We start from the raw sequence: 72,089 nt of genomic DNA, 5'->3' as shown, positions 1-72,089 counted from the left end.
TGGACCTGGAAAGCATTATGCTAAGTGAAATAAGCCAGTCAGAGAAAGACAGGTACTGTATTAGATTCAGGTGTAGAATCTAATGAAGAAGATAAACTAACAAGCAAAATGATGACAGACTCCCAGATAGAGAGCAGGCTGACAACTCTCAGTTGGCCTGGGATGAGCAGGTGCAGGGGTGTGGAGGGTTTGAGCCAAAAAGAAGAAGAGAAAAACCTCATGGACACAGACAACAGTGTGGGGATTGCAGTGGGGACAAGGGGCAGGTGGAGGTGGGGGAGGGTATAGGGGAGGTCAGTGGTGATGGACGAAGACCTGACCTGGGGTCATAGATACACAACACAGTGAATAGATGATGTGTTATAGAATTGTGCTCCTGAAAACTGTGTGATTTTGTTAACCAGTGTCACCCCAATAAATACAACAAGAAGGAAAAAAGAAATTATTTTTTAAAAAGAGAGACAAAGCAAAAAGGCAGCCTTCTGCAAATGAGGGTAAGAGCCCTTACCATGAACTAAGTGAGCCGGCACCTTGATCTTGGCCCCCAGCCTCCAGAACTGTGAGAAGTAAATGTCTGTTGTTCAAGTTGCCCAGCCTCAGGATTTTGTTACAGCAGCCCAAACTGACTACACAGCATTTATACACTTTTAAAAAGCTTGAAAAAATATCCATTTGTATTATGTGTGATATTATTCCGGATTATTTCCTTAAGCTAGATTTTGAGAAGTAGGATTACTGGAAAAGACTCTACAACATTTTTAAGGATCTTGATGTGAATTTCTAAACATCTTTCCAGAAAAAAATACATTCCTACCAATAATATATGAGAAATTCCATCTTTTAAACATTGCTTATTACCATATACGTCTATCTTTTCATTATCTGGATAATTTTTATCTCGGTCTAAATTTTCAGTTTAAATACACAAAATAAATCTGAAGTTTCTTAGTCACATGCTGTGTAGTAATTCCTATTAAAATTTTGCTTTCCAATAGGAGAAGACCATAAAATATATAACTCCCCAAGAGTTGAAGTTTTGAACACTCCTCCTCAAGAGACTGTCCTCAGGCCCTGTTCCTAAGGGAATAGGAGGAAGGAATGGAAACGAAGTCACGGAGCTTTGAATCCACCTTTATGCCTTGACTTTCTTATCCACAGGTCTCTTTCATTATGTCACATACTGAGACTAACGTCCAACTTCCCTTAGAATTCAGAGCATTGCCATACATTTCTTTCTTTTTTAAGACCAAAGGAAGATATTTTAATAAAATCCCAAACTCTGGGATTAAGCCTCTTGACCAACCACTAGCCAGTAGTATTTGTAACAAGATCACCACCTTCTAAGCCTTCAGATGATCCGGATATGGTGACGCCAATACTGAATGCCAAAACAAGGCCAGAACCAACGTTCCTGTAACCAAGGATAACATGAAATGAGTGCCCCGCTCTCTGTACACAGGGGCAATTTTAATCCACCCAGAAGTTCCTAAGTATTTGCATCCCTCTGTGTGATTCTGGATTCACACAGGTTTCTGGATAAACACTTCGAGATTCTATAAAACATACACACGATACATTTTAGCCCCATACTCCTGAAGATAATTAAATTGGTTTTTGCAAGAGACAAACGTCCAAATCTCTGTGGCTTAAAACAATGTAGGTATGTTTTCTGTCCACCTAAACTCCCATGCAGGTCTTGTTCCGTCTTGTTGCTCGGCCATCTGGAACATGTGCCCCAAAGTCACAGGGAGGGGAAGGGTAATTAGGGAGACTGCATCAGCTCCTGTCTCCCTCAGCTGGACGTGACGTGCCACCTCTGCTCCTGTTTCAGTAGCCAGCATGGCAGGGAAGGCCAGGGCCAGGAGAGGAGCAGAGGCCAAGGTGAAGAGCACTAGCCAGTATTTGCCATGTACCCTCACGACAGATCTGTAACCCGTGGAAGAGTTAGGAGGGGTCAGACGTCTACCGAAACCTGTTGATTGAAGAAGCTCGTCACCTTCTACTGAAAACACTAGTGAAACATAAGGTGTGTGAGACAGAATCTACCCACAAATACTGCCAAGTCTACGACACAGTGAAGGAGCCGATGAAAGGTGCACGAATCACCTAAGGACTGTTTTTTTTGTGCAGCACAGAAACGGAAAACTTGAACAGGAGAAGGGGAGGCCCGTGAATAACTAGGGCAGGCCTCACAAGGAAGGCGGGTGTGTGTCTGTCCCTGACAGCGCAGTGGGGTTCACCCAGGAGCAGGAGGGAGAAAGCGCATCACGGGTGAGCTAGTGGGCCCCGTGGAGAGCAAAGGTGAGAATGAGCAGGACAGCCTCAGAGAACCTTCCGGAAATGGGCCTAATTAGAGGAGAGAGCACATTTGGAGACATCGTGGGAGACACAATTAAACAGAGCAGAGGGTCCTGTAAACCACAGAGAGAGAACTTCAAATTGATACAGTGGGAAACTGGCAGACATTTATGGTTCCTGAGCAAACGGAGATCTGTTTGTTTAAGAATTACACTCCACCTATTTCCACGAGGACAAGAAGTAGCTTGCACAATTAGGCATCAAGGAATCAAACCAGGCAGAGCCTGCTGGATGGTGTTAATGGACTTAATGAATTCAATGAAACAGAAGGAAGAGGCGCCGGGCCGCCCACCACTGGGAACAACAGCTGGGCAGCGATTACCCGGCTGTGCTGTACGTTTAGCTCTTCATTTTCTTACTTAAAACCAAAAAGGAAAATAAATTAGGTTAAACAGTTTTTACTGCTCGGGCCCAAAGAAAAGAACCTTCTCCCACCTGCGTCATGAAGGAGCAGCGTCTGAGAAGTATCCCATTGGCAGTGTCGGCAGGGGGTCGGAGGGAACGGCAGGAGTCAGAGGGAGGAAGCCACTGGGCCCCGCAGGTACTGCAGCCAACACCCATAGGACAGGGAAGGGTGGCACCTGCTGTGAGTTCACCACCGCGACTCCAGGTAGCCACTGAGGAGGAAGTGCTACTCAGGGCCAGTGAGGGCGCTCTGGAGTTCTCTCGATTGGTCAGTGACGTGGGTGAGACGGAAACCAGGAGCTGCAGCCTGAGCTCAGCGCAGGGTGAGTCCCTTTTCCTACAACCCGTGGCTTTTATTTCTAACAAGGGGCAGAGCATGGGTGCTGCCCACACTCCACTGGAGCTCGCACTGGTTACTGAGACAGGGAAGGACACGCCTTGTGAGAATAAGTTAACTTACCGTGACTGATGGCCCTGCTTTGGGAGCACTCAGCCTCCACTCAGAAGAACCACACAGCCTGAAAGACGGAAGACGTCTCTGGCCATCACTCACAGCACCTTCCCTTCTTCATGGAATGCCACATTATAGATCATTATAATGGTTCCTGTTTTAGAGTCTTTTGGAGCAGAAGGTGGCATACTCTCTAACTGATAGGTGGCCTTAGACACTATCAAATATATTCAGTTTACAGACTGCTGTTTTTATAAAGATAATTCAGTGTAAACCCTCTATACCACAGATAAGGAAACCAATGCAAAAAAAGTTTAAAATGCATTGGTTGTTTAACAACCAATAAACTATAACAACCATAAGAATCATCATTCACTTTTTAAAAGATTTTATTTATTTATATTTAGAGAGTGGGGAAAGGGAAGGAGAAAGAGAGGGAGAGAAACATCAGTGTGTGGTTGCCTCTCACATGCCCCCTACTGGGGACCTGGTCTACAACCCAGGCGTGTGCCCTGACTGGAAATCGAACCTGTGACCCTTTGGTTCACAGGCCAGCACTCAATCTACTCAATCTGCCACACCAGCCAGGGCAGAACTATCGTTCTTAAGGTTTTGAAACAAATTAAGTGAAGAAACTTCTGACAAAATGGTAAACTCTCCTGCACATCACCTTGAAGCTTGCTCTGTTTCATTTTCCAAGTGCCCAAAAGGCTGTGGTGTGTACTCTGGTGTGACCGCCAGCGAAGGGTGTTTCATGACAGTGTGCTGTTGGAACTATGTGCGTGAACTTTTTAAGAGGAGGTGATGGCAACTGGCTTGTTCTCACATGGTACCATCTCCTATGTAGCAGAGAAAATCAAATTTCAGAATCTATTCAAGGAAATACGAGGTAATTGATCACAAAGAAATATCCCGACAGTAGGTCAACGCCCTCTCTGCCATGTCCAACACGTGTGCTGATTTCCGAGTGATAATTAAATCAACCTTCTTGTTGCACAGATCTTGATTCTCACCTCATAATATGGCTGAAACAGTTGGTTCTTGGGGCCAGCATGTGACAATCTTCGAAGTCACTGCACTGTGGGCTATGGACCTCAGAAATTATTCAAGACATGATGACATGTTTGGGGCTCCTTTGAAAGAAAAGGTACCATTCTCTTCATTCTACCGTCTATGGGCTGTCCTTCAAATTGATGCCCAAGGGATTTAGGAGGTGGACAATTCCACGAAGTGAGAGTCTACAGTGAAAAAAAAAGGGATAAGTTCAACGAAATATGAACATTATAAAGTCAAATATGATGCAACATTCTTTTGAGATTCTGCAAACAATGGACATATTCTTTGATTATGTCAGATAAAATTAAAAATAAAAAGTTGCAAAGTAGTTTCTTTGCTTTGTTTTTTATACTTTTTCTTTGCTTGTTTTGTTTGTTTGTTGAATTTGCCCATTTCTTTAAAATAGAGACAACCAGTAAAAAATGCACTCAAAATATCACTGTTTAGGTATATGCAGATAATACTGAAAACATTGTTAACACATGAGACAGTGTAGCATATTCATGAATATGTAGAATTACATCTTTATTTTATATTTTTTAAGATTTGATTTGCACTGGCCAGTGTGTCTCAGTAGATCGAATGCCAGCTTACAAACCAAAGGGTCACTGGTTCGATTCCCAGTCAGGGCACCTGCCTAGGCTGCAGGGCACATCCCCAGTAGGGGCCGAACAAGAGGCAACCACAAATTAATGTATCTCCCCCTCTGTTAACAGTGTAGTTGCCTCTCTCATGCCCCCTACTGACAACCTGGCCTGCAACCCTGTGCCCTGACTAGGAATCAAAGAAGCAACACTTTGGTTCACAGGCTCTGGCTCAGTCCACTGAACCACACAAACCAGGGCTGTAGCTGGACATTTGTAAATGAATATCGTCAAATTGATCCAAGTGGGTCAAACTGAGGCATTATTGACAATCAAGTTAATAAGTATTTAGCCATTTTGACTGTCTAGTGTACCTTTTATAATTTAATGACAGCTTCTTCTTGTAAGCAATGCAATCTTAATTTTCTAAATGTATACTTCTGTTTTTAATATCTAAGGATTATGACTACAAAGGGCCAATAAGATATTTTAAATAAGCAAATGATTTATTCAACGAGAAAACACAAGAAGATGGTAAGACTTCCACATTCTAATCTTACGAACTGATGAAATTTCAAATGCTCTAAGTTCAGGTTAATTTTAAGAATCCACCTAGACTGAGCAGATCACACTGACTTCTCTATGATTTAGTAATGATCAAAAGTGGATCAGTTGATTTCGGAAAACACTCCAGCAGCCTTGGGAGACTGATGCAGGCCAACATACGTTTAAAATTGCTCACCTCACTCCAGCGCCTCAGTGCTGTCCGACCAAATTCTAATCCTATCAAAGGGCACTTCAGTTGGGACTAAAGTTCTGTTCTCAACAGCGTAAGCCAAGAAGTTCCCTTCCAATGAGAGGCAATTTGCCAACACATACAAAACACCAACTCTTCCTAACCACTTACACATGAGTTTACTAGCAAAAATGTTTTCATCTATCTATTTATTCAGCACACTGCAGGAGCATACATAAGGTTATATATTTGTAAGAAGTGTATATATAACATTAATTAAGCCTGATATGTACCTGAAAATTTACATAAGTAAATTATGGGTGATATTTCGATTTTTAAGTCCTTAACAGGTAGAGAGCCTATACTGCACACATGGACAAACAGGCAAATGCACAATCACGCAAACCACAACCTCTGACCCTCAGTCGGTATAGCAGACAACATCACAGTTACACATGCACAAGGCACCCGTATTTCATGAATGCTAGTTCACCTTTGCAGAATATACAGAGGCATAATGTAGATACCTATTTTTCAAACTTGTGTTACAACCCCAGGAAAATAATGTAATGTGCCAATATTTTTACAAGAATAGTCCTCACTGTATTTTATGGTATAATAAAGCAAGTTTTAACTAATCTCACCTCTCTCCAAGCCTGTAACCCCATAATATGTCTAGCAAAAACTGGCATTGAGGCGCAGGCTGTACATTATGCACAAGATAATGGGCCAGCGTATTCCAAGGGTAAATTTATGGATGAGACTGTGCGACACGCACTGGCCTGACTTCTGTCAGTGACACCTGGCTCCCTCCGTTTTCTGACTCGTCACCTTTTTGTACCTTGAGGCACAAGGAGACAAACGACTCTTGTAACAGCAGAACAATGGGCTTTGTGTAAAAGACTCGGAAATTTTCTGCCACAAACTTAGGAAAAGGCTTGTTTTAAATTTAGTGTTTTAACCTTATATATATTTTTCGTGTAACCTCTTAATAACGTTTGTGCCAGAGTGTACTTACTATGCCATCTTCAGGACAGTTGGAGAAAACAGCCCTGTGAAGGAACAGACTTCACTGTCCTGTGTGGCTTTTTAAATTATTATTTTAACAATGCAGAAAGTTTTGTGTACATTTTATTTTAAAATTATAAAATGCATGATTACAATTCTATTATAAAGCAAAATAATACAAACTTTAATGTATGTGGGAATATAGGCATGAACATTTTTACATGTAAATGTATACATGTACATACATAAATGCCCTGTACATGCATACATACGTTGCAAGTCATTTATAGTTTGCACAGCACTTACATATTATCTCATTTTGCATTCACAGCATTCCTGTGAGGTAGGTGGAGCAGCAACTACCATAATCCCTGTAGGAATGAGAAAACTTAGGCATAAAGACCTAAATTAGTTTGTTCGAAGTTTCAAAGCTATTGAACCACATGGCCAAGATTCGAGCCTATATCTTTGTACTCTAAGAAAAGAATTAGTTCTGCCATCATAGTGATTATTTTAAAAACCAGTGAAGAAACTTATGTGTAACTTCTAAATGTTCTTTTCTAATAATTTCTTTTTCTTTTTTTTTAAATTTATTTATTTATCTTTAGAGGGGAAGGAGAGAGGGAGAGAAACATCAATGTATGGTTGCCTTTTGTGCGTCCCCTGCTGGTAGTTAGCCTGCAAGGAACCGGCTTACAACCCAGGCATGTGCCCTGACTGGGAATCGAACCGCGATCGTCTGGTTCGCAGGCCCGCGCTCAATCCACTGAGCTACGCCAGCCAGGGCTCTAATAATTTCTTAAGCCACCCCTACTGACAGTTGGGTAAGTCCTGCATAGGGTCGCCTCACACCAGGGCGTCAGGGTGTCCAGCTCAGTTCCTTCCACATCCCTGAACTTGACTTAACTGAGGCACCTATAGTAAGACAGGACATACCTCACTAATAGAAAATGATAGTAGAATTCTACAAATCAATTCACAAATAGAAAAGAAATTGTCTACATGATAAACCAGAATATGCACATACAAACTTGCTCTTCTTCCCACTCAGGGTGACCGTACACCCTGGTTTGCCTGGGACAGTGGCAATCACTCCTAAAGCACTTTTTTACACTCAAGTGTGTACTCATTTGGGTAACCCATCGAACAGCCCACTGAGAATGGCTTATGAAGTAGGGTGGTGCAGCTGGTCCAACGGTGTGAGTGACAGCCCGCAGACAGACAGGCAGGCATGTGAACACTCCAGACAGGCAGAAATCCGTTCACTGAACATGCGGGTTGGAAACCCAGGAAACCCAGTCAGCTTACGGTCAGAAAACGTATGTTCCGATTCCAGCTTAGTCTTCATGGGGCTCCTGAATTTGTACAGATCTTTACAGTTCTCTAAGTCCCTATGTCCCTATACAAGGGAGGTAATACCCCCTCCCCAAGGTTTGTGCAGGACTAAATAAACCTCCTTGTGAATCCCACTAGAACTATGCCTGGCAGCCAGAACAGTATGAATGAATGTGCATTATGAATCCCTAGTCGTAGGCACAGAGAGACGGGCTGGGCAGGAAAGACGTCCAACAGAGAAGTTGAGCAAATGTTAAGGGGCAGGGCAGGCATTACTTTTCTCTGTTTCACTAACCAATCAAATCCATCTATTTCTTTAAGTTGAACAATTCTCACAAACAAAGCAACAAAATATGGCTTTCCTTGGTGTGGAAGAAAAGAAAATAACCCGCTCCATGCTAGCCAATTTGGATGCGGGCCCCACGGTTTCACAGACGTCGCCATTAGAATGCCTCTCCCAAAGATCCCGCCTCTCCGCTTATGACATATGAGCCTGATTTGAAAGCCTGATGTAAGCCAGGATTTTGCCCCCTAAAAACAAAGTATAAAAACATGTAAATATTCATGCATGTATATGTAATACACACATATGTACAACTATACGTGCAACCTCAAGAGGTTTATGTAGGACTCTGAAGCCCATATGATAGATTTTTGGCCACGAATTTCTAAACTCAGGCAATAGCACACTCTTTGTTGACCACATAATACATATACTATTACAGATATTAAATGGCTGAAATCACTGTTTAATGAGGCAGTGCTTGGCCTTCCGACATAGCTGCATAGTGATATTTTTCCACTCTGTATCACGCTGGCCGGTTCCATTACATTCCAGTCTATACTATCCTGTCTAGTTTAAGATAAATAAATAAAGCTGCTTTAACCAATCGTATTGGTTTTAGATGGTCACGGTTGGAAGTCCCTGCTGCAGCGTGTGACAGCTTGTTTCCAGACTGGTACCACAGGGGCCAGATGACACCAGCGGCCGGTCAGTACCCTAAAGAAGGCAGGCTGGGAGGGGACAGGGCATAGAGCAGGGTGGACAGCACTGGAAGAGCTGGCATCTTGCTGGCACACAGATCTGGGGCAGACCTGAGGGGGCGGCGTCCCCCACAAAGCCACTGTGGGCGTTTAACTGGACCATGTGGTTTGCATTTGCACAAAAATAAATGGTGGATGAGACCAGACAGTGCTCAGTCTCCCTGAAAGCAATCTTGACACACTGCTTTTAAGGAAAAATCTTTCCTCAGCCCAAATTCCAAATAGAAAAAGTGGGGAATGAGAGTGTATTTGAGGGTAAGTTTCAGCATTTATTCATATTGACTCTGTTTCCAAAAGGGTTTGAGAGGACTTGCAGAGGAATTAAGGACGTTTTCCAAATTACTTTGGAGTTAAGTGCATTAGTGCTGAATCACTTAACGTTGTGTAAGAATTGGTTCAATGATGACACTCCAGGTGCACGAGAAGAGAGGGTAACTGAGTCCAAAGGTCTTCAGGACTCGGACACCCAAGCTCCGAGTCTGAGGAGGGCACGCGTGTCCCCGGAGATACCCACCATCTGAACGAAAGTCAGGTCGGGTGGTCTCTGCACCGCTGCAGGTGAGCAGAGAGAGGGCAGGAAGGCTGCACGCGCAGCACCTGCAGGTCGATTCCTGTTTCGAGTCAGAAACACAGGCTGGGAAAACACTGATTCCAGAGGGTGCAGAGGAGAAGGGGACACCGACAAGAAAGAATTGAGGTGACAAGAAAGAACGTTATGCTAGATATGAAAAGGGGATCCGAGGTACAAGAGAGAACATAGACCGTGGGAGAACAGAGCAGGAGAGAGGGGCCAGGAGAGCTCAGGTAGCCCTCGGGAAACGAGGCAGGGCCCGAGAAGCATGCTTTTTTTAAAAAAAAACATTTTTAATTAGTATTCAATTTGAAGCAGACGCAGAGAAGACAGCCACCTGCGAGACTGGCTCTCTGGGACCTTCCTTTGTCCTGTCGATTCAGCCGCCTACATTTGTGACTGGCAAATTGTAGCTTGTGGTGAGCTTTATACAGAGGAGGTTACTTTGTTTAAAAAACAACTTTGAATATCCCAATTTAGTCACAAAAATGCTAATTGACAGTGTTGTCTTAAGGCGTCAAAGCAAAGCCTACATTAAAGAGCAATTCGAAAGTGTTTATGAATGTCAGTTTGACAAAGAACATTAATGCCATTTTCTGATAACCTATGGAGTCCGAACATTACAAACCCAAACCACAGTTTACTAAAAGCCACACAGTGCCTCGTTCATCGTCAAGCTCCATGTACGTCACTGACAGTATCTGGTCACTGCAGAAATGGTTTCAATACCTGTGCATAGACAAAGCAAATAAGTTTGTTTCCTATGATTCAAACTAGGAAATTTAATAAGTTTTCACTGACAGCTATACTAAAAATATAAAATACTTCTGAAAAAAACAATAGATTGTTCTTTGACCATCAAACAATTCAGATTAATAACCTATATCACTGGCTTGTATATGTTTGATATTAACCTCTCATTTGTTTCCTATAGGCAGAGAGGACTGTTTGAAGTAGCCCACAAACTGTCACCTTAAGGACATAAGAGGACGCCGTCTCATGCTCACATCCATAATTCTCGAGAATGTTCCCGGGAGCCTCTGTATGAGATGGAGCTACGTACCATCTATCACAGACATGGAGTCCATCAGGGGAACAGACTCTTCCTGTGAGGGTGAGAGCATACGGGAGAGGAGGGGTCATGCGTGGGCACGAGTGTGGCTCACACACACCAAGGAATCATTTTGTGCCTTTTCAAACGATTTCTCCTGATTTATTTGGGAGACAGGTTTCTAACACTTAGAGTTCTGGCAGTTTACACAAATATATGTCTGTAAAATCTCTACAGCGACGCCCGGCTCTATCGGCAACGCCCCCTCACTTGGCTGCTGCCCTTCCGAGTGCCCCGCACACCCCAGTGGGCAGTTGTAGACTTGGGACCTGAGCTCAGGCCTGTTGCCACGGTTGATGTCTCAGCAGACTCCCAGAATCTGAGGATTGGCGCGCCCTCCATTTTATTCTAAGGCACATTCTTGTGCTTCTTGGGTGAGCCTGAAAATGTACACACTGTGGAGGAAGTGCACACATCCAAATGTTAAGTCCTTTTCCTCTATGCCAGCAGTTGGGTTGTGTGTGCCAGCCTCACTTACAGTTGCACAAGGCCACGTGACCAAGGACTGGGCATGGGAGGTGGGCAGACATGGTGGAGGCCCTGGCCAGCTTTGCCCCAATTTGTCGATCTCCAGGAATCTCGAACGCCCCTGAGCCACTAGCTAAAGGCACGCAGCATCCCTTCTGCCACCTGCCTCTGTGACCCCAATCTATACCCTACTTGGAGCCACTGACATCTTGGGTTGTTCGTGCCAGCAGCAACGTAGTGTGCTGTGATTCATGGTTGCCGGGGACGGATGCGATGAGATGCTACCGTACAACGTCTTCACATCTCCGTGTGAGCCGACTTCCCCCTTCAAGAAGCCGACAGCATTGATATTCTGACTCCATAAATAAGTAACAATCCATGTGGGAACAGGGCTCACAGGGCAGGAAGACCCCTGAAGAAGAGCTTGTCTCAGATTTTGAAAGGCGGATGTTGTATACATGTCAGTCCTGAATAAGACCTACAACACATTTTGTTTTTCCAAGCTTCTTCACAACAATGAAAGTGGATGCCCTGTGGTTTTAAATGAATAGCCTAAAGTGACATAGACAGTTGGAGGCAGAATGAGAACAATAACCTTGATCTTTACACTGGGTCACCCTGGAAGACAGCAGTGACTTGGATACTTTGCATAACCTGCATTTTCCTAAGAAAGTGAACAGCATGGAAGCCTGCAAAGAACTGAGGAGGAGGAGAATTTAGTAAAAATTCTTAGAATTTAAAGGGCATCATCAAAATTGCCAGCTGCTTTTTCTATCTCTGCTACAAAACATTCCAAATTACTCCGTAGAACGAATGATGTAGCCAGTGCATCCCAGCCCTGCGGTTTGCATACGGTGACCGTCCTGGGGGTAGGGGACGAGGGCTAGAAGTCTAGAGCTCCAGCTCATTTTCCATCACTGAGGGGCAGCTTCATCCATTCACCGAAGCACGCTGTATCCTGTTCTTTCCCAGACAGGCCATGGCAAGAACAGGGGTTGGAATGAGCATGAACCCAGAGAAAACCCAAAGCCACGGCAGGAGAGTTAGAACTGCACGAGCCCTCAGGACCCTGTCTGGCTGAAGGAAAGGAGAGATCCGTCTCTCCAAACGGAGCTGAGAAGCTAGCAGCTTGTGTCTCCCCAGCCGTTAACAGACCTCAGTCTCGGGAGCAATGATTTATCAGCAAAGGTACCTTAATATTTGCTGTAAATATAAGTGCCCACTCACTCCACGTTTCTTTTAATCCAGGGGCTGGTGCATTGTGTTCCACAGGCCAAAGCCAGAGCAGTGACAGTTTGTGCGGATACAACTTCATTAGCACACACCCATGCCCGTTTCCTTAGGCACTGCTGATGGCAGACGTCTCACAGGGCAGCAGATGCAGTGCCCAGGGCCGAGCCACAGGGCCCACACGGCCCAACGTGCTCAGCACCCGGCCCACTAGGGAAGAAACCGGCCAGCCCGTTATTTCGCCATGAGTAATGTGCATGTTTTGCCCAAATTTTTGAGAGATGCACATTATACATGGGTGGCACTAATTCTGTATCTATATAAATGTTTTTAATTCTTTTCTTTATGCTTATGCATTAAAAGTATAACTCTAAAAAGCAATAATGATATCTGTATGCAAAATAATACCCTGGGATATGATCATTGCTTTTGATTCTAAATATAAATACATAACAAACTGAATTAAAAAATTAAAACAGAAAATTTTTTCCCTGCAAGTTTGCGCGAAAAACATGAGTGTGCATTATACGTGGAAAAAACGCAGTCGTAGATCAAATCTACATTAATTTCCTATTTATATATTTGTGTCATTTCAAACTTAATAATCTAGGTTTGGGGCTTCAGTCTCCACACCAATAAGAAAGACGATATTTTCTACATGTTGTTACTTGAGGAAACCCTCCCCGTGACAGAAAGGTCACGGTGCGGCGTGACAAGCTCGTCTACTCAGCTCAGACCGTCTCCACCGGGTGAGTCAGTCAGGGGCCGAGGGGGCTCCAGTGTGAGGTCACGAAGGAAGCGATAAAGTGAGAAAACACTTTCCCTCTTAGAAACAGGGATCGAGTTGAGTCTTGGATCTCTCATCAAACAAATACTGTCCTTGTCATTCAACCCGTTTCAGTGTCTTTCTGTGCAAACTAAGAAGAAGGGTGCTTGTTTGCGAGAGACTGAAAAATACACTTTCTGAAAATAGTGCCCCGATTTAATCTCACGAAACGAGAGGGACAACCTACAACCGTCCAGCTGGCCTTTCAGAATAAGCCCCTCAGACCTCCTTACTGCTCGGTGCTACTACCTCAGTGGATTTTGTTTTCTCTTTGTTTGTTTGGATTTTGAATTTTACTTGGCCTGAGACTCTTTTTTTTTTTTGCATTAAGAATTGTCGTAGTACTTTAAGGTCCCTCAGGCAGGGAGAGTGCCTTTCATCCCTTCACACCACCTGTACCTTATACAGTGTCCGGTACAAAAAAAATCCTACATTTTTGTTGAGTTAATGGTTCCATTAATAAGTGACTCCAATAGTAAATATATGTTTATTTTACATCTTAATTCAAGATTTTTCTGAATGTGGTAAAGTGTCCTTTCACCTTTAAAGTTTTTAGTGCTGAACATACGGAAATCTAGCATATAACAGAAAGGGCACTAATGATAGCTTGCTCTTCAAAACTGTTAAGTTAGTTACATTTACTTGAATTTTTGTAGCAAACTGATTTCTAAACTTCACTGGGTCAGTATGCCAACTATTAGCACACACATTTCACAATCAGATGATCTCCTACACACCTAAACATAATGTATCCATGTGTCCTTTTTGATTATGCAATGAACCCTGATGACTGAATTTGGTAGTTTAAGGCTAAAAATAAAAAAAAAACAAAGCAGATTTCCCTTATAGAATCTTCAAACCACACATCTCATATGGGGCTAATATCTAAAAGATGTAGGTAACTGCAACTCAAAAGCAAAAAATAAACTAATAACTCAATATCAAAAATGGGCTAAGGAGTTGAACAAACATTTCTTCAAAAAAGCCATATGCATGGCCAACAGGTACATGAAAAGTGCTAAGCATCACAGATCATTGGGAAAATGCAAACCAAAATCAGGAGATATCACCTCACACCTGTCAGGATGGCTATTATCAAAAACGACAAGTGTTGTTGAAGATGCAGAATATCGGGATGCTTGCACACTACTGTTGGGAATGCCAAATGGTGTGGCCACTAAGAAGAACAGCATGAACGCTTCTCGACACACTAAAAATAAAGATGCCACATGATCCGGCCATCCCATTCTGGGTCCTCATCCCCGGGAACTGAATTCAGGTCCCAGAGAGAGACTCATAGTCCATGTTTACTGTAGCACTGTTGACAACAGCCAAGATTTGGGAACCACCTACATGTCCATCCACAGTTGACTGGTCCCTGAACAGGTGGCAGGACAGACAACAGAACACTATTCAACCTTCAACAGGAAGGAAGTTGTACCATGCGCAGCAATGTGGACGAACCTCGAGGACATCATGCTAAGTGACCTAAGTCCCAGAGGGGCAAGGACTTCCTGACTCGGCGCAGACCAGGTGGGACAGAAGGAGGCTCACAGTTGTGAATGCATGAGACACAGAGTTTGCTCTTGTCGCATTTATTGATTATTGTATTTTCCATCCAGACAACCGTGAGTCTCCTTCTGCCCCACCCTGTATGTGGTACCTAAAATAGTCTAATTCGGAGAATGGAGAGGTGAAGTGGTGGCGGCCAGGGCCTGGGCAGGGACGGGAAGTTACTAGTAATAGTTACTAGTAAAAAAGCTGAAATTAAGTGAGATGAAGACGTTCTAGAGATCAGCTGAACACCCCCACACCAACAGGCAGTGATGCGTATTGGAGAAGTAAAAATTTAGGAAGGCAAAGCTCATGCTAATCATTCGGACCATGATAAAATACGCTTTTCATTTTTTCAAAAAGAAATCTAAATTTTATAAAGAATACAATATAAAACTTCTAAAACAGCACAGCAAACAGATTATGAAAAAGCTAAACTCTTCTCTTTTCCCAAGTCGTCCGAACACTTGGTAAGAGAGCGCCACAGTGTAACAGGCTGGCTTCAACGTTCCTTTAGAGGAAGTTCCAAGGTCATCGGTCTGTTCACATTAAACTTCATGTGGGCAACTTGAGAGCGCTGGTGGGTATTAGGGAGCAGGGGGGTGAGAAATGCGTGCCCCTCTCTCCCGTCCCCCATGCGTGTTGCATTACAGGTAAAAAAAAAAAACCTGAATTAATCTGTTTTTTTTTCCCCACTGGAAAAGAAGTCATGAGTTTAGCATTTACAAATGGCCATTAAGCAAGATTTTTAAAGCATGTCTGGTATTAGACCTCAGATATTGAGAAACGAAAGTTGCTTCATTTAAACTGATAGCTAATTCCAGTTTTGTTCTACTGAGATAAACTTTCTATCCCCAACAAGTACGATCTCCCTCTTTATCTCTCTCTCATTCTCTCAAGAAAATTCTATCAGTAAAGATGAAAAGGAGCACCCTTTAGTTTTAGTAATATCACACCTGAATTATTACAGTCACTTTCTTAATTGTGATATTTGATAAATGTTTTTTTCTCCAAAGTAGTCAATAACATCATGAAAAATGGTTGTGCGGTCTGGAATATGTATCAAAACTTACTTAAGAACAACTGGGAAATACGTTACTTAAATATATATCATAAAAATGCTGATGCATTCAAATTGGAACCTAATTTAATTGAGTCGCTGATTCAAAATAAAATTTCCTATCAGGAAATGCCATTATTCAAAAACTAATTCTGCACCTTCAAGGAACTTCTACGATTTCCTTCCGGGAGATGTCAACTGCTCGGAAAAGCAGGGAGGAACTGTCAGGGCTACTGAGAGCATATTTGTTCAAACGATGTTTTGTTACCTCTGCTAAAAGGCTGTAGCTGAAGAGATTTTTATTAACTTCAAGAAGTGTCACTTTTTCTTAACAAAGACACCAGAACCACCAATTAGTTCTTCCAAATATAGTCAGGGCACTGCGAGGGAGTTCTGTGAGTCTGTAAGCCAGGGGGAGGGTCCCCAGCAGGGGTGGCTGTTAGGAAACCTACCTGGGAACACGGAGCAGGCCGGCTTCGACATCAGGGGCTCGGAGGCTGAATAACAACCCTGACAGGACTGCAGATCTTGGTGTATGGATTATTTACTCAGCCTACGATCGCCAGCATTAGCAAAAGAGGGAGAAAAACCAGAAGTTTGAGGTTTAGTGGAAGTTCAGAAGAGAAAGTGGGACGGAGAGCCCTTCCTGCCGGCAGGAAAGCGAAGCTGTGGCAAAGGCCCGGCCTCTGTGGGCTGGGGAAGATCTGACGTCTTTTGAAGGGCAAATAGCCCCGAGCAATTCTGCACACACCTGATGCCCCGTGGAAGGTTTGCGGACAATTAATATGGGGCATTTTCCCTACAATGGGTGTGTTCGGCAAGTCAAAGCTACGTGGCTGGCGGCCTATTTGGGGAAGGGGTTTGGAGCAACCCTACCAGCTGTATACCCAATAAATGCTGTTACCGGCCACAAAGACAAGGGGGCAGAGAGATGGGTTTTTTGCTGGTGACAGTTTTTTAAAAAGGCGGCGGGGGGGCGGGGGATGAGGGGAGCTCGTTCTTCCAGAAACTTTGGTCAGAGAAGCAAAAACTGTTGAAATGCATCTGATAGTAAAGAATTTACTCAGATCACATCTGAAACGCAGACCATGATTTTGTGAGAGCGCCTAATAAAATTGTTTAGCATGTAAATACGCTGTTCATTGAACTTGAGCATTTAAGAAGCATTTTAAATTATATGTCCCTCCCAACTACTAAATCATCGCTTTTTAGTCTACTCTTGTTATAAATTATAGTAGTAAGACTCAAATAACCCCCCAACTCTCTAACAAAGTCGAACCAAACATCGCACAGAACAGTGAATGCAGAGATTTCAAATGCAACACATTCCTCAACACCCGTGTTTTCGAACGTTCACCCCTGGTCCCAACGCTATGTTCTCGTAGTACGGGAGTGGGGAATACCCACTATGTCATGGCAGGGGTGTTACTAAGGGCTCAGAGCACCAATTTCCCCGGGTCCCTTTGATGCTGCCATTCAAAAGGCCGTGGCACGCCCCCAGATGTGTAATGCTAGAATGTTCTATACTCACTTTGCTCTGAAATAGAAAAATGGAAAAAGAAAAGGGTGAGACACTTAAAAAGTCTAACCATAGGACTCATTACACATTTTTTTTTATTTTTTTTCAACAAACAGGAAAGGAGTGCTGTACACACTCACCAGCCAGGAATGCGGGGCCATTCTCAAGCACAGCATAAAATGCTCCAGCTGGTGATTCGCACGCATGCACATTATAAAAGTATCTTGGGATGTTCTCCAGAAATATTAGGATCTAGGTTAAATAACACCTATAAAAGGTGAAGAACAGATCTCAAAGTATAACTGCCACAGATATGAAATATATCCAGTGTGCTTTTGCATGCGAACATTTTACTAAGTAAATACTATAAGCGAAGTTGTCGCCATAAAGTTCCCATTATGCTCTGCCATTATTTTTAAACGAACATTTGCTTGCTTTTTTTAGAATGTGTATTCACATTTGCTTTCCAAGTCAATGTCTTGGTACTGATAAATTAATTAAACAAGGAGGCATTAGACTGAGGGAGCTATAATACCACGATATCCTAAGTAAGCAGACCAAAATCTAAGCCTGAAACAGCCTCAAGGTGAGGAAACCAAACTGCTAAACCTGGCCAACCACAGCCACGCAGGCTTTAGGCTATAGCCAGTCAAAAATCCCCTTACATTCCTTCTGCCACTTCCTGTCCTAACCATTTCCGGTTTGGCACTGTCCAATCACAGTTGATTCTCTGCTCAAATGAACTCAAAAAATTTTAATTGAATTTATTGGGTGACCTTGGTTAATAAAATTATGTAGGCTTCGGGCATACAGTTCCACAACACACCACCTGTATGTTATACTGTGTGCTCACCACCCCAAGGCAAGTCTCCTTCCGTCACCATTTACCACCCCCTTTCACCCTCCCCTGCCTCTCCCCACTTCCCTGTGCCTCTGGTCATCCCCAAGCTGTTTTCTGTGTCTACCAGCTATTTGGGTTTTCGGTTTGTTTGTTTCTCATTTTTTGTGTTTGCTTAATCCTTTCACCTTTTCATCCATGCCCCAGTTTGCCTTTTAAAATCTGGAATTACAACAAAGAACCCAAAGAGACCCCCCCACAACTTCTGCGTTAGGAGCTTTCAGGCCTCGTTTGAGCCTCCTTTTTTTGCACCCGCTCCAGAAACCAGTCAGGATCCGACTGGGTCTGACTTGGAAACTGGACTGAGTCTGGGGCCACTGTGGGTCCAGCTGAAGCTGGACTGTGTGTCAGTGTAAGACCTCAGGTGAGTCAAACTTTGTTTTAAGGCTGAACGAGTAGGTTAACCTCACCAAAGGTAACCCTGAATCCCAGCGGCCACCGTGGAGCTTTTAACCTAGATGAATGCATCCACTTCGGAAATGTCCTAGAGAAAGGGGGTCTCGGCCAGGCACTCCCCATAAAGGCCAGAGGGAAAGTTCTTTGTCCTCCTCTGCTGTTTCTGGTGACCAGAATGACACCCATGGAGACACCCTACTCACTCCGGAGCTTCTAGGTGGGATTCCGGAAACACTGGCAGAAGCCAGCAGAGTGGGAATTCCGACCCACCTCTCCTAGACATCCCTCGATGGTGCCAGATCAAAAGAAGGTAAAATTTCACATCCTTTCCTTTCCAGATTCACATTGCTAGCAAAAATCACCTGTAAGAATGAGATCTTTGAATTGTTGCCCAGGAATTAGCCTTTGGGTACCGACTGGTGGTCCACACCTTCTCTGCCTGGGACAGCAACTGCTTGCTTGTCTCGTTTTTGACCTGAGAACGTGGCTTGGTGACTGTCAAGTTGGGGGCCCCCACATATATCTGGACAGAGATGGGTGTTGCACTCCTTTGTGGGCAGATATGGCCAGACTGAAATGTGGTTTGTACTTTATAGCTAGGATCCGACGGACTGCTGCCCACTCTCGGGGAAATCATCTGAGTCTTGCTTCCCTTGGTTCTCTATGGGCCTTGGGCGAGGAGCATCCTCGGCCCCCTTTTTGAGGATGGCTCCTGTGCCCAGGGCTTTGTCCAGTACTGCCAGGAAAGCTCACTGTTTCTTCCGACTGAAACTTGACAAGATATTTGAAAGAATTTCTTTTGAAAGTAGTTCAGAAGTTGGTCAAATTGGAAGCTGATATTCAGAGCCTCATGACCTTCTTCCCGAAGTTAAAATAAAACTATGTATCAAGCCTGGCTCCTCAATTGTACATCTACCATATTAATGTAACATATTAATAATAGAGAAAACTGGGGGTGGGGTACACGAGAAAACACGAGAACACTCTGTACTATCTGCACACATTCTCTACAAATATAAAACTTCTAAAATTAAAACTTTATGTTGAAAGTAAATGCAGTTTTAAAATTTATTTTAATAGTCATATAAGATATTTCTTATTATCTCACATTTTCTTGATTAAAACAAGAATTTACAATATCTTTTCAGGATACATTTATTTTTCTATTTATTATAGCCCCATCCTATAGTATCAGAGTAACTAAAATATCATCTCCATTAAACTTAAAGTATAATTTCATAATTCTAAAGATTTTCCAATTTTAAAATATTCTAGAGGTGGTTTAAAAGTCATTATTAATTATACAGATCAAGAGCTATTTCAAATAAACTGGATTCCTATTCCCATGTTAAGCTTTGTTCTACAAATATCTAAAGCGTTCTAGAAAGATAACATTATGCCTTTTAAATACGCAGATGAAATAGTGGCGAGATTTATACCATGACCAAACAAAGAAGAAAAATCTAAATGTTACATTTGGTCAGAAGGGTCTGACTATGAAAAAGATGGATGAGAATAAAGTTTCTAGGTTTCAGCCTCTTTAAAATAATTTTGCAGCAAAATTTAATTCAGGTCATATAGGATAAGAAAGATCAGAAAGTATAAATACAACCTAAATTGCAGTCTTGTGCCCAATAACCAATTATATCACAATGCATTAGTGCTAGTTCCAGCCCTGCTTTGCTGCAAAAGCAAACAGAAAGCCGCACAACCCACACTCTCTGAGGGGTTAACATCTCTGCATTAGTTTGCGTTAAATGGTTCTGTACGCTTTATATAGATACACACTTTTCCCTTCTAACATGTATTAACTTTATTTACAAATATTACCATAGAACTTACTCTGCTGGCTGCTTATTGATTTTCTGTTTCCTCTCTGAAGCACCTGGCTCACTTCGCTTGTTGATGTTTTCATTGATTTTGTTTCCTCCTGGACAGAGGAAGGGAGCTTGCAAAGAGGCCACGCTCAGGAATGAGATGTTAAGTTGTGAGGTGTTCCTAGGGGATTTCATCATGAAACTTATCACTTCTATTTCCATAGAAAGTAGAGATTTTTTCCTCCATATTGCACAGCATTGTACTGATGCTTTGTTTTGCATTTAAGCGTGTTATTCTACAGATTAACTTTGCAAGAAAAATGTGATCCTTGAGTGATTTAAATGTATTACCATATTAATTTCCATCACTGTGAATTCTCAAGCCTCATAAGGTATATACAAAATCTTGAAATTTGTGACAATGTAAAGAATATCAGAATTACGAATTGCCCATTTACCACCTCTGAAAGTAAATAATTATTGGAATAATTCAAGAAATTATCATCATCACCCTAATTGGGGAAAAGGAGCTCACAATTTACTAGAATGTGGATTTCTGGCTTACTGGAATGACGTCACCTATCTGAGTGAGGAGAAAAGTTGGGCTTCTAAGTTTCATAAAAGAATATAAGTCTCTGTGCTGCCTACACAGAACCACCCGTGGAAACGCCACCCAGCACCAGTCAAATGTACAAGAGGTGAGTGACTTTCTGAGGTTGCTGTGTAAGGGACGCAATGGCCTATCGTTCCCCTACATCTGCTCAGTCCAATTCAACAGCCACTAGATACTCATAGCTATTGAACATTTAAAATGTCCCTACTACGAATACAGATGCTATAGAAGTGTAAAATGCATATTTAATTATCAATGAAAAGAAAATACTATACAGGGTCCAGCAGAAGTATTGCCATTGACTGTGGCAGGTCAGGTACATGACTGTGTCACACAAGATGGACAGCAATTTGAACATTTCACCTAAAATGCCATATGAGGCACTTGAGTGTGGTATTGTTATGTTACAGAACTACATGCTCATGATTTCATAATCAAAGACTTTAATCTAATGACTTTTGAACTACACAGTGGATTACTTTGCGATTCTACCCCCACCCCCCACCTTCCCCAGTGATCTCTTATGTTGTTTTTTTTTTTTTAACTATTAGTTAGTTCTCCAAAAAAAGTTGTGTGGACCTGCCAGAGAAGCACTACAACATGATTCTCTGCTGTCAGTGATCTGGCCAACTGGTCAACCAAACAGACCTGGTTTGGAGAATCTGGGCAGGAAACCAGAACAAGGGGTGTAAAGGGGGACCCTACTGCCAGTTGGAAAAACAAGTGTTTTAGAGTCTTCTTAAAATGAAGGGAAAAATTCCACTCTATGATCACCTCCATTTTTACTCACTGGGAAACCGGTATGAAAAAGTTAGAATTAAAATTTTGCCAATGTTACAGGCTTCTAAGGAGTCAGTAACAGAAGGCAAAATGCAGTGTTGTGTTTGGGCTGTGAGTTCAATATACTGTCTTATCTCAAGAAAAAATGTTTTACCTTAATGGGATTCAAGCATTTCCTAATGAACAGAGAAAGAAGCATTGGCTTTTCAGTCCTCCAACGTTTTACATATTCTTTACTTTGAAAATGTGTCTATAATATATTCAAAAAATGAGAATAAAGCCTGAAAAGTGGTACACAGACTTGAATAAAGTCAGAAAAATGTCTTTACATTTTGTCCAAATCCTTAATATCCCTGTACCTCAGTTTTCCTTACTTAAAATAGTGATAATAAGTAAAGCTTCACGAAAATATATAGTAAGTGCAGAACTGATTAGAAGCACGTATAACTTCATGTGAGCACTTTTAACAAAGAAGTCATCTGATAACTTGAATGAACAGTCTTAAAACACTGGCAATAAAGAAAAAAATCTGATAATAGTTTGCTTACCCTACAACTAGCACACATTCAAATGAAAAAAAAAGGCCTCCAATTTAATTCCCAAATCTCTTTTGTATATGAAAAAGTAACCTTCAGTTAGACTATTTTAAATGATGTTTGGCCAATTCGCTTTACAAATGATTCCTTTAAGATCTTTCAAGATCCCGCAGGTAGAAATCCCCCCCCCTTCTGCTCCACAGCACTCAGCAGCTCCTTCTGACACTCACTCACGCCTAACCAGAGCAATGCAAATACGCATCTGAAACCAGCTGTCAATCACAGCAGCTACAAATCTCCAAAGGCAGCCTGGCAGTTTTCTCAATATCAGAAATAATCTGCCATCAAAGTGCCTCAAAGCCTACAGACAGGAAGTGCCTTCTGTAAGTCTCCAAACCTACGGTGGGGTGGAGAGACTGAGTCTGTGTTCTGGCTGGATCAGCTCAGGTCTAAGAATCTCTGAGCCACGTCAGTGAACTGACGTGCTCGGACTCAGCCATCCCCCCCAGATACTGGAGTCGCACTGCGCAGGGACAAGGAGAAGGCCTGTCCGTCTCACTGCAGTGGGAAGTACCACCTTCGTGCTCGCCCATTCTCCCTGAGACGCAGAGGGTATCACCTCAGTGAAAATATCTTGGGGATAAAATGTACTTTAACACACCTTCTACTTTACATATTAGAAAATGATGTGCAAAGGGATTAGATTAGAACCAAGAGGCCAAGATCCCACACACAGTTTGTGGGAAAGCCAGGCTTTCTCATGCCTGATTTCGCAATATTTGTCTAAAGCATAATGTGGCCTGAACCAGGAGTTAGTGGCATGACCTAGCTGACATGACGATGCAGAGAACATGTGCCCCTCTAGCCTGGATGTCATGGACGGGTCATAACGCACGCCTTCCAGATCTGGGTTCCTTGTCATGTGCTTCCTGAAGCTCTGCCTCTTACACTTTTGAGTCATCACAGTGTAAACCCACATTGTATAAGACAATGAGGGGGTGTGATCCGGGTGCTATCGACCTGCTCAGCATCATCCTCTTCACTCTGTCAGGGCTATTAAAAACCAAACGATGAGGAATGAAAACAGGTTGGACTGCGTAGGTGTGCTGCCTCCTGGGTGTGAAATAAAATACACACGCGTTGAGTTCCGTCACAATGTCTAGCGAGTCTTTGTTTCAGGCTCCATGTGATTCAAGTCAGTGTCCCACTCTCCCGGGGGAGCCAAATAATGAAAACGCAGGGATTTTCCTGAGTAAAGGTGGAAAAAGGCCTCTATGTAGAGTTGTAGCTAAACTATAGGTAGAGATCTTTTTCTTGTACAGGTACCAAAAATCACTAGATCCACTTTATATTTTCTGTATTAGTTCTAGTAAATATAATGAAGTCTAACAACTAGACCTCTTCCTACAAATCATTATTCTAGATGGTGTAATTTAAAAAAAAAATTAAGATTGGAATCAAGTGAATTGAGTTCCAGATCTGACTCGGGCATTGTCCACGGTCAGTCAACCCCTTTGTTCTTATCTGTCGAGCAATGGTGCAAAACTAGGGAAGTTCAAAGATCACTTTTGCTACTACAGTATGTAATTGTAACCCAATGATGAATATAACACATTTTTTCATTTATTTGACAATTATGAGTAAAAAACTCTCTCATGCCTTTGACTTAGTCACGGTAGATTAATAAGGAAGGCCTTTCAAGGTAAAAGCCCCCATGCTGTGGGGAAGGCAAACACCATACTCAGAAATTAAAATGCTGGCTACTCATTGTCTCCCTGGGTTTTGATCTCCAAATGAAATAGCAAAAAGATCCTTGTCTATTAGGAAATAACTACCTCCAGTACTTGCTCCTGTGGCCTTTATTAATGTATCACTACAGGGGATATATTAAGATCTGAATTATTTTGACATTTACAATAAGGTTTGTGCTCATAAACACAAGACCACACCATATTAAAACTTATTAGCATATTATAACAGATTAGAGGCCCGCAATGGGCAAAGGCAGTTGGTTCTGCAACCCTTGGGGGGAAAAATCTGAGGGCAATAACAGCAATAATCTCAAATCACAAAAATGCCTTTGAAACTGTGTCCTTGGTTTTATAGCACTAATTTAGGGGGAAAACATGGATAATAAAAAGAAAAATATTCCATTGAAGTCATTTTTAGGCCATTCATCAGAACTGGAGTACACGGCCAGTTTGCCTCGTTAATTCACCAGGATCTTTCAAGATCCCCTGAGTTACCCAAGCAAAAGAAGCACAGGGGCCCCAGGAAATGTGAAAATACCTGAGAACATGTATTTTCTCTTTGACAAGAGAAGAGCTAATACATTACTTCAAAATGTAAATACAATAAAGGATGAATAAATTAGCCTTTTAATATACTAGGAATATTTATTCAAAGCCATGGGATCCTAAATTCCAGTGCTAACATGAGTTTAGTTAGGTTGCTAGATTTTTACTTATTAAAGGTAAGTAACAAGATAACAGATTAAATGCAAATACCTTCAAATAATAGCTACAGTTTATTCATGCCCTTGTGCCAAGCACTGTTCTAAGCATTCATATGTTTAAAGTCCTTTCAGTCTCATGGCATCCTTATGAAAAGATGCAACTCTTCCATTTCTCCGGTGAAGAACCTGAGATAAAAGAGATCCGTGAACTTGCCCAAGGACATGCAACCAATAGGTGACACAGTGGGTGGCCACAGACAAAGTCTGGCCGCAGAGCAATGAATGAACTCTTGTGCAGTAGTCCGCTGCCTGTCTGGTCTTCCTCAAGCAGGCTGCCATGCAAATTAGCTCTGGCTCCTCACAGAGCCCCAAAGAGGGGCCAGCTCCAAAGAGCATTTGTGGCAGAAAGAAGGAATGCAGTCAAGTCTGCTCTTCTGAGACGCGGGAAGAGAGTAGGGGATGAGCGGCCATAACACAGCCCCACGGCCGGGGGCTAGAACGACGAGGACGTATTTTCTCACAGTGCCGCAGGCTCTGAGGTCAAGGTGTTGGCAGATTGGTTCTCTTCTGACGCTTCTCTCCTTGGCATATAGGTAACCATCTCCTCTCTGGTTCTCCACGTGGTCTTTCGTCTGGGTGTCTCTCAATCTCTTCTTTTTATAAGGACACTAGTCCTATTGGGTTATGGCGCACCCTAATGACCCCATGACCTCACTTAACCTTAAACACAGTCACATTGTGAAGTACTGGGAGTTAGGGCTTCAACATACAAAAAGGTGGGAGAACACAATTCAGTTCATAATGACTTTGTGTTAATTTTCATGAGAATTCCTGCAGGTCAAGAAACTTAAAAAAAAAAAGCTGCCACAAAGGTTGAATTTTTTGAACATGCTACAATTAGAACAAAACCACAGTAAGTAATTTACTGTAATACTTAAGTATTCACACTGTGCACAGTTCTATTCCAAGCCCTCCCGACAGGATCACGAACTTTAGCGTGTGTTCAGGCAGCCGCTGCTTGAGACTGTCCAGGCCCATAACAGTCTGCTTGGTGCCATGAGAAATGGGAAGAAATGTGAACAGCCCCAGCCTCCAGGCTGGAGAAAAACATTATGTTGGAAAGGAAAAATAGGCATAAGACACTAACACAAAAGCACAAACCATTAAAATAGATGACAAAAGAACTTTGTAATTACAAATAGGGGAGGAAAAGACAGACACGGTCTGAACTCTGAGAGACAATGTGAGTTCTGAAGAAGATACCTGAGACTGAGAAGGCTTCGAGGGGGAACAAACGTGATTTATCCCTTTAAACGGGGCAACATTAAAAGGATAAAGAGAAAAGGAGACATTTCAGGGAAGGAAAGTCCCTGATAAAAAATAGTGAGAAAAGGTTTCCTAAAATTAAGAGTTCTATAGGAAATTGATAGAAGTGGGGTAGAAAGGTAGATTGGAAAGAGTATATATTTCATCTACAGCCACCCAATTTTGTAAGGTGAGTGTCACTATAATCGTTATGTATAGGAGAGAAAAGCAGGGCTACGAGGGTCAGTGAATTATCAACAGCCGTGGTGTAATAAATAGGTAATAAACAACAGACCTGGAATTTAGGCGACTCGCACCTTCATTTCAAAAAATCGACACCAAACTTTTGGTTCTTAGAACAAATATACCCTTAAGACATCTTCATGTTTATTTTCCCCCAAACCCACACTAAAACTTACTCATTTTTTTAGAAGCTGTCCATTTTAAGTTCTATAATATAAAGATTCCATGATTAAGCTCACAACTCAAGTGGTACAGGGTATCTCTCGGAGAGCAAGCACTAAGCACTGTTTTGAGATGCAGCTTTAACTGGAATAGGGATGTGACAGAATTTCTGGGGTGTCAAGAATCCTACCTTTGTCTCCCCAAAAGCAGCTTCTAAGTGCTCCGGAATGGGCAGGAGTGCCTTCCACTCTAGGGCTCTTCCTGTCAGTCTCCTTCGTTGCTACACTGTCAGGTTAGGGCCTGGCTTCTTCGCCCTGAGTACTTTTGGAATAAATCGATGAACAGAGCAGCTATGTTAATTACTCACTAAATCACTTCAAAATTAGTCATTCTAAATGGACCTAGGAGAATAACTTCCTGATGTACATTCAGCCAGAGCCTGTGAGATACAAGAGAGAGATTGTAGGACCTGAAACCACGCACACCTTGTACAGAATTCAACTCCAATTCTTATTATTGGTTTGATGTCAGGGAAATAAGCTTTCTGAGCTACAGTTTTCCAGTCTGAAAATGGAAGGAATATTTAACTCACTGGGTTGTCACAAACATCAAGTAATATGTAGAATAAGCACAGCACTTCATACATAGCAGCTGTGCAAGAGGTATTAACTCGCTTCTCCTTCTGCATTCCTGTGATCTCTCTTTGATAAGAAACAAATAACAGGCACAATGAGCATCTGAAAGAGTGAGGAGAACACATAAACAACCTCATCAAGGGAAGAAAGGGCAGTGGTGTGCTGGTAAACTGGATTCGAAAACTAAAAAGCCCTGGGTTGCAGTGTTTATCAGTTTCCGGGTAGATGCACCGGTGCAACTAATTCCAAGGCACCGATAGTTTAACTCCAGTTCCCAAACACCCTAAATACTTAACAGTCCTGCTCTCACAACTGTACTAGCTGGCTCCACCCCAGAGGAAATGAGTAATTATTTCTTCCCCAGGTGATGTTGGGCTCTTCTGTCCCAGTTTCCTGCCTTGTCTTCAAAACACTGTTGTAGGGAGTAATTAGGCTGAATTTAGAATGAGCCAAAGTAAATGTTGATCGTTTGGAGGCAACACCAATAGCTGAGCAACTACAAGATGTATATCGGTAAGTGTAGAGATATATAATAAAATAGTTAATTACCGACTCCCAGAGGTACACTTTCAGCACCTGGATAGTGCTCGACACGTAATTTTGCTGTGATTCCTGATTCCATGTGTTGATTGGATATTTTCCTTTCATTGCAATTGAAATCCCAGACAGTGTTGTATTATTGTTTTCAGGTACGCAGAAGTTTCGACTGTAACTGACACGGTGATAGCTTCTGGGCACTCAGCACGTCAGCCTGGACATTGGGACAACGACACCAGTTTTGCAGAGTTCTGTCAATGTCTAGGTCTAGAGCCTCCCTGTGATGTCGGAAGGCAAAGTATTGAAACACATGGGCCCAGAAAGCTAAATGGCCTGGGTCTACCTCTCAGTTGCTCCACCTACTGACTACCTGTGTGATACAGTCTTACAGTCCTGTGTCTCCGTTTTCTTACCTTTAAGAGGAAAATGATAATAATACCTACTCACAAGATCATTTTCAGAATAACACAATATACATTTTGTAAGCTTTTTAGAACAGTGCTGACACAGGATAAGCTAAGGATAAGTTTTACCTATGATTATTTGTTATATATGACCAATAACTGTTCATTCTCCTGTCCATCTGTTTCTTCTTGCTGATGTTGGTGTTTATGGCCTTCAGGTCCTTTATACGTTGGCCCCAAGGGCCAGTTTGCCCTGCCTTCCCTGCTGCACATAACAAGACCCAGCTCTTCCACTCCGAGTGCTCTCTCCTCGAAGATTCACGCTCAGTGCCCAGCTCTGAGCCTGCCCGAAACACCTTGCCTGCCTCTCCTGCTCCTCTCAGCGGGACCTGCCTTCACTGGATCCCCCTTCGGGCCAGCTCTCCAGCCTTCCCCACTTCCTAACCCTCTACCAAGAATACTCACACCATGTAATTAATCACTGTATATTCCCATATATTTTTCTTTCCGCTTGAGAAAAGGAACTATGTCAGATATTTATAGAATTGTACAGAAAACATAGTACTTCCCCCAGTAACTGTGCATTCACTGAATTATTATTCAGAATTAACTTTCATGTTATAGGATCAATAGAGACTTAATCAAAATAATATTTTGTTTGCGACTGATACCGTCTGCAGTAAAATGTCAGTCATGGAAGAGAGTATGAGACATGATATTCAACTGCTTAAAATCACTAAATCATTCACAGTAGTAGCATGCCATTTGAGTGTTAGCTATTGGTAAGGTTTTATTTTTGAAATCTAATATCATAGAATCAAACTCATTGTACAATAAAAATTTATGTTAGGAAAGGTGGGAATTTTACATCCCCAACTGGGGATATATGCCACATTCACTCTGATTTAAATTGCAACATTAAGAAAAAGGAAAAGAAAACAAAGAAACACCCTTCAAGGCATGTAATGCATAGATTTCTTTTCGGTCTGATGGTGATGAATGGAGTGTGGTTGCCCAGGCCCCTAAAGTAGTCAGAATATCACCAGGGATATCCTGAGATAGAAGGAAAAAGACAATTAAGAAGAACTAATGTGCTTCCAAAGCGCTCAGCACTGCTCTTGAAAGGAAGCTGGTGAGGATGTCCCAGCGCCTGGGGGAATCCTCCCCTGCCCGGGGGGCATGAGCACAGCTTCTCTGAGAGACACCCAGCCAGGTTTGTCAGTTTATCTGTAGGCTGAAAGTTAGCTGTGGGTATTTTTAACTCTATTTGGTCCCATGACACTTGTCTTCTGTCTGCATTTGCCCTACCAAAGAAATCTGGTAACTGCAAAATTAAGGTGATCTCGACCTGCAAATGTCACGAGTAATATAAGAGAAACATCAATGATTTCAACATTTAAAAAGTTAAACTAAGGTCTACCAGGACTCCTCCACCCATGACTCCCTGAATGAGCTACCAGGAATGCAGGATTTCCTTTTTCTGGAATGGGCCATACTTCTCTATGCACTGCTGTCCTTCCAGGAAAGTGCTGTCCTGCAGCCGGGACTAAAGAAACATTTGTTTCTCTGTTTCCTAAACTTCAAAACACACGACAGCAGATACTGAAAACAATCACAATGGCACTGCCATTATTTACACACATGCAAAGTAACCCAAAATATATATTTTTACAAAATTAAACACCCAAACACATGTAGGATTTTTAAAGATTGGCTTGGGCTTTAGAAACTTATAAATTGTAATAAGCAAAATGGATCCATTTGGATCCCCCTGAGAGGAAAGCCTCAGAAAATCTGATCTGGGTTGCAGCGTCTCAGGGAAGGGTAGGTGCAGCTCACCTGGGGTGAAAACAGGTGTCCGAGGGCAGGACTGTGAGGACTTTGTCTCCCTGATGTCCCCAGAGACAAGCAAAGCACCTGGCTCCCAATAAATGTTTGCTAAAACAATTGAAGTACAAGAGGGTTAGGGGCCCTGGCCACCCGCCCACAGCCCACACAGTTGAAAATCTCCATAAAACTTTGACTTCCCCAAAACTTCACTACGAATACCCTCCTGCTGACCAGAAGCCTTACGCTTGATAGAATAAACAGTTGGTGAACACATACTGTGTATGTTGCATGTATTATATACTAGAGTCTTAAAATAAAGTCAGCTAGAGACAAGAAAATGCCATTAAGAAAACCATAAGAAAGAGACAATACATTTACAGCATTTCCTTACTTAAAACTCCACATCTAAGTGGATCCTCAGAGTTCAAGCCTGTGTTGTTCAAGCAACAGCTAGAGTTAAGACCAAAAAAAGAAGCATTTCCTGAGTGGGGAGGTAGGAAACTGTCTCCCAGGACCAGGCGAAGTGTCCCACTAGGAGGGACATGAGGCGGAGAGAAGAGAGAGGTGACCCAAACACTCGTCTCTCTTCTGTGCCTCCGTCTCTCATTTTCCGCTCCATTCTTCCGCTTTTCTACTTCCTTCTTTATTGCAACGTCCCCTGCCTGCTCCTCCTCCGGTGCCTCATTGCTTCCCCTTATCGATTTCCTTTCTACCTTTAGTCACCAGCACTGCCAACTCCATCTCTCTAACTTACTATTAACTCTGATTTGGTACAGTGTCATGAAGCCAAGTGGCAATACATTGTTTTTAATTGGCACGTTCTGTCACTCCCAGTAGATTTCAATAGAGATACATGAAAGTATCAGGCGAAGCATGCAGACAATAGAATAAAAAATAAAGCAGTTTTTAGCCAGTTACGTAAAGGAGGGGCACTCTTCCTGGCATGAAGGAGTAGAGAGAGGAAGCAAGAAGACCCCGCTTCTCGGTCCGAACTGATTTCCAGGAACAAGTCTAGCGCCTTTTGGTACCACTATACTGGCAAAGCTCTGTGGAAGGGACCATTGTCACAGACACGCTACTTTAGCGCTGGCAAAATTGTAGTCATTCCACACGTCTCTCTGAAATGTAACCAGAATAAGGACCACACCATGGATAAAATAATGAAAATAATGCTTCTCCCACTGAAACTCTGAAATTAGGCGCTGCCTTCAAACCAGTTTGCTGAATGGGTTTCATAGATCAGAAGAATATTATTTGAATCCCCAGTAACAAAAGATTCAACATGGAAACTCTCCATTGACAGTGTGAGATAAATACAGAGAAGAGGACCCAGCTCGAGTTTACAGATGGATGACTTCACTAATGATGAACCTGGCTCCTAAGTCATCATCAGAGTGCTGGGAGAAGGCCCCTCCCCCCATTCAGTCACAGCCCACCACAGACCACCGGCGACCACTACACCAATGGCAAACATGACAATCTCCGTTTGCCTCAATTTGTACTTTGCATAGTCGATACAGCATGTATTATTCACTTTGCTATTGATGATGCTTCATAGTTTTAAATAATTTTCACTTGTGCAGATTATTTTTATTGGAAGCAACATGAATGGAGTAGAAAATCTCTATGACTAAATAATTCAAATAAAAGTCTACCAATGATAAAATTAACTTCGATACTTTTAAACCAAGTATGTCAGTGAACGTGCTCCATAGTTAAAAATTATAGCAATTTTAGGTGATCCTAGGAAATCTAATAAACTGAGGGAAGAGAGAAGTATTTCACTTATCAATAATATAAATGTATAAACACACATCAACATAAATGTTTAATTTAAGTTGCCACACTATGGAATTAATTTAAGTGGTGTTTACTTTAAAATATTGATTGGAAAAGTATTTTAAAAATATATAAAGTTCTACATTGTTTTCCAAAATCCTGTAACATAAGAAAAGGGTAGATGAAACCTCAGTGTGACAACAGGTTAGGAGGCGAAGTCTGCGGAGATTTACATGATCCAGTTACTGATTCAGCTTCTAAAAAAGCCAAGGCCCTAATAACAGGGAAAAACACCCCAGAAAAAGAATCCGCGAGCACTCTGCAACTGCCATCCCCTCTGGCACGTCTCCTGCTCTTGCTGTGCCTTAAAGGGGGGCGTCTGTAAACGGGCTGCCTGACGGGGAGCATTCCGTTCCACCCGACGGGCGGCGAGGGCTTCCCGGGACGAATGGCCGAGGAAGCAGAGCACCGAGGGCTGGAGAAGCTTGTTTGGGAGGACGTGTCTCCGGGTATTTTAGCAATCGTCATGTGAAGAGTATGATGGATCTAATCTAAACTTTTCTTGAGGACAGAACTTGCAAAAATTAAGTAACAAGGGAAAGATTTTGTTAAATATTTTAAAATCACAACTAATAATCTAGTTGTCCAGTAACAGAACTGGCTGACTCAGAAGACACTGCCCTATTAGAGGAAAACTTAACCTCCAGGAAAACCAGTTTCTCTAAATTTAAGGCAGTTCTACCTAACAATTAAATTTTTCAACAGCAGAATTTGCTAACTCAAAAAGGCAGTGGGCTACACAGTTACCAAATATTCTCAGACAACCATGGCTAGGGGCACGTCTGCCTACACGGGGCGAGAGCCCAGAAGCCTAAGGTCTCTCTGAGTTTTAAGCATCAATGATTTTGTATGTCCTAGTCACTGAGGAAGTTTTTTGCTATCCGTTTGTGTAAGAAGGTTGATAGTGTACTTCAATGCTGGACTATGTTTTAAACCTTGGGTACCAGGTATTTTCTTAAACAACAACCTATTGAAACGTCTGCACTAGTGACTAGGGAGCTGCCAAATGTCACCCCTTGTATCAGCGGGATTGGTGACATATGCAGTAACCAGTGGATCCCCGTCTCAGGGGCTGTGAAGAATCGGGTTTATTGCTCTCTGTCACTGCACGTCCACCACACATTGTGTGGGCCTGATCTCCGCGTCTGCTTCTCTCCGGACCCAAGTGGGCAGCCCTCTGCAGTGCTGCTGGTTGCTATGTCCCAGCGGGAAGGGCCGCAAACCACACACGTCCCAGGCTTCCGCGCAGCGGGCACACCCACAGCAGCTGCAGTTTCATCGGTGAAAAGAAGTTTCACAGTTAGGACGTTTAACACTGGGGGGGGGCTCTCCTGGACACTTCCCCTATGCTGCCACGTCACTGAATGCCAGGCCCACTCCCGGGTAAGGTGACACCCACTTACAGCGGCCACTGGGGGCCCTGCCATCCATCGATAGGACTCCCCTGCAGCCTAGCCAGCACTTCGGGCAGCTCAGTGCTCCGAGGACAAGACCGAGCGACCACCGCGCACAGGGACGGAAGACACTGACCTTCAAACCCTGGCCTCTTTGAGCCCCTTTTTCTTCTGCCTCTTAACAAGAGATTTTAGTTATGGGTTTGGTGTTGCTCAGTGGGTAGAAACGAACTTTTCCCTCAGACATTAGGATGCTTATGTACTAACTTCATGCTAATGTCCAGAAACCTTAAAAAGATGGTTCGATCAGCCTCACCAGACGCATGAAGCTGAACAACATCACACACACACACACACAATAAAGGACGTGTCGCGGCAGGACTGAGACATTAAATCAGCTTTCATATACCACGACTCTTCTCCCTGCCCTCCTTCTGCTACTGGGCTTTTCTGCCGGGAGGTATAAAATTCCTCCCAAGGACGTCTGTCCGTCTTCCACTGACATCCCACTTCTGTGGGCACCCGGTGAGAGGACAGAGCCGTGTGCAAGCTGTCCTGTTAGAACAGCGCGATGTCTGACGCACGGGGGTGCTGTCTTTCAGGGACGCTCCAGGCAAGGTGGCTGTTTGACGTCGAGTGTTCATTGTCTCAGAAACCTTCCCTGTGTGCCCCCCACACCTGCCTTCTCTCCCCCGCCTGTCTCCGCTTTCTGCCTCGACCATGCCACCCTGAGCGCCCAACCTGGGCTCATCTCGGAATCTCCCGGGCTCCTTCCGCTTGCTCCTGCCCACCTAGGGAGGCGTGCCTCTCCCGGGTTTAAATGCTCTTTCGTTTCAGATGGACCTGCTCTCAGACTCATCCTGGCAGACGCTCACCAAGCCATGCCCAGAGCTAAGAAGCGGTTCAGACAGTTGTATTTAACCGGCGGGAGTGGAGTGTCCCCACGTGTCAAGGAGGAGACAGGGGACAGGGCTTTAACAAGGAGCAGTCACAACTCAGACCTCAGAGAAGTGACAGCCCCATTGGAGAGACGGGGCACGAAACGTGCAGTCATAACGGAGAGTGTCCCAGGTGATAGCAGGTTTCTGGTCCTCACCGCTCCGTCTCCCTCAGGGACTCAGACGCAGGCGGTCCCGCCTGGAAGCCATTTAGCTCTGGCTCTCAAACGCCCACCACAGGACTCATGCTGATGGGCCCACTGAAGATTCTCAGTGGGAGCTGGGGGACAAGTCTAGCTTCCGAGGATCTTGGGAGGAGATTCAGATCTGTGCATCTGGAATGAGTCCCTGGGAACCTGTCGTTTTCCCAAAGCTCCCCAGCGATTCTTCTACCCCAGCAATTATCGACCGGTGAGCCACAAGAATGTTTAAATCGGGCAGCACCTGACTATTCGGTCAGGGGCACTGACCTCTTTTCCCCGAGCTTGTCAAAGAAAAATACGACAGCAGCCAACACAACAGCAGCTGTGCAGTGGGAACGAACCAAATTATACCTATTTTTGTCAGATCAGCAAAAAGTATATTTTTGGGTGTGATACAGAATTCTAGTGAGTAGTTTGCGTGTGCTAACAGGTGAAACAGGTGGGAAACGCCGCGCTGCAGAACCAAGTTGGGAGCCGCCGCATTGGAGCTGACAGTGAGACGGCCTCTCCTCCCGCACAAACATTTACACAACAAGAGAAACATCGGGCAATGGAGAAGGTTTTAATAAAATCAGTAAGAGCACACCAGTGTACCCTGTCAAACAACACATTAGAGGTGATCCAGGTCTAACTAAAAATAAAAATGGTCTGTGTGACTCACGGATATGGGGGAAATATCACCTCTTAACATGAAATGGTAAAAATGGAGCGACACCTTGCCTAAGTTGGAGTGGCTACTACTAACTACCATTAATGATTAGCAAAGTAACATTAAGTGGGTAGTTTCATAAAGCAAATCTTAGAGGATTACACAAAAGAGGTGGAATTAGATACATTTCATCACAAATCTACACCAAACCAAAAGAAACGGAAGCCGTTAAAAGATGATTCATCTTTCCTGAGTGAGGGTGCTCATCTAGAATGGAACGGACCCTGAATAAAATGGGCCAACGTGGATAAACAAGAAAAGCCCGGAGTAATCCAGTTTGAGAGAGAGGCATTTGGGAGCGCTAAAAAGATTATAAACTGAAGTTACGAACGTGATCAATCAATCTATGCACCCCAGCAGCAGGTAAGGAAAGGGGGCTGAAGGCGCACGGGAAGGCATTTTTCAACTCCAGAGGAACCGATATGAAAATTTATCGACCAAAAAGACAGACTGTGCATCTCCTACATAACCCCACGGCCCTGCCCGTGCCCTGGCTGGCTCCCAGAGCAGAATGTGGGGATGCAACGAGCCAGGTGGGGTTCGGAAGAGGACCCTTTAAATTCTGTCGGACGCTCGGACCCCGCCCCGGGGGAAAGAGCATCCATCCACAAAGAAAAGAATGCAAACACCACACAGGACCAGCTGAGAGCGCAGAATGGGAGGGCGTCAGCCAGGGAGGGGATGCAATCGGGGCCGTCAGCACATACACAGACTAGGGCTGTCTACGCGGCCCCAAGCCGCCTGCAAAACCATGGAATTAAAGTTTAGGTTGAAATCAAGAGAGCTATAGGGTATCGTGTACGGTTCTTACATTAAAAATGCGGATTTTGATTCATCAGAAATCGGAAACAGTCCAAAGAAAAAATATAATGCATAATTTATAACATTCAAAGCAGCCAAGCAACTGAGGGTCTAGTGAAACACACGGTCCCTATGCGTGACATCGTTCTGGAAGCAGAACATAATATTCCAGGACACACCAAATGCTCTCCAAGTATCCGAACACAGATCAGTGTTGTAAGCAAGTTTGCGAATTAAGTCCAGCTTTGGAAAATTAGGGACAGTCTGGGTCATCTCATTAGCAGATTGGTCACAGTCTACTGCCTGACATTTGACACTAACTGTTTATAAGCACAGGCCTGCTTCTTCTATTATTAATTTCTACCTAAGGGCAAATGCCAAGAGAACTTACTTTAGTTTCTGCCTCCTGCTGCCATTTCAACTGTCAGGAGCAGCAGGAGTCAAAAATGAAAGGCGCCACCTTTATGAAACTGACAGCTTTGTGCACTGCCCAGTCTTACAGAAAAGGAGTGTCACCTGGGCCTCCCATTGCCATTTTGACAAAGGAACACACTCTCCCGCATCCAAGGGCAACAGTAATTTAAAAATGGCAAGTAGAGGCACATTTGCAAGGGGCCAGTGGGAACTTCTTTACCCCCGGGACTAAACTAACGTGGGGCAGAGGGTAGCCTAGAGTCTGCTCCTCCCAGGGAGGGGGCAGGGGGCAGAGACTAAAAAACAGACTTTTCTGCCTGGCCTTTACTAGAACAGAGAGAGTATGATTTACAATGTGAAAGAGCCCATAATAAGCCAAGATGATTTTAGTTAACTTCAAAAAATAGACAGAAATGGTATTAATTAGCTCTGTAATTAGTACAAGAAAGTAATTAAGAAAAGACAGCTCTGAAGGCATCAAGATGCTGAAATGGAGTGGACAGCTGCTTCAAGGTTAATGATTAAAAGACAGAATTTTTTAAAATTTATGTACAAACATCAAAAAAGGACCCTGGACTCCCATCCAAGTACTAGTATAAAGGACACATGGACAGTAACTAAGGTGGGGGGCGGAAATGGGAGGGAGGTGGGGAGCACTTGGGGCGGACAGGGCTGGGAATATAAGACAGAAAACTGTACTTGAATAAGAACTAAATAAAAATAAAAATTAAAAAAATAAGAACTTAATAAATAAGAACTGACACTTTCAGCATTGTTATAACATTTAGAGATAACATGTAAAAGTCTTCTTGATGTACAGTAGGAATTTAATAAGTGAAAGAATCACCAAAAAAAAAAGGACCCTGGAGTTTTTTTTCCCTCAGAATGTAGTCGATAGGAAAGAGGCAGAGAGGCAGAAAAGCTGAGGTCGGGGGCTAGTTTTTGGAGACACAAATGTTGTGGGTAAGTCCCTCACTGAAAGAAAAACAGCACAGATGCACACCCTTTTCCCCTCACAGAGCTGGTGTTGCAAAATATAAGCGTGGTGAAGAAGCACAAAGCACTGTGACCGCGGGCCTCCGTGTATGATGAAGACACATGGACCGCAGGCCTGCCCTCCTCCTCCTGTGCAAACCGGCAGTGAAGTCCTGGGTCCCGCGAAGTGCAGCATTGCTTTGTCACTGGACTGCAGCGGACGCAGTCTGGACAGCAGAGGACCAGGAGCCACGTCAGCTTCCCCAGATATGCGTCCTTCCCCTGGGACGTGCAGGCCCAAACCCACTTCAGAGCCACAAGCAAGAATGCAGATGTGGGGCAAACAGGACATTCTCAAGGTAAGTCCTGTTAGATGGGAGCATATGGAAAGAGGGCAAAGGCCGCCTCCTCCCCCATCCAAATGTAATAGGGTGTCAGGTTGGGAAAGGAAGCCACGGCCAGCGACCTCAGCGACAGTCCAGAGCAGTGGCCACCCTCTGTCCCAGGCAGTGTCTTCTCACCTGCGTCTGAGCTAGTAGGGCTACACCAGGGCATCTCCAGACACCCATCCACTGGGTCTAGGGTTAGTGGGTGAACCACAAGGGCCGCGCAGGGCATCGCTCACTGACTCACACTATAGGCACTTCACTGCAGGGAGATACAGGCTACCTGGACAGTTCCCTATAGGCATTCTTCTTCACCACCTTCTCTTCCCAAAGGAGAAACCTCTAACCACCTTCAGTCTGAGCAGCCAAGGAACTCAGGGGTTAGGGGTGAACTGAGGGCACAGGCTGCGCTCTGTGCCTCTCACACTGCTGTGCCCACAAGTAGCCTGATCCCTGGCTTTGTAGCACCTGAAAGGATAGCTGCTCTCCCAACAGCGTCTGCCTGGAGGGCACTGATCAGCCCAGAGGGCTAACTCAGCTCCGCTTTCCCACCATGCTTCGAAGGCAGACTAGTAGATCTGAAATTACTTATGGCCTTTGAGGAAGAAATATCTGTAACGGGTCTTTCGAAAATCCCCATTTGCTCGTGGAATAGCTTTTATTCTAACAGGCGGATAAGGCAAACCTCAGAGGGTGGGACAAGTGAGCGACACACGTGGAAACGCACAGCGGACGGCACTTTAATGTGCCCCCATGAACAAAGGCCGATCGGAAGGAATAACCCATGAAGTCCGAGGAGAGTGCATCTCTTCAGGTGGGACATTGCTACAAAAAGTCGCTAGCAGATGAATTTTTGTTCGACTTCATTTTTGCACCAAGCACCTGAAATTGAAGTAAATCAAACTGGTAAAGATCTGACCGCTCGCGTCCACCCTGAGTCCCCAGGTGCTGGGCCGCCCTCAACCCAGATTCGGAGTTCGGCTGCCGCCAGAGTGAGGAGCGGTACTCCTGAGCAAGACGTGTTTCAACCCCGCTCCTACCTCTGACCGGCCTGCTTGGTGGGCTGCCCTTTCATGGCCTTCAAACTGCATGTGGTCTTGGGCTTTTGAGAAATTACATAGCTTTGACCTTCTACTGCTTTTGACCTCTGACTTCTTGATCCAACCTCTTTTTGCCCTGGCGCCAAGTGTAATTCTGAACTTGGAGCTTGCTCTCTGGGTTCCCGGTTTCTGGGTCAGCTGTTGCCCATAGATCAGTCTTGACAGCTCAGGGGACGCTCAGCATTAGCTGACGATTTAACACTTGCAGTGGGCGTGTTTGTGCCATGATCTCTAAGATATTTAAATATACACTTCATAGGGCATGCTACCAGGTTTTACAACGAGGGAGGCCTGTTCAGTCATGACTACATCATGCATTATACGCCTCCTATTTCACAAATCACGATCAATTCTGCACTCCCTCCTGGCTAGCTGCTACATCCACCCTCTACTTCAGAGTTTCTAAAAAAAATGTGTTCATTTCTTACCTTTTTACTGCTACTACCAATGTAGCAAATCACTCCCTTTTATTTTTGCTCCTTGTCTCCTGTTTGCTTGGTTTCATTGCCTGTAATCTAGCTAACAGAAATTTATTTGTGTTAACAGTCACCTGGAAGTATAAATAGCCTTTTATATCCAGGTATGCCAGAGAGATACACAGAGAGAAAGACAGGGAAGGGAGCCAAGGCAGCAATCAAGTGCTTGTAAGCAAGTAATTCTAACTCAAGAATGTTCTCCTCTTCAGGGATGAAGAGAAGGGGAGACACCGGGCACTGCCTGAGAGGAGGCGAGCCAGGTGGGGACGCTTCACGAATGTCCGCAAGAACCGAGCTGAGCAAGGCAGGATGGCAGACCCCACCGCTCAGCTTCGTGAGGGTAATATTATGTAGTAAAGAGGACACTGGTGATTGCATTAGAGAGTTTGACTTGATCTTACTGGATTTTAGTTTTACTTGATTCACTAGACACACATCTGATAGTAAGTTCCTCTGAGTTTCGTCAGTAGATGACAATCACAATGGCAGAATGATGAGGTCCTGAATATAAAAGGAGATTACCTAGCTGAGAGGATAGTGCTGGGCCCAGCAGAGGCTAATAGAAGTTTGTTCATTTTCCTATCTATTTAATGGACTAATAGAACTCTTTGTTTTTTAATCCTCACCCGAGGATATGTTTACTGATTTTAGAAAGGGAGAGAGAGAGATAGAGATAGAGAGAAACATCACTGTGAGAGAGAAACATCATTGTGAGAGAGAAACATTGATTGGCAGACCTGGGATTGAACCCGCAACCCTTCCATATATGGGACAGTGCTCCAACCAACTGAGCCACATGGCCAAGGCAACTAACAGAACTCTTGCCATAGGTGTTTTGGGGAGGACTGAATGAGCTAATATGCACAAAAAGAGCTTTGGAGAATGTAAACCAGTCCACTGATAGTCATTAGTATTGTTACTGGCAGGAAAATTCAGTCTGGTTAGTTGGCAAGGATCTGCATCTCCAAACTGAGCGTGGAGGTGGCTGAGCTCAGCGTCAGTGTTGTAGAAATCAAGACCTCTGACTTTGCCTGTGGCTGTGACACTTGTCTACCTCTGTGACCATTTCATAACCAAGCCTTGACCCGATCTTTTATCAAGTGCAAAGGATCCTATTACCTATGCAATAGCAGTTATGGTATTTCAGCAAAGTTATAGAGATGCAAGTTCTTTCGAAACGGTGGGGCAGTGGCGGGTCAGAGGAGAGCCAGAGCTGAGCTGCATTCTCAGCTCTGAAGCCCAGCACAGAGTTGGACGGCTCTGATCTCTGCTGTCCAACCCTGCAGGACCCGCACCTCGGGGCCTGGTGAGGACCGAGGGGAGTCGTCTCTCTGCTTCTCAAACGCTTCAGCCGAGTCCCTTCAAGACCAGAGGAGACTGACCAGCATGTGCGCAGCGATCGAGTGGGTGAGTGGACAGGGCCACTACAAGCGTAATATTTTTAAAGATGTTTAATTAAATATTGTATTTTATACAAACAGTACATTGTCCTACAGAATAGGAGTGTTTCTTTTTATTTTAAACATCTTCCCCCTGAATCTTGCAATAATATCAATTTTCCAGGAAGAATCATTTTCCAGTGACACTACCTGGATGTGTACCCAGTTGGAGACACAGATGAGACTAGTCACATCAGCACCTTCCTCCCCGCCACGTGGCAGCTGTGCCGCCCCACCTGAGGGTGCTCCAGTCACTAACCAACGGCAGCCCTTCGCCTCCCCACTCCCGGGCAGCACGCCACCCACGAGGCCTCTGTGCAGCCCAGACAACCCCCTCCACTGCCAGCTGACAGCAGGTTGTCCGGTGCCCCAACCTCCTTCCAGAAACGTGCGTTCACGTGTCATTCTGAACATCTAAGATGATTTACAATGCTCCAATTGTTTTAAACTCAATATCGTAGTGGTTAGCGCACAGATTATTTTCGACAGTGGCAGTGTTTAGATGGCCCTCTTCCGAATTATGTAATCTAAGAACATAAAAACTGACTTGTCGTCTCATGTAAGTGCAAAAGTGACTGTCGTCTTGGGTGTTCAGAAATGCCCGATGCTTAGACACCTTGGGCTTTTATCTGGACGTGGGCTCCAGATGCAGTGTGTAAGTTTAGGCTATTTTTAACTTGCAAAGGAAACTTACACAAATGCTTGGTTAATGTTGTCATCCTGCATTTTACTGAGCCAGTCGTTTATGTCTGAGCTGTAGCATAAACACTGTGTGCAGTGGAGTGCAGCTCTCGGGTCTTACTCAGCTCTGCACCCTGCCCCCCCCTGGCTGAGCAGCCTCGCCCGTCGAAAGAGGTTGGAAAAGGTTTGTTCAGCACATGACTTATGGACCTTCCCACAAATGCCCTTTGAGATTTAATGGCTAATTGTCTCCCACAAATATTTTATGGACACTGTAATTTAACCTGTGAGTATAACCTTCATGACACTTATTTTGGAATCAAACTGAGTTTTTTTTTCCTGACATTTTATAATTTATTGGAATACTTTATGTCTGGGTCATCTGCATTAAAAAGCCTATGTATTATAACTAGTAGAATCCTGTCTAACAAAAATAAATTCTTAAAGGCCCTATACGAATATTCTGGTTTTCTATTTAAAAATCAGTAAATTCTTTCAACGAAGCACATCTTAAAAATCAGTCACCTTATGTCACTAAATCTAGCGTTTTTCCACAGGGTTCCAGTGGATTGATGGGCTGCTGACTGGCTTTTCATGATTCTGTTGTTTGTATGGTAGCAGTGTCTCTCTTTAGTAGCAAACTACAGTCATTTCTGTGTCTTGGTTCTTATTGGCCTTGACCGATTAAATCTGGGTTCATCATTTCAATATCAAATATCGATGTTATGATGTATATACATCATATGATTTTTTCTCATTACTCTTTAAAACTCAAGTAATGTCTTCATCTTTGTTCCCTTCTTTGTTGACTGAACCTAGTTTTCTAGTTATTTTGATAGAGATACGTTTGACTTAAATTGTTGATAATAGCTCTTAGAAGGATGCTCTCTAATAAATAAAGGAAAAATACCTGGTATCTCTCTCTTCAGAATATCATACCTTCTAAGCAGAAAATGTCATTTATTTTTATGATATCCTATTAAACTATTTCATGCTATCTAATAACTTCTATTTTAAAAAGGAAGATACTAATCAGTAGGCACATTAGATTATACATACCATAGTTCAAGTTAATGTTTTCCCCACCTTCCAAAGATGAAGAGTCAATTTTTTAGATCTACTAAAAGCAAAATGACAAAATAATACTAACCGACAATTTTCTAGTGATGAAGTATCAATGCCCCATGTGGACATAAAACCTCCAACATTACTGCTTACGAATTACGTCTATAGTTGCATATCTGCCTCTTTCCTTCCCACTGATACTGAAGAGCAATGATCACTTTATCAGTTTATAAAAGAATACTACTTCATTCATTTTATTTACATGACCAGTAGGCTTACAAAGTATTAGTGTCCTGATTACTATGCCCAGAGTTGTAAACACTTTCTGGTTATTACAAACCATCAGAGGGCACCGTTCCTAGTCCCACCCAAAAGGAGGTCATTCGGCTCCGGACCTTGGTGGAGGCCATGGATCCGCACTTAATGAGGGGGTCTGATTCTCTGCACAGCAATTCTATGAAGGTGAGTTTGGATCAGATGTACATTCCGAGGGTATATTATGCCAAATATGAAATGGTGTGAAGATCTGAGGAGAAAGAGAATAATCTGAGGGTAAGCAAAACATAAGGGTGTGATGAAACCACACTGCCCACCTTTGCTTCACTGGTGAATTTGCTTACAGAATTAGTTATCTTATGGATTGATGCAAATGTGCACCTTGAAGGCATTTATTTCATTTTAAATGAAAATGTGTGATGCAGGACCTGAGCTATAATGTGGTGGACAAACATGGCATGGATTTGCAGAAAAGAAGGCTCTCTGGCGCAGGAAGATTACAGGGCCAGGCCTGAGCAATGCCTTCAAAGACTGAGGTCCGGAGGGTCGTCATTTTGGGCTGTGAGTAAAAACAGAGTCTTGCAAACTGGACAAGTGAGAGAAGCCTGAAGGATCATTGAAACTGATGGTGAGATAACTGAAGATACAGAAAAAATGGAGATGGAATCCAAGGGTGGCACTTACGGCATAACGCGGAAGCTTGTGAGTTAATTCGACTACAGATTCACTTTGGGGCTTGTTGAAAAGCAGCATTTTCATACATACATTTTATATGAGCTGCATCTTAAAGCAATCGGCTCCAAGGATAGAGAGTTTTGCAAAGCCAACCCAATGCCATCAGGCCAGGGACATGTAAGAACAAGAAAGCCATGCACAGGAGCTCTGTGGGATCCCTAGTCCCCAGACAGCCTGGCCGTATTTAGCTAGTATGGTTGCCAACCACTACAATATGAACTTCCAGGCTACAGGTACCATCTCTTATACACTGCCAATGTCGTATTGCTGCGGCACCCAAGGATGATACCACAACGAGTAGCCAACTGGCATGTGCGGTCCCCCTGTAGTTATGTCCTAACAACCATCATGTGGCCATGGTCCATCATTTGTCCTCTGCACCACATGGCCTGGGGGCTGAGTGCAGGACTAGATGAGACCTGGCACCCCAGTTTTAAAGGGAACAGGAGGGGAACAGGGGGAGATACTGAGTTACAGGAGCCCTGACGGAGTCTGATCCTGGCAATAAGGAATTCGTGATGAGCTTCTGCTCATAGAACTTAAGAGAGCAATTAAATCTTGAGCTCTGCAAGAATAAAAACATTTTTCTTCATTACTTTAACTAAATAGATAGCCATCCTTAGGTAACAGAGACAAGCTTTGTAAAAGTGTCTTTAGCATAGCAACGTCTTTATTCAGAACTAATGGTGTATTTGCAGTGCTGTGCTCTGTCTCCAGCTCCATGCCGATCATCACTCCTATCAGTGTCTCTGAATGGAAACAGAAGACACAATGAGGTCTACAATCATAGGATACAGGACCACCTTTAAAAATGCATGGAGCAAGAGTCAAAATGCAACAATCAGAACAAAACTGCAAAGGATAAAATAATGAGCTTGATAACATAGCCTATGTCACTGGGAATAAAAAGAACCTATCGGTGCCAACTGCAGCATGTGTGGTTTCCACGGGACACAGCCACCCTCCCGAGGGGCCCCTGCCTACAACTGGGCCTGCAGCTGTGCTTTGTGCAGACTGGCACACCAGGTGGACACAGGGGAATCAGGCCCTGTCCACAGATTGTTCAATGAGTTATGGGGGAGACAGGCACATATGAGAATCAGAGTGTAGCTCTTTCTGGAATATGCCAAAAATCATATGATGATTTTCAAGAAGAGCTAAAACCAAAGAAAAGCTAGAAGTATCATGCAGAAGAAGAAATTAAATTCTTTTGGAAGAAGCAGTAAAGTAGGAAAAGATGAAGAGCAGCAGAGAGAACTAAAGGCCGCCTAGTACTGGTCACTGAGGACTGGGTGGGATGGGGAAGAGGTCTCTGATTCACAGCATTTGACAACTTGACAGTTTCCACGCTGCCAGCACCCCCTGCCCTGTCCCCAACCAGCTCTCAGTGCACAGGGCACCTAAGTGATCACGGAGAACCACACAAGCTTGGGTGCACTAGTTAAAGAGCAGCTATAAAACCTAATCAGTGAAGATGGGCCCAAAGCAGTGAGGTAGACAGGTCTGGGGACATCGCTGAAGGGGCATGGCCGAGGGACATGACAAAAAGTCTCTGGAGTGAAGCCCCTTGGCCCCCACAGTAACTAGGAGAGTCCAAGCAATGTTTTAATTTCCACACAAGACCATAAACAGATTGCACGGGTCCATGCAGTTCCTTGCCGGAACTTTTGTCTTGGCTGCAGAGTAGCTACATCGGCATCCTCAAATGGGAGCTCTCCTCGGGAAGAGAGAGGCTAAGAGAGCCATCGGGGTGAGAAGGGGCGTGTGCTGACACACCTCTGCAAAATGCACGGACTGTTCATCCCGCAAGTTCATCGTGCGTGGAACCTTCAGACTGCAGCCTGGGGATGGCTTATGCTGTAGGAGAATACAGCCGCCTTGGGTGCATTCATCCCTGTTCGAGGGACCGTAATAAAGCAGCAAAAGGACTTCTTTTAAATTTAATTCTAATCAAAACCATTTACATAAAAACCGCTGTGGTAATTAGAGTGTTTATATGAATAGAGAGAAAGATCCAGAAAAATTTAAGTGAACAAAATGTGATTAACTCATTTGAAATGTAGCCAGATTAGTACAGTTTGTCCCCATGAACCTTATGGCAGGGCTTTGCAGTGCCAATGTTGGGGACTTTTTAAAAAAATGAAACCTCAGAAAGGTTACTCAACAGCAAAACTTCTACACAATGAATATCTAAGAGAACTCATTTAAACTTTTATTGGTTTGCAATATACCATCAGGCAAGTCCTAGCCACCATTTGTTACATTTTTGGTGAAGCAACTACAATGGAGATTTTAAGAAAGCTTCTCCACTCAAAACTGTGCTTTGCATTTTGAGGAGTCATACTGTGATCCCTCCATACCTTTGCTCCCAAGAGGTAACATATCAAACGCGGGTAGTAGGAGACGGGATGTGCGTAGGGTCATCTCGAGCAAACATCAGTGTGAGGTCCTGGATTAACCGGTGACATCCGAGAAATAAGAAAGCATAGCCCCCGTAATTTTTGCAAGGGCTTGATTTTAAGTATGCTGTTGCCACTGCCATTCATATGCACAGATTTTTAAAAATCAAGTTCTAGGCCTATTGATGAAACGCTATCAATAAAAAATGTCTTTTCAATCACAAGCTAATATTTACTTTTTTATGCAATGAACTCCTCCTTTGTGTTTTGAAAGATTGTTGTCCTTGAGTAAACAGGTGGCACATTCATCCCAGAACCCATAAAATACAAACTCTTCGAACTAAGCTGCATTTGTCTCCCTGATAACAAAACCTCAGCTCCTTTCGCTTCCACTGTGGCCGGTGTCTGTACCTCGGGGTAGGAGACTTTCTCCCCAGCACCAGAAGAGGAAGAAAGGAAGCTGACACACAGTCGGAACGCTGTCTTTCCCGTCTGAAAGCTCCGACAAACAAAGGGAACATTGTCATTGTTTTATGATTTTTAACTCTGCTGGGAAGCTTCTCTAGGAAGTTTCAACCGCGGGGGATGCATTTGATGGAAATCTTGAAAGCAACGGAGCGATATAAACTGTTGACTTTTATCCTTCCCCTTCATGAGTTGCTTATTCTTTATTCTTTGAAGGATCTTTACCTGGGAAGCTTTCAACTTCCCTTGTCATGTGAAGCCTCCGTACCCAGAGATAAAGCAAAATGAACTTTTCAAGGACGCGGTGGTCCGGAAAGAGGAAAGTTATTTAGAGACGAAACATAAACTTCAAAAATCGAATCAGTTCCCCCACCAAATTGGAGTTTCGTGAGCAGCCTATTTATTTCCTCACTTGTATCTGCAGAGCTGGTATGTGAAACTTCACGAAGACGGACACCTGCAAACAGGTGACCTGCAAGACTGCCGCAGCCTCTCCCTCGGACTGTCCTCTGTGCACCACAGGCTGGTTCGTGTGCAAGGCGGTGAACTGCGAGAGCCAGGGTAGGTGCTGTGGACGTTCTAAAGCTGCCTTAAATTCAACTGCGTTGTTCTGCGCACACCATAGCATAACTGCTGTTTTATCCTAATGAATATAGATCCTGTAAATTTCCTCTACCTAGAAAGGATTTCCTCTTTCCAAACCTTTCATTTTAAGGCTACCATTACTCCCCTTTCCCATGTAGTACAAAATCAACTGAAAATTAATCTCTCCAATCAACTGTTTGAGTTGGTGAGTAAGAAGCTGCTAAAATTGAACAAGACTAGCCTCTTCATACACCTGTATTGGTGTGTGCCTGAGTTAATTATTCACACATAAAATACAGAGGAAAGACTGAGAAACCATGGGTTGTTCAAATCCTAAAGGCAGATAAAATTATTAACCTCTGAAGAACAACAAAAAATTAATGGAAATGTAGAGCAAAAAGGAAGCCATGACTCGTGGGCTCTTTGGTACATGTATTCAACCCATTCCCATTTCATTTCAATCCGCCCCTCAGAGTTGACTAGGGCATCATTTTTTACCAAGTCTTAACCCTTCAGTCTACAAATAAGATGCTTCAATGGCCTGTTAACTGACTTAGAGCCACTCTCTATCCCCACCAAGAGCAGAGATGGAAGCAAAAAGCATATACTCCAGAGCGTTAATTTATACTACTGCCTCATTTAATACTGCTGATAGGTTTGAGGAGTTCGTGGTAATGCCTGAACCCCATTCCCTTGTGCTGCTTCTGTTTCCACAAGACCTTTGAAAAACAAGGCAAATACTTCTGAGCCACAGTGAAAAATATCATCCATGTCAAAAGAGGTCAATAAGTGAGTAACTGAAAAGAAAAAATACCAAGAGAGTTGAGGCCAAAACTGTTGAACACAGATTTCAGAGAAGATAAAACAATAGCTTTCAGGAGCAGGATAAATGACAGAGTCTGGTGACTTGTCCAGCCAAGTGTGTGACTGGCCACAGCCGGACCCCAGTGTTCTGGGGTCCCTGTCCAGCTTGTGTCTGTCACTCCACTCCGCCATTCATGTTTCCGTACAGAAACAGGTATCTATCGTTTGCAGTGATTTGCATAAATTACTTTTTAAAAAGAATGAGGTAGAGATTATCGACCTTAAATAAAAAGTAATTTTTTATTTATTAGATATTTGCTCTTCATCTTATCTTACAGAGTAGAGCAAAAGTAGGTTTACAGCTATGAGTACCTGACACAGAGTTTGGTCTTGTTATTATTCATTAGTTCTTATGTTATTTTCCATACAGACAATTGTAAACCTACTTTTCTTCTACCCTAGATTTACCAGTCCAAGTTTTTATCAAATTTAAATTCAAATAAACTCAACTTCCACGTGGATATTTTATGTTTCATTGGTTTTCTTTCCTTCTTTCCTTCCTTCTTTCTTTTCTTCACCTCTCTGTTCATTTTTAAGATTATAGATGTGCCCCACCCTAGCAGTTTTTTCTGTAGTGCCGAAGAACATGGCATGAACCACTGGTGGGTGTGTAGATACAGACTGCGTGGGACAGGATTACACAAACACGTCTCCTGCTTCGTCGTTGCCACTCACCTCAGAGCGTGGAAGCACTCGCCGGTGTGTGCAGGCGGAGCTGGAACGGTCAGCGTGGTCAGCGTGGTCAGCACGTGGTCAGCGGAGTGCTCGCTGTAAACACATAGAGGCTGCTCCTCCGTCTCCTGGGCTATGTTAATTTCAGATTTAGGTGATCCCTTTTAGCATCGCCAACCTTCCTGTTACTCCTGTTAAAACCTAAAAGATATTTGTGCCTCCTTCTTCTTTATCTCCCAGAATTAGTTGAACGTGAATTCTTTCTCATTTTTCTCATGAGTAATTTTCAAATTCATTTCTTCTTTTCCACCAGCCCCTACCTTTCCTACCCTTTCTCTCGCTCACCTGGATGATGGCCAATATACCTTGAATTCATCTTTTTTGTTCCCAAAGCCCACCTCCACATTGTTGCTAGAATGAATGATCTACATTAAAAAATCAGCTGAAAAGCCTTCAACAGCACTTAAGAATATGTGTAAGTTCCTATCACACACAGTCCTTGGGGCTCTCTAGCGGGCTGCTTCTCCCAGGCTTCCCACCCCAGCCCCACATGCACTGATTCCACTCCAGGAATTCCAAACTGCCCATCGGTCACTAAAGGCTGTGTCTTCTCTTCCCTCCTGCTGAACTTCACCTGGTTACCTTCACAACATTTTTTACAACTCCATTCTGTCATCACTTCCTCTAAGAACCCTTCACTGGCTTCTCAGTTTGGAGCCAAGTAACCTGAACTATTAGATAGCTCTAACATTACTCTAGTAACAAAAAACTCTGTATTAGAACGAGTTGTTTATACAAGTGTCTATTTCTCTTACAAGTTTGCAAGCTCGTTTCATAGAGTAAAACAGTCTACCTAAATGTGGTTGGTATGCATTTAAGATGTGTCTCTTTCTGTAAGCAGTTCATTAATTAATAAGGTATCCTGAAAAACAAACAAACAAACATGACTAGCAATGAAGATTTCTGAGAGGAAGATCATCTTCACACAAGAAAACTGCAGGGAAGATTCCACAGGGGCAGCGACACCTGGTAGGAACACCGTGAGATGTGTGAAGCCCAATAAGCAACGTCCATGACAGGACATGCCAGAAAAAGACGCTAAACACGAAAGCGAGGGACTTGTCTGGCCGTGTAATGGAGTCCAGCTTAGCAAAAAATGAAGCACATGTTTGGTGTGAAAGAATGCTGGAAGTCAAGACTAGAGCAAGAGAAAGAAGGGTTTTTGGTGGCAAACTAGCGATATTGACCTATCATCAATAAAATAATAATAGTTATCGTTGATTTTACATGCATCTCCTGTTGTATACTCTTCTAACCATTTTAAATGTGCTCATGACTAATCTCCTAACAGGAACTATGGTAGCTTTGTTTTACAGAAAAGGAAACTAAGGAACACAAAAGTCAAGCAAGTTATCTGGGATCGCACAGCTTGTCAGTACAAACTGGGTTCAAAACTAGATGGTCCAGCTGGGAGACTCACACTATTAAAAATCTGGAGGATTTAAAATCAGAGGAAGAGAAATAAAATCTTAAGATTGATTTATTTTTAGCCAACTCAAGCATCAGCTGCAAGTTCTGATTTTTGACTTGATTGGGTGGTTGAAACCATGGCCCAGAATGACAAAGTGGAGAGGCCAGCATTATTTTCTTGTGAGTAACAGAAAAGCAATACAAAGAATAGGGAGAATACTAAATTTGCTAAACCTGCTAAATTTGCTAATGAGTGACCCACCAAACCACCCTTTGGCCCTGTCTTCTAAGAGCTCAGAAGCTGGTCCCTTTATTAAGACTCTGAGAAATCCCCTGGTGCTGTAAAACATCAGCATTCTTGAAAAGTGTTCATATCGTCTGCGGATAAAGCTAGGAGTAAGTCACGGGAGCAGACAACTCAAATTCCCACCATTTCTGCCGATACTGTTTTTGCCTCCTCTCTCTCCCTCAGAGTCTTCTGAGAAATATCAGGTTGGCCGAAAAGTCTGTTTAGTTTTTTCCATTAAAAAAAAAGCATATTGTTCATTTTCACCAATCGCTTTACTGATTTGGATGTTTCGAGTATGCCGGCTCTCTCCCACTCTCGGCTTCTCGTGCAAGGAGGCCAGGGGCGCTGCTAAACATCGTCCAATGCAGAAGAAGGCCCCACGGCAGAGAGTTATTCGGCCAGAGTGTCAATAGTACAGGAAACCTCACAAACCACTTCTGACACATCCGCTGAGTCACAGCATCTTCTCCATACACTGCACAAATCTTTTTCATGTTTCAGCTGTTTTTGCCTTCCTTGAAATAATAAAGCAAAATACACCAAAAATGTTACCTATCTTCTTCCATCTTGGGTATTAAAATGGCTACACACAAATTCATCAACTTTGTTCATTTTTTAAATGCACGCCGATATGACAGCTGTCACAATACAATCTCACAAGTGTTCCGAATGAAGTGAATGACAACCAAGCGCTACTGGAGCCATCCTATGAAAAAACTGAATGAACTCTGACCAGCCCAATCCTCTACCAGACGACTGAGGAGGAGACCATTGGACCTTGACTTACACTTACGTGCTGTGTTAGAACTGTGCAGAGGTGAGTACGGCATTTCAGGAGCTTTAGGAAAGCCCTGGGTGGGCCCAGGGAAGGCAGCCCTTCCCAGGAGGCACCAACTGCAGTGCGGCCAGGAAACTCCTTTGGGATGCGGTATATGCTACAAACTGTCCTTCAGTGTGCGGTGCTAAGCCCCCCAGAGGCCAGACGCACAGCCGGAGAGCCAAGTGTGGAAGCAGCACTTCTCACCCTTACACCTACTGTCCTCCTCCTAACATTTTTGCTCCCTATCCCAGGGACTCTGGTGCCCTGACTTTTTAGAGGTGTAGGTCCTGCGGCATAGACTGACCATGTCCCCAAGACCGATCACCCCTTTCCACATGGTAATCACGGTGCACCCTGAATACTTGTTTAGCATGTGGCTGTCCAGCTGGAGACTGCATGTCCCAGTGTTCCACTGTACCTTACACAGTCCTGTGATTAAGTTCCAGCCAATGAGGTGTGAACAGAATGATGCACGCACCTTAAAGACCAAACCCCTTAAAAAGGCAAAACTGGAACTTCATTTCCTTCCTTGCCACACTCCTGGGGACCAGGAGTCACAGGGGTAAAGCACATGAGCCTCCCTGGCCAGCGGACAAGACGGAGAAATCACAGAGCAATGAGACAGAACAAGATGGATGGGACCCTGGAAAAATCTGATTAGGCAGAGATGTTTTATACCCTACACCACCTGGCAGCTCTGAGCGCATGTGAGAGGAAACTATCTTGTCTGAGCCACTCTGTTTTCGGATTTCTTCGTGATAGCAGGTTAGCCTGTGCTGTGACTGGGGCAACCCCGAAGGGAGAAATGCTGGCAGCTGAGAGCTAAGCAAGGCCCCCCGCACCATCTGGTCATTTGGTGTCCACGTGTTGCAGCATCCGCACAGGGAAGAGGGGGCTCACTGTGTTTACTGGGTGATCAGGGCAGCTGAAGGGGAAATAGAGGAACCGCGACTTTGTGCAGAGAGAAGGGAATATGAGCGAAAAACTGGGGATCCTCTGGGTTACCTCCCCATCCCAAAACCTGGCAGATGTGAGTCACCCACAGAGAACTAATAGTGATTTGCTTATTGTCATCTGAGAGAGGAGCCCATTTAAAATGGGTGGCGTGAGGGTTAGCAGAAACAAGAGAAATAATTACCTTCTCTGACCAAAACTCCACTTCCCGCATCGGTTTAAAAAAAAATAACCAATAAATGCCTTAGACTAAGTCTCTCTACTTCATTCTCAGAAGGAATGCAGAAATCTTGTTTGCTTATTGTCGGTTATTCAACAATGTTAGGAGAGTGTGCCTCGCCGTTCCCATTCCTGCAGAATGAGAGTTCTCTGCTTCTCTCATTACAATTCAGAACAACTCTGTTGCTTTTTGAAACACAGAATTGGAGAATGTTGCAGATGGAATGGACCTTGCAAGAGAATGTTACATTCTCTACTCCTCATTTAAATTAAGGTTTTAAAAGAGGTCAGGCACACTATAAGCACAGAAGTTCTCATTGAAAAACCACCATAAAAGAAAAGGATTGTTTTCTCTTTCAAACACACTTCAGAAGTAGTTCGCATAAAGCACGGGGTTCAAGGAGAATTTTGTAAGTTCGCACAAGTTAATTAGCAGTAAGATTTCAATTCCGTGTGTGTGATGGAACTGGTCTGAGCAAAACAGAACACGGCTGAGCCTTGAACAACACAGGTTTGAATTGGGTGGGTCTGCTGATACGTGGGTTTTTTCCAACAAATATCTGTATTGTTTTCCATCAACAATTGGGAGTCTGCGGATGCAGAGGGCCATCAGTATGCACTGATCTACGTCATTCTGTACAGGGGACTTGAGTATCCATGGATTTCGGTTTCCGCGAGGTGTCCTGGAACCAACCCCCATGGGTGCCAAGGGACAGCTACATTTCCAGGTAGTCAAAAATTACACGTGGATTTTCAACAGTTGGAGGGGGGCTGGCAGCCCTAACACCCGGGTTGCTCGAGGCTCAACTATACATCTGGAGACTTCAAGGCCCAGTAAAGTCGTAGCATCTCTTGTCTTAGAACAGCATTTCCCTCTTTTTATTCTGAAAGATGCTGGTTGATTATTCTAAGTTCAAAATGCACTTTTCTTTACACCATTTTCTGATTTGTCCTTATGGATTAGTTTTAAAACATAACATGGTTTCTCATAAGGGTAAAAATACTCTGCAAAACACGCTTTTGGGGACTTGAGCACAAAGAAGCCATTGTATTTGAGCTTCTCCAAGAACTCTCCGCAAATCCTTGGTCTTAACTAAATTCTCTACAGAGAGGGGGAAAAAAAAAGCCAACCAGTAATGACCAGCTCCACAGGACCACAAAGGTCAGGAAGGCAGCCTCACACTTCCACACCCCCACACCCTTGCGTCACACAGCAATGGCCCCCAACCTGTGCTGGCCTCTGCACCCTTGGTGGGAGCACCCTTCCTTGTTCCATGCAGAGTGGGTGCTTTTGTTCTGCCTAAGCCTGTGTGTCCTTTGGTACCTGGCCCACCCCTAGTGCTTGACTGGGTGTGTTTTCCTCATTGACTCTGATACAAGACACAGTGTTTAGACTTTAATCCCCGGTGCTCAGTGTTGCGATGGTCTTTGCGATCTTTCACATATTTGGAACTCCCCTCTGGGACTGATGATCCAGGGACAGCACTCGGTTCCCCTGGGGATCGAAAACCAGTGCCCTGCACTCTGCTTCACAAGAAGAAAGCCAGGGAAGAGAAACAGGGCTGGGCCCCAGTGCTAGGAGACACCTATATGGGATCCTTGCATCAAGCAGAGGTCTTGGTATCTTCCAAAGACAGACGACGGGCCAATAGAAAATGTAATTACCCACCTAGCCTCTGAAAACAAAATATTATTTGACCAAATAAAGTACAGTCAAAGATCGCCACGTCTCTGGAGCCTGTAAGAGGCTTCAAGTCCTCTATTAGTGGAAGTATATTATATTTAGCTTTCATAGGCTTAAAAAATCCGTCATCTTGGTGATTGGCTTCCTCTAAGAAGGTCCCCAGTGGAATCCTCCTCCTGGTGTTTACATCCTTGGGTAGATTCCCTCCCCTGGAGAATGACCTGGACTAAGGCCTGCCTTTTAATGAATAAAAGTGGAGCATCATTTTCTCAAAAAATGGTGGCTGCCACTTGGCTCTCTATCTCACTCCTCCGTCCTTCACTCCACGGGGAAGCCAGTTACCGTGGTGGAAAATGATACGTGAGGAGGCTCACTTGGCACCAAATTTCTGTCTCCCTCCAACAGCCTGTAAGGTCCTGAGACCACTCAGCAACCACGTGGGGGAGCTCGAGAGCCAACCCTTCCGGTCAAGTCTGAGCCTTCAGCCTCTGCTAACAGCTCAGTTGTCGCCTCATGAGGCCCAGAGCCAGACACACGTAGGTAAGTCATGCCCAGGTGCCTGAACCACCAAAAACTAGGAGGCCAAAAACTATGGAAGGACAAACGTTTGTGTTAAGCTGCTGGGTCTGGGGGTAATTTGTTATTCAACAACAGATGACTAATACGAACTTGAAATGTGTGATGTTAGATCTGTCCTTGGAATAAGCAAGGCATTTTATTCATTTTTAAACAGCTATTTGGATCCAGACACCACTGAAAGTACTTTACAAACAGTAATTCAATTATTTTTAGATGACAGACATTGGAATGATTAGACCACTTTTCCAATGTTCAGCCACTTGAGTGGTAAAACTTGAGACCAAGCCTTGAGCTGCTATGGGGTGCTTCCTCTACACGTCAATAACTGTTTGCTACTTTCATTGTTAGTTGGACAGAAAGTTCCCCCGAATAAAGCCCCTACAACCGAAAGACTCCAGCCAAATAGGAGGTTACTTTAGGAGTTCCTGGAGCCAAGGATGTTGCCAGTCTGCCCAGCCCTCCCATGGCGCTTCCCATACGGTGTGTGCTCGGTGTGTGCTCAGTAACTACTGGCTGAAAACACGAGCGTGGGGCCGAGATGGCAGCAAGGTTGTGCAGAGAGGAGTTCGTTCTGGGAGAGATGTGATCTGTTACAGCAACTGCCCCCTACAACGATTTCAACCTAGTGTATAGAACGAGGTCCAGCCCTGGGTGTGCTGTGTGCCTTCCTTTTCTAGCCCCTTCTTGTGCTTCTATTTTGTCCCAGTTGGAAGGCACGGGTTTTCAGCTAGTCAGTGACAAAGTAATTTTGGGGCATTGGAAGTACTTTGGGCCCATGGGAAGTTCGCCTGGGTGCTGTACGCCCTTACTCTACGGCAACACCAGCATCTGTGCTCCATTGTGTCTCCCGTATTCTTTTTTTTAAAGCTGAGAGCACTGGTTCCGGATGAGCCCCAGGAGACTGCCTCACAGCGGACACGCAGAACCACCCTCAAGCAGTGGGCACTGCACGGACCTGCGTAACTCCGTGGTCCGTCTCTGGGGCAAGCCCTCCTCCCCACTTCTCAGTGCTCCTTTTCTAAAAGTTACTATGTATAACTTCAGCTAGGATGCGACACAAAACAAATGAAAACACTCAACAGTGAAAAGTTCCAGGAGAAAACACAGTGAAGCAGGAAGCCAAGAAGCCTGTGAGCGTAAAGCGGTTCAGGGGAAGGATGTCCTGTCGCTTTGGTCTGGGTCACTAGGTTAACTGCTTTGCGTGGACTGCCAAGGAGTGGGTCCACAGTCAGAGGAACTCGTCTGTGAGTTCCGAGGAACAGCTGCAGACAGGCGCTCTTCCTCCCTTGAAGAAAGAGAGCCATCTCACACAGCAGAGCAGGGGCCGGGCTATCCTCCCAGTCCACCTGGTTCTGTCTGCACGCACAGGCGTTTCGACTCCAAGCCGCCCTTACTAGAAAGAGCTCAGAGGTTGGTTCAGAAACTGGTCTCAACTCGTCTGAAAAAGAAAATCGGATGCCTAGTCTTTCTAACATTAAAGAAAGAAGCTCTGTAGGAAAATGTAGAAATGGGTTGTGTATTAGTCCCAACATAACTACTAGCATATCTTGCGACTGTTCAGAAACATGCAGATTATTTTCCTTATCGTGAATTCACAGATAGAAGTATTTCAAAGGGGTCTTAATCAAGCATATTTTCGCTTTCTATATTTACTGCTATATTTTTGCACATATTCAAGGACTTAGTCTATTATCTGATTTTTACTAAGATATGATACAGAGGTCATGCATATACATTGTTTTAAACTGCTAATAAGCCCCCAAAACCCTTTTTGGAATATATAGCAAAAAAAGGCAGGATGGAAGGTCTGCTGTTAACAGGAATTCTGTGATGCCAAAGTCAGTCCTGAAGTTAGCTGCTAAGTGCTTTGCCTCCTAAAGCACACAGGCCGTATTATAAGTGACTAATATTTGCAAATACACGGATAGTTTCCGAAGGGCTTTCATATTTCTTTTAAGCCTTACAGGAGCCATGGGAGGTATGGCCTACAGCCATCTACTTAGCAGATGAGGAAAGAAGTTCAACCCAGTGTTGGCCCAGGACGTCCACATTTCTACCTTTTCAATCCCACTTGGATTTCTCTTTCCACGCTGCCTATGACCAACAGCTAAGGACCGTCCCGTGCTCAGGAGGAATAAACCAAGGGAGGCAGTCCCTAAGAGCATATCCGTTTCTTAAGACAGGCATTACTGGTCTTTAATTGAGAGAAAAGTGCTGTCTCATGTCAGATATGACCAACAGGTAAAAAGAGAAAGTAAGTACATGGACTGTGATGCCTATGACCGATGTGTGTCTGGATAATAGAAGGAGAACACTTAAAAGAAATAAGAAAACGCTGGTAGATAAAGAAACCAAGTAATGTGCTGCGTTTAGAAATGACTGGCCCATTGCTGATTTAATGCCAGGTATTGGAAAGAGTGAAAATGCATGTTTGTGGTTTATTTTCAAATGAGATGGACACAAATACAATGATTTGAGAATGTGTCGTAAAGATAATACCTGTGGAGAATGATAAAATATTTTATAAGGTATCCTCTACTACAGAACTACATTTATAAAGAACGAAACAGGATGTTTGTTTTTCTCCTTCACCGACCAGAAACCTGTGGGAGTTGAAGCTCTGATGTTACTGTGCGAGGCAGAGCATGCCTGTCAATGAGTGTGGTTTTAAACAACTATATCTATTTTAAACAGGAGTCTTAAATATAGGAATGCAAAGATCTAAATCCTAATATGAGAATGCTAACGGACTTCTTAAAAATCCTGGCCAAGCCACAGAGGATACACAAAAGACTAGAGCAGTATTGAAAGAAAGTAAATTAAACAAGCCACTTCAGTCTTGACCCAAGTTCAATGACAAGTCTGATATTCTGAATCTATCCAGGAGAGAATACATTCTACAACTGCTTGGAAAAGCTATGGGGCATGGTGATTTATAATAGTAGTTCTGGACAAATGAAAACCCAACATTTTTGCACTTGAACAAAATTGAGCTTGGACAACAGGGAACCTGAAACTCATTTGGATTCATGCAGTGTTTCAAACACACATCCCTAGGACCTCCTACAATCAATCCTGGACCGAACTGGCAGCCGGACCCGAAACCTCCGAGCACAGGTGCGTGTGGATCACACTCTGCAGGCTGAAAGTCTCTGGGGTTGCACACTTGTATTGTGTAAGCTGTCTTTCCTTTTTCCAGCGGGATGCCCGAAGGAGACCTGTGTGCAGAGAATTACCATAATCCAAGTAGGATATCATCAAAGCATGAATAGAAGTTTCACTGCCCATCTGTGGCACTACACTCAAACTCTGTTTCTAAATGGATTCGCACTGGCTTTCCCCAGGAGACCGAATGCCATTCGGGAAGAGCAGCCATCAACTGACGTTCACGCCTTGTGCACAGTTGAGAGAATGGCAGTCGCTGCAGCTTTGCAACTGGAAGAGATGGCAACCTGCAGGCTCCGAGCTCTGGGATCTTTACTGCGAATGTCTTCACACGATCTGAATTGTCTTTCAGGGTGTCTGAGGCTGTTCTTCCAAGCTCATAATGAAAAACACTCACTAACAGGTCGACTTCATGAGTCCATTCTTTTTCTTTTCTTAGTCCGTAATACCTCTACCCTCCTGGAATATTCAGACACAGCTTGAGCCACAGAACTAATGAGAGAAAGAAAAGAATGTGGGGTTTCTGCTTCTTTACAAGGAGAGGTTGCCACAGAACCGAACAGAAACGGAGCTGGGGAAGGAGCAGCCCAGACTGGTGGCAGGCGGTCTGACCCGTGCAGGCACAGTCTGCTAAGCCCTCACGTGGCCCCAAGGGATGTACCAACGCTCCTCCGCGGATTCAGGAAATCCCGCTAACCTCACCGTCCAGCCTGAACACCTGGTTTGAATACAATAGACGGTTTTCACCTTGTGTTAGAAAATCCTCAGGTATTTGGGGATCTGACCCAACTATGCAGAAAATTTATACTTTCCCATAGAAGTCAACGGATAGGTATGTTTTCATGACCAATGCAGGGTTTACTTTTCTAAAATTTAAAAACATTTCATCCCCTAAATTACGCTACATAATGTAGTGTGATGCTTTCTTTCAGTTTCTGTCTTCCTTGTCAGAAAACCTTGACCATCTCAGCACAGTATCAGAGCAGCAGTTACTAGGTCATGAAGTCAAAAGCCATCACAGGGACCAAAGCCGGGGCCATGGTGAGCCCGACATACAAAAAGACTATTTTGTGAACAGATGAATTTGAAAACGAGAGATCTATTGATCCTGGTACCCAAAGTCTTCGCTCCCCAGTGTTTACTCCTCAGGCCTCCTTCCCAGAAACCCTCCAGTCGAAGTTGGATATATGCATTATTTTCACGTTTCTGTAGCCAAGTAATCTATTACTTTACCCACAAGGCTGAGCAAACGGGAGATGTAAGTAATCACCCAGCTGGGCGAGTGATAGCAAACTCACACAGACCCATCCAGAATGCTGTGCTCCTCTGTGCCGGGTTTTCCCCCCAAGAGGCCTGGACTCCTCATCCTACTCCTTTTTGGCAGAGAGCGCCCCAGGGTGTTGACGCTCTACGGTGCCCTCTGGCTAACACCCCGGTGCCCCGCCTAGGGGGGCAGACTAGACACAGCTCAAGGAAGCGAGTCAATCACCGCATTTCCAAGGGCTCATGACAAATGCAGCTCTCTTCTCAAGGGGGAACTACTCTGAGATTTTATCTTAGTGTATTATGCTCACTAACGTTTAATCTCTATAGATTTTAAACAAGGAGACATACCATGTGACCCTCAGCTCAAGCTATCTGCTGCAATGGTTTTATTTTAACATGGGGACTCACTTCCCGTATTTCCCTTTATACATCCTGAAAAAGCATAATGTCATATGTAATTTTCTAAAAAGATCTCACGTGGTGATGCTTCCATGCTATTTGTGCTGTCATCTCTCTCTGGGAATCGCTCTTCCCCAGTCCTCACACATGATAGGTCTTTCAAAAGCCAGTTCACCTGCTAACACTTCAGCAATCGCCCCCCCGACCCACTGGATTCCCTTCTACTCTGGACTTGTGTATTGGGGCCGCACTTGCAGCAAGAATTACTCATTATATTTGCTAAGATAGCTAGTTTCAAGCTAATTATATCAAGCAGGGGTAGCAATAAATTCTCTCATCACCAGTAGAACACTAACTATGCACCAAGGAACAGTGCCCTGCAGTTGAGAGCAAGTTTACATCTTAGTGTATATTTCTAATTAAATACTGCTTATTAAAAATTGTTAATTTTTTCAGAAAAAAAATGACATCTCTCTTGAAGGCATCATAAGCATGCAAAGTGGTATTTTGTATTTCAAATCAGTAGTAATTATCCAATGTTCTATGAAAACTCTGTGAAAGTCAGAAACTAGTGCCCAGCTCATTCCTTGTTCTCGTACCCCCTTTCCCTGAGCACTGACAATCCCACCGGCACCTCATCACAACAGAGTTCGGGGCAGGAGGCAGGCCTGGGAAACGTCTCCCCCTTTCTTTCAATTCTTGCTATCCCTCCTTGGGAGTCAAAGGTTGTCAGAATAAGAGAACATTCATCCCCTACGCCTCTTAATTAGGGGTGTGTTGAAGCTTTCTTGTCCAATTCATTTTTTTCACATGTATGAAGTTTTTACTCTATGCATGTACTTTTTCTAATCCCCAGTTAAAGAAGTGAGTTTTATGTTAAGATGCCTGCTTTTTAAAAAAAATCAGAATTATTTATTTTCCAAATCCAGAGTGATCATCTTATTGAAATGAAATCCTTGTTTCTTTTCATGGGTTTATTCTTGCAATTGGTGTTCAAGTTTTTGCAAATCATTTTTTAAGTGTAATTTCATTCCCAAGCAAGAAGGTCTTGTTGTTCTTTGGCTTTACCTGTCTTCCCGCTTGTTTCTGGGGTCTAAAAGGCTGAATCACGCTCACGTGGCCACTGCCCTGTGATCACCGATCTCGACCCAGGAATAAGGAAGCACCAAGCGTCTGGCCTGAGTTCTCAGCTCCATGCCTGTGACCACAGCAAGTTTTACATTGTCTATATTGCTTAAACTACCCCAATGGCTTAAATTTATTAATGATAACTCCCAATTCAATACACATTTGTTTACTCGTTCTTGAGGTCTTCGTGGAGGCCTCTGGCGACCATTGAAAACACTGCCCAGTACTTCAGGAGAGGGGCCTGTAAGCCTTTTCTGTACAGGGCTGGGCAGCAAATGGGCAGGCTGGGTGGGCATCCTGTCCAGGTCACCAATGCCCCGCAACCCTGTGGTAGCCGCAGACGGCACACGAACAGGGGAGTGTGGCTGTGCTCCAACGAAACTGGTTTACCAACACTGAAATTTCAATTTCACATAATGTTCGCATGTTTCAAAGTGTGTCTTCTGGTTTTTTCTACTAGTTAGAAATGCAAAAACTACTCTTAGCCCGTGAACTATTCAAAAACAGGTGACTGACTAGATTTGGCTGACAAGCTGTAGTTTGCCAACCTCAGATTTTGGAAAATAAGAGAAGTTAGATCTAGTATCTATAACTATTAGGAGAGAAAAGATATGTAGACAGCAGGCTAAAAGGTAATGTAAGAAATGTCCAAGTTATTAGAAAGGTTAAAAGGAAGCATGAATAAAATTGCATCAAGTATCATTTCATTCATAACTCCGATGGTTAACTTTAATGGGATATTTCTAGTAAAGAAAAAATGTGTATGTAACATTGAATTTGATTAGCTAAAAGCACTACCACAAATCAGTGCCTCCAGAGAACTCTGAAGTGTGTCTGTTCATTAGAAGCAGGACACTATCTGACAGGAAGAAGGGAAATAACCCGAGAGGAGCAAGTCCAAGGACAGGAGGAAGCAGCTGGAGCTGGGCACCAAAGTAAAGGTGCAACGTAGCAGGAAACAAGCCCTTGGGGTACTGCTCTCAACCCACTATAAACATCACAGGAGCGTCAAAGAAACGAATGGGAGGCAAAACAACATGCAACCCAGGAAAAAGCATTTACACAAAAATAACAAACTCTCAATGGTGTTCATCGATGGAATAATTCAATACACAATAACATTTCACCCATACCCTCCTCCAAACTGTTAAATATGTCAGCTTTAAATAAAAAGGATGGCTCAGCTCTGCGCAGGTGGACAGGCAGGTCACACAGCACCAAACGATGTCCACTCCTGTTGAAGGAAACCATCCTAGAAGCAGAGCTGAGTTACTGCAGGTAACAACCAAGTCAAAAGTCAGTCCCGCCACCATTTCCTTCCTGAGATAACCTCTTTCTGCTGACACTCGGTTGAGCTGTGCAAACATCACTAGTGAGTAACCTGTTCAGACAAAATCGTTTGCTCTATTACAATAGCCTCACAGAGGACTAATCCAGGATGACTTTCATTTACTCTAAATTTTGCCATTTTGTGATTTCAAACTTATTTCAGGCCTGTGGCTGGATGGTATAAATATAAAGAACTGTAATTTAGCAAAAGTCAAAATCAGACTTTTTAAAAATTTTTTAAAAGATTTTTTAAAATTTATTTATCTTAGAGGGGAAGGGAAGGAGAGAGAGAGAGAGAGAAATATCAATGTATGGTTGCCTTTGTGCATCCCCTACTGGGAACGGGGAACTGGCCTGCAACCCAGGCATGTGCCCTCACTGGCAATTGATCCGCAATCCTGTGGTTCCCAGGCCCGCGCTCAGTCCACTGAGCTACACCAGCCAGGGCAAAATCAGACTTTTTATGGATCTATGTTTTGACTCTCTCACCATTTATAGTGACTATTTTTCTTTCACTTTTCCTCTCCCCAAGCCCATACCAACAGTACCGAGGTTGGAAATCCTCTTCCATGTCAAGAATTGTATGTAACCATATGTAAACCTGCACCTTCGACAACAGCCTACGTAGCTGACAACAGCCAGTGAGCGTCCTTTCCCATTCCCCAAACGTGTGACGCCCTCCGGTTGTACTCCAGCGGAGCCCGTCTCATGCTTTCTGAGCTGGGGTAAACTTCTGCATACTAGGAACAAAAAGACCTAACAGAGGAAGTTAACTGTCCAATTAGATGCCATCAGAGCCTAATTAGGGGGCAGAGAGTGTACGCAGTGACCTAATTCTTAAGAGGTCAGTTGGGAGAAGAATACCACGTATCCCTCGAAATGCAACCATCTACAAAATCTAATGCATTAGCATTGCAGAAGCACTTCCTTTGAAAATAGCTCTCTATAGAATAAAAAGGTTTAAACAACTCTGTAAATCAAACAGATTTCTCTTTTAGGCTCTGTATGTCACCAGTTAGTTTGCTACATTTTATGACTGGACCAGTTTGGGTTTGGTGTCAACATCAGTGAAAGTCTTGCATTCACTGATCCTTCCAGGAGGAAGTGGACTGTTACTAGAAAGTGTTTACTTACAGGATCTGCTTCCTAAAGGAGCTTTTGTCCGGATCCCCAGTACACACTAAATAACCCTAATACAAACTCCTGGGCTCAAGGGGAATAAGGAAAGGAAATGGCCCATAGTGAGTTTTCCCAAGGAGTCAGGTCCAGGACCTCAGGGGCTCTACGGCATTTTAGCATCTGGCCCTCTCGCCCTAGTCAGGTAGAGGTCATGATCGCTTACAGAGGCCCGGAGATGGGTTTTCCAAGGTCAGCCAGCTACTTACTGACAGCGTGGAGTCAGATAGCTCCAAAATCCCCATGCTTTCCAACACACGCGTGCACACATACACACATACACATACACAACAACCAGTTTAATTTATTAAACTGAAGTTCAAAGAAAAGATAGACTGTAGATAAAAGAAGAAAGAATAGTTTTTCTTTGCAAAATGTATCTTCACTTAAAACTCCGCCCATGTTTCCAGGCCGAAATCCCATGCCTTCTCCTCTATTCTCTTTCTTTTTCTGAGTCACTAGCCAGAAGTCTTCTCTCCCTTCTAATACTCTCCAAATGTTTTGTTTTCCAATCTCACACATCACTGATATATCACAGTCACAGTGCTAAACGCCACGCGTCCTCTGTTAGAGTCACAGACCTCTCACCCCAGTTTCTGTAGTTCACCGGTCATCGTGTTAACTAACCAAACGTCCACAACAATCCTCTGGCTGGACCTCAGAGTGAATAGGGGCCCAGGATTACTGGCAATGTCTCTGCACATCCTAATTTACTGTCTTTAATCTCCTTCCTGCATCCAAAAAAAAAAAGGATCAAATCCTTCCATTAGTATCTGGAAGGATTTGTTCAAAATAATGATAGATCTCATAAGCCTATGTTTCCATGCTTCTAAATTTGTTCCATAGTTCACCGTATTTATATATGCAAACTGCCAGATAGATTTGTGCCTCAGAGAATGAGGGCAGCCTGGGGTCCCCATCGGAGGGGAGAGCCCCGGTTCAGCAGCAGGGATGGAGCAGAAACAGAGGCACCGGCCAGACTGGGCATGGGGTCGGGGAGCCTCACCAGCCCCGCAGCTTCTCTGGGCAGCCAGAGAAATCGTAGCCAACACAAATCTAAAGCACGTTTCATTGTCACCACATGGAGCTGGAAATGGGGAAGAATCTACTATCTCAGTTAACCTTACACATTTCATAACTCTCACTTGCCATTCTCTTTCTTTCATCTTCCCATAGTGACTGATACATACGAAGAGTAGTCTGTATACAAACTAAACACACAAAAATCCCACTAAAACCCAGCTGGTTGAGCTGGGAAGCTGGTCATCAGTAAGTTCATTCGCGTGCCTCCCACGGAGAAGGCCAGGTGCCACAGAGCAATAAGTACAGCCCAGCCCCTATCCTGGCTAGTCAGAAGCCGCAAGATAGCATACAGAGAACTTGTTTTAGAGAACAATAAAACCATTTTATCTGGGTGTTGGCTAAATTAGTTGACAGCTCACTTACATTAGTAAGTGAGCACCTCCATTCTGCTCAGTAATTAATACATCCTAGAGTCATTTACTTCAGATAAAATCATCTGCCAAGCATTCATTAACGAAACTATTGCACTGAGTTATAGTAAAAGCCTGCCCCTTTAAAAAGTAACACAGATGAAGTCTACAATTCCATACAGTTATTTATATATAGGAATGCCTGAAGACACTGGAGGAGTCTAATTTTTCAAGGTTTTTTTCTTTCTCGGGACTCCAAGACCAACCTACGCACGAGGCGGGATTCTGAGGTCCATCCTTGGAAGCACTGCGACGGAGGAAGGGCGTGTTGCAGCACAGCGGTGACTATCGGGAACCTGACCACCTCCTCCTGCTTCGCTCACCTCCAGCCACAGCGACTGATCTGGAAACCAGGCCAACTAAGCACCACCTTCTGCCACATCCGCCTTTTCCGTTTACTTGAGTCTTCCTCCCATGGCTCAGAAAGATGAGAGAAGCCAGACTGCTGTACTACACCTTGTCCCTGTAAACAAATCATCTGAAGAACATTAAAAAGCTTAATTCTCTTTAACTATTTTATTCCATACAAAAATGCGAAATGACCACATAAATTTGGGTTTAGTTTTATTCTGGCCAATGCTATCACTGAAAGTGTAGGACCCATCAATGGTGCCTCTGGTGAAAATGTATTCCTGAGGAATATCCCAAAGGAGCAATTTCTGGGGAATAATATGCAGCCTTCAATTTACTTTATCACAGCTGGATATGAAGTTAAATCCCCAGCTGGAATTTAACTACCCAGAACCAAGCACCAGATGGCTGATCTGCACCTCAACCCAACAGCTGTGTCCTGATACGCACAGCTGGTCTTCACATTCGAATGACAATATTTAAATGATAACATTATGTCATGTAGAAAAATGTGTTTGGGTAGCACAGGTCTCGAAAACTAGGTCACACAGTTGCTTTTAGTAGTATGTGCACAACCTCGACAGCTAATTCGCATTCCTTCTACTCATGCAGACGGGCACAGGACTTTCCTGCCACAAGGAACCACCCCAGTGTCATTCCCATCGCACCACTCTGTCTGCAGCGGCTCCCCTGGGCACTCGCCATGTTAGATTTTCCTTTGCACACAAACACGCACATCACAGTTTCCACTGTGAAGCTGGAGACTTTTAAAATGTTACGATAATTAATTGCTATTGCACTCTGCCAAGATGGAGGAGTGAAAATGTACTTGGTAGAAAGCACCTGCTATAAAAATCCTTCAGCAATCTGGGGATGCCATTATTCATTTCCTAGCTGAGTCACAAATATCACCAGATTAACAAACATAACAAAGTCAACACCAAAATTCAGCACTTAAAAAAAAAAAAACCTCCATGAAGGGCGTTTGGCAAGGAAAACGCATGTGAATGCATTTCAGACAAACAAAACAGTTGGCATATTTCAAATGAGAGACGGATGAACAAGTGTGTGAGGCTTTAACTAATAAAATACATAATGGCAAGTGTCTATTGTCACAAGTTGACAGAGGTCCCAGTGCTGCTGCTCCAACTGTGATGGATGCGTTCGCTACCCCAGTGACTCAAAGAAAAGCTACCCCTCATATACGTCAAAAGTAGTTGTACGCATAAGAAAGAACACGTTCAGCGGTAAGGAAACCTGGATTTATATCTCACTGCTACTGTTAATAACTGAGTTCGGTCGTGTCATTTAACTTCTATAAACTTCAACGCTTTCCCCTGCAGACAGGCAGCCACAGATGAGACCACAGGTGTGAACACGTTCTGCAAACCGCTGTAACAGGAGGAGGTGGTGGGACTCTCGCCCCCTTTGCTTCTCTTGGGGTCTCACTCAGTAGCACCCTTCTTCCTCACCAGGGTTCTGAGCGAGCGTAAGTATAAAACCCAGGAATGGCAGACAGAGGCCTGAACTTCGCTGTCACAGTGAAGAAAGGTGAAGTCAGAGGACATGCCTCTCAGTGAGAGCCAAAGGGCTTCCCAGCATTGACCCCAGCCAGGTGTGACGAAGTGGGGGCGCAGAGCTGTGTCTGTGAGCAGCTCATGCTCCAGAGGAGAAGAGCAAAGGTTAGCATGTCCGGCTATCCTTCCCAAATTCATCAGATAAGTCACTCAGGGTAACGGAGTAGAGAGTCTGAAGGCTCCAAGGATATCCTCCCACATGAAGGGAAACAGAAGGAGTGAGGAAGGAGCAACTCTCCCCAATGATTCTCAGCTCCTACTCTGTTCCAGCTGTGACTCACACGGCAGTGTGTGTTGGGCCAGGGAACTGACCCTCCTCCTCTTTGGAGGAAGACCGATGCCACCGTCATGAGGCTAACCTCTCAACACTAGGGAACGCCCTGCAAATGCTCCTGAGACCACCCAGAGCAAGATCCATTTTACCCTCGGAACACTCAGGAATGCATCAGAGTACGACATTAATTAATTCAGCTCCAAGGTCACTCTATGTACCCAAAGCCAAATATTCCTTGTCCTGTTTCTCATCCTAACTTAAGTCTAGTCACATCACCCAATACAGCTCGCTAAGCCTTGGTGCCAAACTGAAGTCCTTTTTTTGTCTTATAGCTCATATCCAAACCAGGAACAAGTCTACAGGTTCTTCCCTCCAAACCAGCCTAGAATCTCACCATTTCTCATCACCTTCACCCCGCACATCCCGTCAGAGCAATCGCATACACAGCTTACGTTCCTCCATGCCTTCCGCTACTTGTTAACATGCTATATATTTCCCTGGTGGTTTACGTTAAGTTCCATCAGAGTAGGAATTAGTCTGTTTTGTTCACCACTGTATCTATACTACATAAAAACATGGCACAAGCAACCAATGAATACTTCTGAAAGGAAGAAAATTGGAGAGGAGAGAAGGACGGGTTGGAGAAAGAAGAGAAAGAAGAAGGAGAGAGAAAGAGACAGAAAAAGATAGAAGGAAGAGAGATGAGGAAACAAACAAAGAAAAGAGAAGACAAGAATTTGGAGAGTTTCTAACGCTAAAATGCCTTAGCCTGCAAATTTACTCCTCTTCAATTTGAGGATTGAACATGCCTTCTAAGCCTAATACATAACAGCAGTATGTGAAAAGGCTTGTTATTGGTTATCACAATCTCCTTAATTTCTGACTCTCTAGCCTTTGCCCTTGACATGCATTGAAACGGGGACTCTGCCTTCACTCGAATTTCTGGCCAATCAAAACCTTCCACTCAGTTTGTCTCCATTAAACACACACACACACACACACACACACACACACACAGTGTCCAGTCTCAGCAACACCAATAAATGTCCCATTAACCAAGTAGACCCTCTCCCCAGGCGCAGATAATTCTCACTTTTTACATTATAATTTAAGTGCTTTAAATGATATTAGAAAAAGGCAAAAGACTGTGTTTAATTATCATTCAACAATATCAGAATATCTGATTTCAGATGGGCTTCAGCTCCACAATCTTTATTGTTCACGTATTGCCCATCTTCATGAGACTTCCTAAAACGAGTCTTCCAAAATCCCTCACAAATTTCGAGTCATCAATTCCATTTCACACACGCTGTAATCTTGGCAGGTGATTTTTGCTACTCTGAGCACATCAAAATTAGCAGGCATTAAGACCTCCATTTTCCTTTAATCTCTTATTCTCCAAAATAGCATCTTTTTATCCCAGAGGGAAAACTGCCCTTTCCTTTTCTGTCTCCCATTGGGTACCACAGTCTTAATTCTGATGTTAAATAAGGCTTCGTGGTCTTTGAGATATAAATAAGATTGGCTCAAACTCCAAATGCACACTCTAATGAGGTTCAAAGTCCCTCACCAAGTTTCTAGAAATTCACAAAGGTCTTGGCTTTTCAAGGTCACCTCAGTCTCTGACCGCTGTGTCTGTCGTGTACCACCCTGACCAGAGGTGACACCCAGACCCTTCTTTTAAAAAAAAAAGGAAAGAAAAAAAGAAAAGAGAAAAGAACTGAGAATAACTGTGAGTATGCAGGCTTTCATGAAAGGCCCAACGACATCATTCCAACCAAGGAGAATGAGGCAGTGTGCTTCTGGGAGTGCCTGGGAGGCCTTGCGTGGCTCCCTTGTCGAAAAGGGACAGGCGTGGCTGACAGCAGGCCTCTCTCCCTCCCAGGGCTGGGATGCGGGGCCTCGGCCTGGAGCCACACTCCTACGGCCCTAAGGCAACAGGTAAGTGTCGCATACCTGCTACTTTCTACTTCTTGTCTTGGGCAAACTCGTAAATCCCATTGGCTTTACGCCACCACTGCATTTTCTTTCATTCAATACGGAAAACACTTACAGCTGATACAAAATTTCAAAATCACAGTCATCATGACCCTAAACAAGAGAAGACAATAATTTTGGATCATTTACAAACAAATGTTATTAAAAACTCTGCTGCATGAGCAGTTAGGGGTTTTCTGCAACGCTCCAAAATATTCAACCGTCGACTTGAGTGGTAATCACCTGGGTGTTCATTTTATGCAAAATTCTTTAAGGCGCATCTTTATGTTTTATGTCCTTTTCTATATTTAAAATAATATAAAGAATATCAGCAACATGCAAAGAGATTAACCATACCTTTTTTAAAAAGCATTTTTTAATGACCCCCCCTCATGGAAGGGATAACGGGGGAAAGAAGGGAAGGGGACAAGCAAAGGAACACGGATACAGGGCTCGTGGGCATGGACTATGGGGGGAGGCATTGACTGTGGGGGGGGATGGGGTAGGGGTGAGCAATGGGGAAAGAGGTGGGACAACTGTAACAGCACAATAAATAAATAAAATAAAAGGCAGGCTACACAACAGTGTGAATAATGTCAAGCTTTTTCACCAATCAGATATGTACCGAAATGTTAAAAGGTAGATGATCTTCAATAAGGACTAGAGCACTTAGACATTGTTGAAGAACACAGACATGTTTCTAAAAACATGAAAAAAAAATGAATACTAAGTACATAGAAAGTAATCTTCTCTTTTAAGTCAGAATGTGAACCATTTGGAAATAATAGACTAGTGGAAGAGTTATACAGAGGATACATTTGTTCATTAGAATATTTTTCCTATTCAATCATGACCAACAATTATTATTTTAAATGGCGAGAGGATTTGCCATACGTCATTGTTGCTTTGGAATTTTGCTTCTACTGTGAGATGTTTTTTATTAAAATCACCTGTGACACTAGCTAACCATGTCAAGGTGGTTTTTAAAGTGGCAGGAAGACACCCTGACATTTGTTCTGCTGCCCTCGCCTTTATTGTCGGAACGGATCACATTCATGAAGACCTCATAACACCACACACGACAGTCATAAGAATCAGGGCCCACCACGCGAAATGATCTCCCGTATCCTCGTTATGATAACTGTAGTGTAACAGTGGCCACTGGGCCACTGTTAATTTGCAATTAAAACTGCCAATTGAGAATATGTTGTACGTGAGTTATTTTGAAAAGAAATCATTGAATGGGCCAATATTCTACTATACAATCCTGGTCCTACAGGTCACCAAGAAAACTCTTAAAGGTTAAAAAGCACCCCCGAAAGTTGGTGATTTGAATCTGCTATTGATTTCACAAATGGTTTCAGGGACATGAATCAGAAAAAAAAAAAAGTATTCCAGAAAGGATACATACTTTCTTTTCTCATTTAGAGAATAATAAGATAACACTTATTTCTGTATAATGAGTCTAATTACAACCAGACTGTATGATCAGGTAGTAACATCAAGTGTTCCCGAATTAATGAAAAAATGGATTTAAATTAGAACTTTGGTACCACAATGCTCTAACATTAGTAACAGTCACTATTCAGAGTTTGCGAAACTGACAAGAGCAAATGCCAATCAAATAAATAGCTTGTATTTAGATAACCCAGGTAGTAGTTCAGCGGGGAGTTTTTGAGGGAAAAAAATTATTTCAATGCCAAGTCACGCTTACAGCTTTGAACAAGTAGCAAAACATGGGCATGTTGCTCAAATGGATTTCACAGCATCAGCGCGAAAGCCGGAGGGGATAGCTTAGATTTTTAAGCTTCAGATTTGAAATACCGAGATACCCTGCAACGACAGCGTTAAATCCTCTGCGGAACCACAGCTTTGAATGCTATCAGGAGAGACTCAGCACTTCATCCTTCTGAGGCCGATAAACTGAAAGCCCTGACGTTTAGAGAAAATGAAGGGGAGCCTGCAGCTGCCTGCGCCCCTGCCTCACCCCACACGGAACGGATCTAATTGTAACATCATTTCAACTTCCATTTGAGACTGCTCCTTGGGAAGACTTGAGGGTGCTGCTTTTCTGACATTCAGAAACTGCACACCCCTGCCATGGGCATCTTGCAAACGTTGAAACCGAATTTCAGACAGCCCAAAATAGACTGAAAACATTATTTTTAACTCCTGTTTAAGACAGTTAAGGAAATCCTAACTGCTGACTTTCAAAATACATTATGAGTATCTATCTGGTCCAATCTTTATTATTCCTATGGAAATTTGCTGTTTTCTGTGTTTCTGCATTGCCTCCTCCCTGACATCTATTGATGCCTGGAAGGTGCCAACTAAACAACAGACCTTTATTTAATTTGCCCAGTGCTTTACCGTTCTCTCACATCTCCTAACCCACCGGAAAAGTTGGTAAAGTAAGGAAGAACACTTGTTTCCTCCATCTTCCAGATGAGGAAAGTGTGGCTCGGAAGGTGGTCTTGCCCTGCGTTAGAAAATCCAGGCCTTGAGAATCCTCCTGAAGTATTGCTGATTCGAAGTAGGTTCTAATTAGGAACATCAACATTTTACTAAAGAAAAGCATGTAGTGCATTCTAATGTTAAGTAAAAATAATTCATAACAGATTCTTTTGATTTATCACCAATGCTACAGATCTCTGTGGTTGTATGTAATTAATGATTTAAGATATTGAAAATTTGTAGAAAACTGGATCTTTTTTTTAAGGTGTACCACCTAATGGATTAACAGATGCCTTTTCATTTGGATTTTCCTCAATATTAAGCATATAGATCCTATTATATGTAGGCCCAAATAAAAAACCTGAAAATAACACGAGGTGACTTCAGGGCTAAAACTCAACCTAGTCTCCAAGTTTTAATCAAAGAAAGCTAATCTGTAAGGAGCTGAAATATCCAGGTTAATATCACATCTTTAAGACAGCGGCAGAAAGGACTTCAAGTTTAGGCAAACTGGACAACGGACACACTGGGTATTTTAGTAGGTTCATTCATTTGAATGAATCAAATATGTCTGATTCATTCAAGATGGCACATTAACTATTTTAAATGAGAATGCCCTTGGGAAAGCTGACCCATTGAGACCTGTTCTCAAACATCCCCAATCTTTTGCTGTTTTCCCACAACCAGTAGATGAGTTGAACTTCTCTAATGGGAATTTTTATTTCAAGCAAGGAGAGGAATTTTGGAGAAAAGGGTGGGCTTATTAGTGTGAAGAATAACAGAAACCTTATTTAAAATAAAGTCAAGAGGGTAGAGCAGCGATTTTCAACCTCTCCCATCTCATGGCACACCTAAACTAATTACCAAAATTCTGCAGCACACCAAAAATATATTTTTGCTGATCTAATAAAAATAGATGTACTTTTCATTAATTCACACTGGGTGGCAACGATTCACATTGTTGTGTTCAATGCTGTCATTTTTTATTTGACAGTCTAAGGGAAAACAGGTCAGTGCCCCTGACTAAAGTTTCCGACATTTTTCAAAGCACTGGTTGAAAATCGATGGGCTAAAGGAAAGAACGCCCACCCATGTCACCAAGACACACCACTGGCCCCAGGGAGAAGAGACGTACCTTGCAT

General features: G+C 43.6%; 1 long non-coding RNA gene across 1 annotated transcript; it reads right to left on the bottom strand.

Annotated features, from left to right (window-relative positions):
- Positions 1-25,475: 25,475 nt before the first annotated feature.
- On the bottom strand, positions 25,476-64,773 carry LOC118993056 (uncharacterized). Its single transcript, XR_005067765.1, has 3 exons — positions 64,638-64,773; positions 26,712-26,842; positions 25,476-25,657 (listed from the first exon to the last, which is right to left on the bottom strand). It is a non-coding gene; the product is annotated as an uncharacterized LOC118993056 (long non-coding RNA).
- Between the last annotated feature and the right edge of the window lie 7,316 nt (positions 64,774-72,089).

This window comes from Sturnira hondurensis, unplaced genomic scaffold (assembly GCF_014824575.4).
Source record: "Sturnira hondurensis isolate 20B ecotype Veracruz unplaced genomic scaffold, ASM1482457v3 Scaffold0008640, whole genome shotgun sequence".
NCBI lineage: Eukaryota > Metazoa > Chordata > Mammalia > Chiroptera > Phyllostomidae > Sturnira > Sturnira hondurensis.
The sequence above is the reverse complement of the archived record's forward strand: the minus strand, read 5'-3'. Positions and strand labels throughout refer to the sequence as shown.